This window comes from Typha angustifolia, chromosome 2 (genome assembly GCF_048772165.1).
Source record: "Typha angustifolia cultivar Huaian chromosome 2, ASM4877216v1, whole genome shotgun sequence".
Taxonomy (NCBI): Eukaryota; Viridiplantae; Streptophyta; class Magnoliopsida; order Poales; family Typhaceae; genus Typha; species Typha angustifolia.
In genome coordinates, this window is record NC_133240.1 from 5,907,878 (window position 1) to 5,979,966 (window position 72,089).

At 35.4% G+C, this 72,089-nt stretch overlaps 2 protein-coding genes across 2 annotated transcripts; one reads left to right on the forward strand and one right to left on the reverse strand.

Moving 5' to 3' along the window:
• The first annotated feature begins 2,203 nt into the window (after positions 1-2,203).
• On the forward strand, positions 2,204-29,363 carry LOC140771309 (uncharacterized). The gene is made up of 10 exons (XM_073112794.1): positions 2,204-2,471; positions 2,616-2,760; positions 5,104-5,272; positions 5,356-5,620; positions 7,179-7,267; positions 28,005-28,187; positions 28,273-28,358; positions 28,446-28,530; positions 28,643-28,812; positions 28,934-29,363. The coding sequence occupies exons 1-9, from the start codon at positions 2,255-2,257 to the stop codon at positions 28,775-28,777; spliced, it is 1,374 nt and encodes a 457-aa protein (XP_072968895.1). The 5' UTR covers positions 2,204-2,254; the 3' UTR covers positions 28,778-28,812; positions 28,934-29,363.
• A 19,027-nt stretch (positions 29,364-48,390) lies between these two features.
• Positions 48,391-50,045, reverse strand: LOC140771751 (transcription factor bHLH14-like). Its single transcript, XM_073113411.1, has one exon. It carries the CDS (start codon positions 49,881-49,883, stop codon positions 48,666-48,668), a length of 1,218 nt encoding a protein of 405 aa, XP_072969512.1. The 5' UTR covers positions 49,884-50,045; the 3' UTR covers positions 48,391-48,665.
• Between the last annotated feature and the right edge of the window lie 22,044 nt (positions 50,046-72,089).

Consider the following 72,089-nt stretch of genomic DNA (forward strand, 5'->3'; position numbering starts at 1 on the left):
CAAATGAGGATCCAAACACACCTTCACCTCCATTGCAGCATCCACCTCCTCCTTAACTAGAGGAGATCCTCTATAATAGTAGCATCTACAACCAAAGGTTCAAGATTATTCTTTAAGCTCTCTTGACCATCCTTGGTTACCAAAGTTTGCAAAGAAGGGCTCATCCTCCTGGGTTTAGTGAGGGCAAATCGATGAACACGAGTAATAGAAATTTCAAATTTGCCCACTTGAACCCCATACAAAGTGAGTTCACTCACCTTGGTAAGTAAATGGGTGGTAGTACTCTAAATAGCTAGCCCATCACTATTTATAGACCCCTTCCCATCAATATGATCGTTGCATGTCTTAGAAGGCATTCAATTAATGTCTATTAGCATCGTAGGCATCCATAATGGCTAGTAAACCTTGTGACGAGTCAATCAAGATACTAGGCTTGATTATCTCGAACACAATGCTAGTAATTGGATTGACCTCATTTAATCCATCACCATCCTTAGCCACACGGCCAGACAACTCAAAAGCATCCTGTGCATTGCTCTACGAGTTGCTAACCACTCCTCGGGCCTCATTAGATCTCGCTAGATCTCCTTCCTCAGCATCACACGCAAGCTTGGTAAGGCCCCGTCTCATTCGCATTTGCTGAGCACATGCAAACCTTTTCTCACCCATCATCCAATGCCCAAGAGGCCCACCATCTTGAGTTGCCATAGAAAATCAGGGTGCATTTGTTTAAGGAACATAAAAATGAGATTGGATTAGTTATTCCATAGACCCCATATAATCTCATGTTTGGTATGAAATTGATAGGCAAAATTTAGAATTTGGACGGGGTGTAATATGAGCCTAGTAATCTCAAGTCCACCTTATATCGGCCCACCGATTCAATCACAAGTCCACCATGTCTATGACCTCCTCGGTCACCCCTAGTTGACCCACGGATCCTCCGGTCACTCCACCTCTCATCTCTGAGCCATGAACCAAACAAAAGCTTATCCTTCGCCTCCTGATTTGTAGTATTCTCTGCCTGCACACTAGAATCTATTATGTTAGTAGCCTCCACCTAGGTAGGGGGATCTATCCCTTGCCTCAGCATCTTAGCACATGGTGCTTTCCTCTTCAGAGGATTCGGGCAATTCGAGACCTTATGACCAATCCTACTACAAGCAAACCAAAATTTTGACAAGTCTTAATAAGAGAGTTTTACATGTACCTTTTTCATTCCAATGCCTACCGTAAAATCTACTTCAGTGGTTTAGCAAGATTAAGGTTAATACACATGTGAGCATACCATCACCTTGCTCTAGATACCATGACTTCATCAATTATTAGGGGGTGACCTTGCTTAGAGGCTATGGTGATTAGGATTTTAAGCCTCCAATATTCCTAGGGAAGATCGATAAATCTAACCCAAATAGGAGCAAATTCGATCATCTCACAAGAGGCTCGAAAATCTGACTTCCACTGAAGTAAATTCAGCACTTACCCTCTCATGGTCTAGGGACCTTCCGCTAGGACAATTTCCCCAAGCAACCTGGGCCTAAGTCCTTGGAGGTCCTCCTCCATATTGCACTCATTGGACCACATTTTCTCCCAAGACCCAAGCTTATGGGGTACTTCACAACTTCCCAAAGGCATATTTTCTTCGGTGAGCACACCTGACAAACCGTTCTCTTTACTACTTGAAGAAAGCTCCAACTTCCCTTTACCTTTCGGATCAGGAGGTCGAGGAGTAGGCTTCGGTGAAGTTGAGGAACCAACTTCACCCATAAAGGCGAGAGAGGGTAGTAAATGAGATCATAGATTTTCACCTAATTTTTGGATGAAGCAACCTCACTCCAAGAAAGATTGACGAAAGGGTTTTATTTTTTCAATTTTAGTCTTGCAAGACTTTCATTACAATACAATTTTAGTTGTTTATCAAATTTATTTTTTGATCCTTGTATTCCTCCAAAAATAGTTTACGAAGTCACCTTAAACACAGACTATTTTACAAGAAAAGTGGGATAATTTGTATTTTGTACAAGATCCTGATTTTTTTTTTGATAAAAGGAGCAATTTTATATTAAGTTGGTAAATGGTTACAAAAGTATCCACCAAAATCGGAATTTAGATGAGTAAATATTCAAATGTAAAACTGCCACTTAATAAGGGTATAGATATAATAATTAGATCCTTTCGGGAAGTAAATGCATATTCCTTCTAGTTTTCTCCTCTCGTTTCGGGTGGAAGCCCGATCTCAAATCAGAGAGCTTTCATGGGAGTGGTGATCGAGAGGGAGGAGTGGGAACTAAACCCCCTCGTCTACGTCTTCCTCTTCGCGTCGTGCCTCGCTTCCATCTTTTTCTACCCTTACTTCTCCAAGAGCTCCTCTATCAGAGCCTCCACTGCCTCGTATCCTTTCGATCTCGGTCCGACTGCGCCATTCTTGCGCTTCCAGAGGAGCTTCTTGCTTCTCTATTCCTTAGTTTCAGGTTTCGCCACTTGGGGCACTCCCAAGTTCCGATTTTTTGCATGCCCATTTGTCTTTTTGGTCCACGGCTTTGGTATCATGCTGTTGGTCGAGATTGGGTTCATGATTTTATTCTTTTCTAATATTGTTCTTCCTCTTCTATCAGTGATTGAAGGGATTCAATCGGCATTTGGGGAGTATGAATACGTGCAGTATGGGCTTAGTAGGGAACAGATGGTCTTGGTTCTTGCAGCTGGAGCTGCTGCGGCTTTATTTATCGGTACATTCTCGGGAATTCTGTCTGATGTTATGTAAGTTTCTTTTTTTACTTTCTTTTATGGCAGCGTCTTTATTATGTTTAATCTCTTTGAAGCTTACCTGTGCAGTTTGATGAAAAGAAAAAAGAATTCTTGAACTAAGAAAGTATTTAAGAGAAGGAAATCTTCATGTTACTTGCAGTGATTTGAGAGAAAATGTTACTATGTTTTTGAGGGCACTAACTATAAGTTGATCAGCAAAAACTTAGCTAAAGAATACCAGCTATAAGTTGATTACATTTTAGTGAATATTGCAACAATTATCTTAAGGTAGTCACAAGTCTTTTTGCAATTTTGAAAATGATGCAGTATTTAGACTGTAACTATGCTTGTAATGGTACACTTGCATCACTGGTTTTGTCATTTGAATTCCTAATGAGCTATTCTTCAATGGGCAAGAAAAGTTGGAAGTGAATTTTGATCAGTCAGCTGTTCTGCTATTATGGAACATACTGATCATGAAACATGTTATATGGGGTTATTTTACTTACCTGGAGGAAGTTATTGCAATACTCAGATCCATGCTCAATAGTTCATTGAGGAACACACCTAATTTCCTTGCACTCTGCCTCATAGGAACCTCTTCTATTTGGATAGGTCCTTGGGCATCAATCGCTAGCCACTTTTGCAACTTCACTGCTTAGGTACCTACAACGTATAAACGTTTAGTCCATCAATGAAAATATTATGCTTCACATTTGTTTATATTACATGGCACATGTTTCATGATTCATGGGAACCTACTAATCATGGAAATTACTTTTCTTTTACTTTCCTTTACTTTATGGGAGAAAATATTTTAATGTCTTTTGTTTCTTTTAGAAATTGTATATTAATTTATATATGATGTGCTTATCATATATTAGCAAGATTCTTCCATTTGAGGTGTTGAAGTCGTATTGTTTTCTTGCCTTACACCATCTTTGAGAGAGTTTACTTATTTTAATATCATCAGCAATGCTGCTTTGTTGCAGTTGTATTTGCACCCGCACTAGTTCTTGCTCCCAATTTAGGAACTTCTGTTAGTTACTCACTACTTAGGTACATATATCAAAGGGGAGTATAGATGTCTAGATAATTCTGGAATATAGAACGGGTTTTCTCTCTTCTAATTTAAGGTCAATAGGACTACTTATTATTGGCTTATCTCTTTTTAATTTGAGGTCAATTGGACTGCTTATTATTTCATGAAGAACATATGTGAGATTTAGGCAAAACAGGTTCTTGATTGTGGTGCATATAGGAAATTAGACGACCACACTTTTTCAACATCTTGATATCTCTGTACTTTTTTTATTAATCATTCATTCTCTCTTCATGATGTATTTGATTGTAGAACAATGTAGTTCATGACATATACTTGGAAATAAAATGAAATAGGTAAATTCTTTCGACTTTCAAGGTGACTGCTATCAAATGTTTGCATAAGTAGTTATTAAAAGTAGTCCCCTACTTAGTAGTGTCATGTGGGTTTTCAAATTTGCAGTCAAGATAGTTCTTCAGAGCTATGAGACTTAGCAGCATTTGGTCTTACACGGCTATAATGCCACATAATAGTATGTTATACTGTTTCCTACTTCCTCCTTTCTTTTTCCTCCTAAATGGAAATTTGAAATTTAGATAGAGCATGCTTTTAATCTTCTTATGAAGAGCCATTCTGGGTTAGAAAGTGGATTTTGCATCTGCTACCCAAAATTATGTACCAGAACAATATGTTAAGCTCCTTTCTGTTACTCCTTTTACAATTGTTTTTTTTTTCCTTTGTGATTGCCTAATTTACCTAGTCTATTTTACTGTCGAATTTCTAGTTCTTTTTTCAGGAAATGTACAGGCCAATTACTAACTAGTAACTATATACAAATAGTTGCAACCCTTGCTGCTCGCAAACACATATCTTAAGGATATTTTTCACTATGTACATGTTTTGATAAGTGATTAATTTTACTTTGGTCCATAAAGTCAACCTGGTAGAGTACCGTTTTACTTGCTTGTAAACAGGCCTTTTACAAGTGGTGTAGCTTTTCTAGACACTAATGCAATTCATGATTATTATTGTAGTCTCAAATCATCTTTCTAACGAAATCATCACATTGGCCACTGTTTTATTGAACACTTTTATGTGTTAAAACTTATAATTTCTGTATGTTTAATCTGTTAATGGAGCTATAGCATCTTGCTGTCCTTTTTAGTAATTCAATTTTCTTCGAGAAATTCTGTACTGTTTCCAGATACCATTTTTACATATTATAACGTTCAATTTTTCTTTAATTATTTTCCAGCTTTTGAAACTTAGAATGTAAGATAAAATTAGAATGACTAATATATCAACATTGGCAGAGGAGCGAGAAAGGCTTGCACATTATACTGCATTCTTCATCTTCTTGTGGGTGTCTTGAAGAGTGTAAGCTGGCTCCCAAATGTGTGGGTTGCTAGTGTATGCCTGGCTATTGCGTCTTCTATTTTCTCTTTCTGTTTCGAGACATGGATGGTGACAGAACATGAGAAGGTTTGTCTTTGCTTTTTCTCTTCTTGATGTCCTTTTGCTTTCCTATTTGAATATCCAGACATGTCTTTCTTCCAAATTTGCAGCAAGGTCACAAACAAGATATGCTAGGTGACACATTTTGGCTGATGACATTTTGTGAGTCTGCATCTCTTGTTGGAAGCCAAGGACTTGCAAATTTATCAGTTAAGGATCTTCGCAGGGGATTTTCACTGCCTTATGCTTCTGCTGCTTTATTGGCAATTATTGGAGTTCTCTATATCAGGAAAGAATGGAAAGAATGGAGTGGTTGTCAACATACATCAATAATTGGGAGTTATAGGAAGTCATTTTCTTCTCATGTTCTGCAAGGTGAGACGTGCAAATAAAAAGAAAGTTTATTTGCTCTTGCAAATAGGAACTTATATTTTTCATGTGATCTAGGTAGACATCTTAATTGAAATCTATAAAAAAGTTAAAGCAAGTGATCCTCTTGAAGGACAAGATTCATTACATGGAAATAAAATTAATCTCTTTGGTGTAGGAACAGAGATAAACAAGTAAGCACCAATCCTTTTGTATAGTCTTGTAAGGGATATTAAGTGATGAAGCAGTATTGCTTCAATATGATTGAGGTAAATTTGTCATAAAAAGTGTAGTTTGTTATGAAAAACACATAGTTGAACACTCTATGCTTCTTCTGTTTTACAAGAAAACCTTATTTCCTAAGTCAGTGAGAAATTTGATGGTTTTAATACCCTATCCCTTAATCAATGGATAGTTATGAACTTACGATTCTTGAGAATGGGTCTACTAGGTTCTCTCTCTTTGTATCAAATTGTACCATTGTAAGTAAATTTATGTTTATAAGACATAATTACACTTTTTGTCTGAATCTTGATAACAAAAACTTTTCTTCTTCAGTTAGAACTAGTCCTAGTTTAGGCAGTGAGAAATTCGATGCTCTTAATACCCTATTCCTTGATCAATGGATATTTATGAACTTATGATTCTTGAGAATGGGTCTACTAGGTTCTCTCTCTTTGTAGTATCAAATTGTACCATTGTAAGTAAAGTTATGTTTATAAAACATAATTACACTTTTTGTCTGAAACTTCGTAACAAAAACTTTTCTTCTTCAGTTATAACTAGTCCTAGTTTAGGATAGGTTTCAAAGTTTCAGCCAAAACTAACTTCTGCCTAGACATGCAGATGGCTCATTTCGCTCTTCGTGCATTTTTGCTAGTGTCGGTTAGCTTGCACCAGGTCCTACTGATAGTGTCATTTTTGTTTTGGATGAAATTTTGGACTGAGAAGTTAAGGATTTTCCTACAAATTAATGACTTGTAATCTAGTAAAACAAGGTATTTCCACATACTAAACAAATCCTCCAGGCCGGGTTACAACTGAACACAAAAGGCTCCCTCGTATCTTCTTCCTCCCCTTTCAATCTCCCCTGCATGAGCATAATTTAAATCCTTGATATAAACAGCCTCCCCATTTTATTTACTAATGAAAATAGCCTTTTCAGGTAATAGGGCAATGCTGTGACAACTTCATCCTCTTTGGACCTGTACAAGCAGGTGCATATGCACTGGGATGCTCTGGAATTATGGAGTCAGCTGAGTTAGTGTGTAAATATTAAACAAATAATATCTAATAGTAGGCAAATATATTGACATTGGCAGCAAGTGAACTTTAGTTTGAGAGACGTCTTCTACTACTTTACTATCTTAGTTACCCATCTATCGACCAAATGACAGATTCATATTGGTAGAAATTTATTGTTTTTATTTCCTTACAATTTAATTGTGATCTTCTTATTCAAGCTCTTCTTATTCAAGCTCTTCTTATTCACGGGGCATTTGTGCTTCCACCAACGTCTCAACAGTTTGTCTCCTCTCTTATGAGCTTTTATTGTGAATTTCAGACAAGAGAATATGGACTTTAGCATGGGCTCAAGGAAGCATTCATTTTTCCCTATATGTCTTTTGGTTTCTTTGGGCACCAACCATAGTGGTATGTCCGTATGTCACATTTTGAATTACCAAAATAGTTACAGAATTTTACATAATTGCCACTGAAACCTTTGTAAATATCATAATTGCCACTAATTCTTTGAAATATCACAATGTCCACTGAATAGTATGATATTGGATAATATCAAATAGCTTTTGAACTATGTTAAACAATTTATACAGGGGCAAAATAGTCTTTTGAATCTAAGTTCAGTTTAAATCATTATTAGTTAGATTTAACTAACAAAATGACATTTTTTAAAAAGCCTCAAAGATTTCAGTGGCAATTATGATATTTCAAAGAATGTAGTGGCAAGTATGTAAAGAACTTAATTAGTTATATTATTTCTCATTTGGAGTTTCTTATAGCATTTATGCATGTATTATTATTTGATATTTGCAATTTTGAGATTAATACCCCTTATGAAGTACTTAAACCTGTCTATCATATTTTCTTGGGGCATTTGTTGTTTGCATATTGAAGGCACATGTTCCTTCAGCTATATCTATTACTTTTGCAATCTGAAGTTTGTATTTTGTTCTCTGAAATAATTCTTTCCCTTTCTGTAAGTAGATATTCCTTCTGTACTAGAAGTCCCCTCTTTTCATATATAACCATATAAAGTGAAAATTGCATATGTAAAGTTCCGAAGCCCTGATGTTTGGACACATAAACAGCTATGAGAATACTCTTCCAAGTCTTTTCCTTTCCATCATTTATATGGAAGGGCATATTATTGCAAACCAGATTTGAGCTGATCTGTTTGCAGGAAAAATCTTATATTTTTATTGGAGGTAGCCTTGTGAGTCTCGGACATAATGACTTTGGAACATAGTAATTTTAAGATCGGAGTAAAAGATATGAAGGAAATAGTAGAGAAGGATCGAAACAAGACAAAAGTTGGTAAACTGATGTTGTGGCAGTCGTCAGAGGGTGGTGGATGGCTGTGAGGTAATGAAGGTGGGCCATAAGAATATGTGGTTTGTGGAGGTAGATGGCAGCTACGGTTTGGATATAAAATTAGGATTTTTAAGTTATATTTACTCTTAGAAAAATAAACGGCTATGATTAAAAGGGTAAAAGAGATAAGTGGCTAAACCAATATACGTTTCCTGATATCTAATAGACAATGACTAATATTTATAAGAGTAGAAACACAATGGGCCTTATTCAACTCACCTTACTAAGTTTACATACTTAGATTATTCGCTTTAATTAAAATTTAAAAGCGATAAGCAAAAGTAACCAACTAAACTCAACTCAACTCAACCTAATTAACCGACTCTCGTGGTCAAATTATAACAATCCACCACGCTTCCGATATCTTATCCTTAAGGTAACTAGAAACCTTCAAATTCTTGTACTCATGAGCTTCTCATGTTTTCAAGATTGCCTAAGAACATAATGTGAGTCGGCTGAGCTTGCACTTGTGATCAGGGATAAAATGGTCATCGTAGTAGAAGCACAAGCACTTCTTCCTGCGACTTCTAAGTTATTGGGTACAAAATAACGCATGATCTGCTGTTGGTTCTGTTGGACTGTTTGTGCGAGTTGGTTTGGGGTAGGTGCAACCTCTAGTTGGTCCTGAGCTTAGGCCATTTTTCTTCTACTTTGTAGATCTGGTTTAACTGATCCAACTTATACTCTATTAGAATTGCTAGTGAGAAGACCTCCTTAGAAGTAGTGGGCCTTAGGGCCTTGACCTTCATTTGAATGTTAAGCCTGAGCCACTGATGAATGTGCTATTTAGGGGCGAGTCTAACTAATTGGTTACCTGGTTGCATATCCGTTCAAACTCCTACCGGTAAACTTGAACTGATGTTGACTGAGTCAGTTTAGTTAACCAGAATTGAGCACAGATTGCGTTAGCAAAAGTTTGCCCAGACTTAAAGATCAAGTTCGCTCTGCGGACTTTTAGTAGTCGGGCGTGTTATGGTACGCAAAAAATTGCTCCGTTAGGTAAGTCCAGTCTAACTTGATTCCTCTTGAGAATTTTGAGAAATTTAGTTTGACAGTCCGAGCTTGAATTCTCAAATGTAACATGAGCTGAGTGAACTCGTGGTGGATGCTAGGCACGTGGGTCATGGGCTCACAAGATTAGCTTGCGTCGTGCTCAGGCTGCATGCAGGTCTAGCTTAGTTAGTTGACACGTGCCCACTGGCTCGTTCCACCAGCTATTTTTGGGATCATACTTGGGCTCAAAGTCATGCTCATGAGTCCTAAACTAAGTCAAGCGAGGTAGTCGAGCCGGTTTGCGAATTAGCTTGCCTAAAAAAGCATGCACTTCATCTCTTCCACCTGTTTGCCCTAACCTTAACCATAGGGCTGATTTATGGTTTTGGCCTAGGGGTATCGTCACAAGCCGCTGTAGCCTCGGTGGTGGCTGGGTAGGGTTCTTGGCGGGTCCTGGTGATAGTGGAGGAAAATATCGAGCTCGGGCTCAACTTATTGCATGGGCAGCCATGGCACATCTTTGCTGGTCTTGTCGGCCCTTGGTGGTTGCGGTTTGTACCGAAGACTCCACTACAGTAGAGTTGTTGCGGCGGAGAGGCCTGAGGAAGCCACCTTGACGAGGTAGGGCTTGGGATATCTCGCAGCGAAGGTGGCTGTTGGGTTTGGCCACTCAACGTCGCTGATGGCTGCGCTTGTGGCGGCCACCATTGGTTGGTAGTCGAGCAGGGAAACCGTGGAAGAGTTAGATGTGAGGCCAACAACTACGGGTTTGTTGCAGCATGGAAGGTTGTCAACAGCGGTCTTTCGACCGGCACTGATGTGAGCGGTGGCCATTGTATGGGTATGGAGAACCAAGAAAGAGATTGGCAGTGGTGGTTTTAGCCGAAAGTTCATGTAACGGCATGTGTGGAGAACTAAGGTTTCAGGCCCTAGTTTCTAGCACTACTAAGGAAGATGACATTGGGGCTATTACTGGGCTTGCTTTGGCATTGTTGCAGCATCAAGGTTGTTTGCAGAGATGGCAGGGGCTTCGTTGCGATTGGAGAAGGTGCCTTGGCTGTGGTTTGGTGGTTCTCTCCATTATCTTCTCAGTTTGGAGTTATTTGCCATTAGGGCAGCCGTTCCGTTGCGGGTGGCAGCGATGGGTGATGGTGCTAGGTCAGAAGGGCCTTTATCAAGGCTTTCAGCATCTTGTCAAGCCGTTTATTGTTCCCCATGGTACAAGGCTTTCTTCAATAGTTCTTTCAAGGTTTCTATGGATTCAATTTGTATCTTCGCCCACAAGGGTGGTTTATCAACAATGGTGGTGGTAGTGCCGAGGAAGCTTCTACAAGGATGGAGATGAGTTTCTAGTCTTCCATGGCGGCGATTTTCCTTAGATTTGTTTTGGATCGTGTGCTCACCATCGATCGATGAACAATGGCTCTGATACCACTATTATGAACCAGATTTGGGCCAATTTGTTTGCAGAAAAGTTTTGAGATTTCATTGAAGGTACCTTTGTGAGTCTTGAATTTAATGGTTTTGGAATGGAGTGATTTTGAGATTGAGGTAAACAGATGTGAATGAAATAGTGGAGAAGGGTCGAAACATGGCAGAAGTTGGTGAATTGACATTGAGGCGGTTATCGGAGGATGGTGGAGAGCAGTGAGGTCGTGGTTGGCCTTATAAATGAGTGGTTCGTGGAGATAAGTGGTGATTAGGGTTTGGAGGTAGAATTAGGGTATCTAAGTTATATCTACTCTTAGAAAAATGAATGACTGCGATTAAAAGGGTAAAAGAGATAAGATAGTGACTAAACCAATATTTATTTCTTGATAACAAATAGATAATGACCACTCTAATTTATAGGAGTAGAGGCACAACGGGCTGGACCCAACTCGTTGTATTAAGTTTACATACATGGATTATCTACTTTAATTCAAATATAAAAGTTATAAGTATAAACAAGCAACTAGACTCAACTCGACTCAACCTAACTGACTCAACCTCGTGATTGGATCATAACACAAACATGTAATTCTTCTTTTGGGGGTCGTACATGTAAATAAGCAATTTTTAAGTGACCACTTTTGATGGTAGAGTGGTGGGGACACCACTTTTCATCACGCTTATTCTTATAGTCGCAAGAGGGCTGCACTCGTAGTTATTTGGCTTAACGAGGGTTGTGACTAGCTACTTTCTAGGGTTATTTTCATCTTTTTATTTTTTTACTTTGTTTTGCCTATATAAAGGCTTGTAATCATCTTTTATTAATTAATGAATATTTTGAGAGTTTTCACATATTTATTTTTTATTGGTGGATTCCAACGTTGGTGGATTCTAACACTCCGGTTGGTGGATTCTCCGGGTTTGATTATTTTTCCTACTTTTCAAATTTGCAATTAAGACGTTTTTCTGCATCAGCTTTGGTATTAGAGCAGATCGTTTCTTAGTTTATGGGTGCTCCATCGCCTGAATTTTATGCCGCACTATATCTTTTCTTTGTCAGATCAATCGCCCCACAAACATCGGAGCGCTACGAGATCCGTCGCCCGACAACATCAAGATCTGGATCCGAGTTACGCGAGGAAATCACCCTCAACGAGAACAATAAGAAACTATTACTATCACCAAATCTCCACATAAGTTAGGAGATCATTAAAAGTAAGCTTTGTTTAATAGATCTTTTTTTCCAGTTGTATATCAAAAAAAAAAAAAGAAAGAAAAATTAAAAGAAAAATATTTGCCACATTCTTATCTTGGTGACCTTTTGGATCAATGGAATAATTTTAGACATGAAAATAGGTCTGTGAGCAATTATGTCTCCTAATTTAAGGAGTACATGTTGAGGTGTAATATTTTGGAGGATGAGAGGATAACATTGAGTCGTTTTAAGCGTAGCCTTAACGACGATATTTGGAGAGAGTTTTTCAATAGGTTACCTCCTTGGATCAGGCTTACACTCTTGCGTTAAACTATGAGATGGTTAGTGAGCAACAATTGTTTAGGCAACCAATTGGGCGCACACCTCCTAGTTATGCATTTGCTAGTGTAAAAGCTCTAATAACAGCAATACCTTCCAAAACTACCCAAACTATTGCACCTGACTAGCTTGACAAAGGACAAGGGCTTCTCTATGAAACTGCAACTATTAATGACCCCTGTCGATGTTACACATGTAGACTAGTTGGTTATGTAGCTTCGAACTGTCCTTAAAAAACCCTTTACCTTGGGGAACAGGATGACACTATTGGGAAAGACGAGCTTGATGAACAAGTTTATAAACCTGACCTCGATAATGTCCAAGATAATGATAACGACCGTGGATATGGAGACCATGCTGTTGGTATCGTTCGTTGCCTTTTGACGTAACCCCGGGAGGCCAATGATTGGTGAGATATTCCACACTTATATTAAATGTGGGATCAAAGATTGCAAGGTAATTATCAACAGTGAAAGTTGTATTAATGCCGTTTCTTCTAGCGTTATATTTTACTTGGCGTTACAATTTACACCTCATTCGAATCCATATAAAATATCTTGGGTCAATGATTCCTCAGTTGCTATAAACGAGAGATACCTAGTTCATATCACATTTCTTATAAGGAAGACATGTGGTGTGACGTTGTGCCGATGGATGTAGAGCATTTTATTTTGGACTGCTCTTGGTTATTTAATCATGATGTAACTATTTTTGGGCGTTCCAATTCGTGTTCCTTCACTTTCGAAGGCAAGAAGATTAAGATAAATCCTATGCGTCCTAAAATAATTAACAAAGATAACAAAAAAAATGCTCATAGTAAAAAGGGTTTGCACATAATAAATTCCAAAGAGTTTGAATAGGAAGCAAACCATGCCTCTATTGTGTTTGCCTTGGTGGCTCGTGAAGTTGGGAGCACTACTCTCACTCCATCATCCGGAGAAGCTGCTCCTATGCTAAATGAGTTTCAAGATATGTTTTCGGATGATTTTTTGGATCAATTGCCTCATTTACGCGATATCCGACATGCAATTGACTTGTTCTTTGGGGCTTCCTCTGCCAAATTTGCCACACTATCGCATAAGCCCCAAAGAACATACTAAACTGCAATATCAAGTGAATGAACTTTTTATGAAGGGTTTCATCCGCGAGAGCCTAAGCCCTAGTGCTATTCCTGCCTTGCTCACGCTAAAGAAAGATGAGTCCTGGTGTATGTGTGTCGATAGTCAAGCCATTAATAGAATAACGGTTAAATATTCTTTTTCTATTCCACGACTTGATGACATACTTAATATGATGGTGAGAGCTTCAATTTTTTCTAAGATTGATCTTAAAAGTGGTTATCACCAAATCTGAATTTGCCCAGGTAATGAATGGAAAATTGCTTTTAAGATGAAAGACGGGTTGTATAAATGTGGTGATGCCTTTTAATCTATCTAATGCTCCAATCACTTTCATGTGTGTTATACGCAAGTGCTTCGACCATTCATGGGAAAATTTTTTGTAGTCTATTTTGATAACATTTTAATTTATAGTCGATTAAAAGAGCTTCATTTGAACCACTTGCATCAAGTCTGTCTAGCGTTTTGTGTTGCTCAACTCTACAGCAATAGAAAGAAGTGTTCTTTTCTTGTGGATCAAGTCATCTTCTTTGGTTTTGTGGTTACTTCTATAGGAGTCCGCGCCGACCTTGTAAAGATCAAAGCAATTATTGGTTGGTCGAAACCGCGAAATATTCATGATGTGCGTAGCTTTCAGGGCCTTGCTACTTTTTATTGATACTTCATTCGAAGGTTTAGCACTATAATATCACCAATCACTATTGGAGTAAGGCTGCAAATAAGATTTTTGAAGAAATTAAGAGAAAACTGATAATGGCGCCTATAATGCGTCTTCCTAACTTTTCTAAAGCCTTCGAGATGGATTTGATGCCTCAAGCATCGAGATCGGTGGTGTTCTTAGCCAAGAATGCCATCCTGTTGCCTAGTTAAGCAAAAAACTAAATGAGGCCAAACAAAAGTACTCCACTTACAATAAGGAATTCTATGCGGTTATTCAAGCTTTGCGCTATTGGCACTATTATTTACTTCCACATGAATTTATGCTTTATACAAAGCTCTTCGATTTCTAAATTATCAGAAGAAAATAATTCGAGACATGCTCGTTGGATCGAGTTCTTATAGGAGTACTCTTTTGTATTCAAACATAGAGATAGGGTTGAGAATAAGGCGGCTGATGCACTTAGCCGAAGGGTTAGCCTTCTTTCTGCCATTAGCGTCAAAGTCACTGGGTTTGACAAAATAAAGGAAGACTATACGACTTGCTCGGACTTTGGAGAAATCGTTCTCACTTTGCTGAATGATCTGAACATAGTTTTGGACAAGTATTCCCTCCAGGATGGTTACCTGTTTAAGGCTAATAAGCTGTGTGTTCTCCGTACGTCCATGCGTGACTTCCTAGTTTAGGAGATCCATGCTGGTGGCCTATCGAGTCATTTTGGACGTGATAAGACCTTCGAAAAAGTGGAGCGGCAATTCTATTGGCTAAGTCTCAATTTTGACGTCGCAAAATTAGTTGGTCAATGTAGGACTTGTCAATTAGCGAAGCATAGAAAATAAAACACTAAACTTTACACTCCGTTACCTGTGCCTGATCACCCATGGCAGGACGTAAGTATGGATTTTGTCTTGGGTTTACCTCACACCTTTGCAAAATATGATTCAATCCTCGTGGTTGTAGATTGCTTATCTAAGATGGCCCATTTTATTCCTTATGCTAAGACCTCTGAGCATCATATGTGGCCAAATTGTATTCTACACATATAGTCAAGTTATATGGTCTATCAAAAACTATTGTTTTTGACCGGGGTGTTCGTTTTATGAGCTATTTTTGGAAAACCTTTTGGTACATGATTAGCACAAAATTGAAGTTCTCTACAACCTATCATCCTCAAATCGACGGTCAAACCAAGGTCGTTAATCATAGTCTTGGAAATCTTTTGCGATGTCTCATGAGTAATTATAACAAAAACTAGGATGTCATTTTTTCTATAGCTCAATTTGCATATAATAACTCCATCAATAAGTTTTTAGGCATGAGTCCATTTGAAGTTGTTCATGGTTTTAAAGCATGCAAACCTCTAGATCTGTTGCCCATGTCATCTTATGCTAGAATCTCTGAGTCTGGCGAAGTATTTGCACATTATGTTCATTCTTTGCATCAGGAGATTGCTAAGCGAATTGAGACGAGTAATCACTAATATAAAATATATGCTAATTTGCACAAATGTGCCAAGGAGTTCAATGTTGGAGATGATGTAATGATTCATCTCAGACCCGAATGATTCCTTTCAAGAGCTGTTCGGAAGTTGCATGCCCGTAGTGCAAGACCTTTTCAAGTTTTGAAACATATAAGCGTTGATGCTTATGTCATTGATATTCCTCCTGATTATGGTATTAGTTGTACTTTTAATATTGAGGATCTAGTAGCTTACCAACTACCTATGCATATTCCCACCAATCCTTATGCTGCATCTACTACTCTTTTAGACATCCCTGCTGTGCCGTAAACCACTTCTCCTTTCTCATCCACATCACAAGAAAAGATAAACGCTATTTTAGATGATTAAATAACATCTATTGCAGAAGAAGGGGTTCACTATTTTCTCATTCGATGGCACGAATGACAAGAGTCTGATTGTACGTGGATTACTCGCGAGGAATTACAGCAGCTTGACTCTTACATTTTGGAATACTATCAGAGCCACTCGACTGAGTCGAGTTTCTTCCACCCCGGGAGTAGTGAGGACACCACTTTTCGTCACGTTTATTCTCGTAGGCATAAAAAGGTTATATCCGTAACCCTTTGGCTTAACGAGGGTGGTGACTAGCCACCTTCTAAGGCTATTTTCATTTTTTTGTCTTTTACTTTGTTTTGCCTATATAAAGCTTGTAATCATCTTTTATTAATTAATGAATATTTTTAGAGTTCTCACATATTGAGTGTTTGTTGGTAGACTCCAACGTCGGTAGATTTCGACACCCTAGTTGGTGGATTCTCCGGGTTTGATTATTTTCGTTACTTTTTAAATATGTAATCGAGACATTGTCCAGCATCATAGAGGGTGGCTAAAATACTATATAGCATCTATGCATAAGAGGTTTTTTATTCGAGCATATGCGATTTATGTTAGACATCGCTGAATATTGTATATAGTAAAGTAGGACATATGAAAATAAAATAACAAATAAAATAAGCGAGGGAGAAGTGGAATTCAAAACTTTTAAAGATCTATATAAGATTATTCTAGGAAATTATAACATCATAAAATGTTGAAGTATGAAATTTCAATTAAGATAATGATAGAAAAGGAAAAAAAAATGGGATAAAGATAATTAAAATAAATATTACAAATGTTTACAAAGAATTGTATTCAGCTAGTCATTTTTATTCATTATGACAAAAGGTAGCCCACATTTGTTTGGCATAGAATAGACTGATACCAATATTATGCATCAGATCTGGATCGATCTGAACATAAAAAAATTATAATATTTTATGTTGTGATAGTCTCATGAGCTATGAAACACGGACACTTCAAATAGCATGCCGTGTTTGTGTCTGACACTTGTCGGACACCGACACTCGTCGGACACTTATTAGACACGTGTCGGATACTTATTGGACACGTGTCGGATACTTCTACGACATATCCCATATTTAAAAAATTATAGAATAAATTCGGACACTCCTTAGACACTTTTAGACACCCTTGAAAAACTTTTTGGACATAAGATTTATCATATACTATAAAAGTTGATAATATAAATTATCAATTTTAGAAAATTCCTGCATATGCTATAGAAATATAATGCAACAATCACAAGTTAGTACATACAAGAAAATTAATATTAATGCAAATTATTGTAAAATCACAGATTCGCCTATGCCATCCACTGTAGTTAAGTAATGGTGGTTAGTTATTTATTCTCAGGTATATTTATTCTTATAATATAGAATTGTATTATCACGTATTAGCATTATCATTTTTGGCTTTGTAGTATTGTATACGTTTTGTTTTTCTCTCATGAATAATTTATGCATGCTTGTGTATTTATACTATAAGTTTAGAAAAATATTTCTTTAAACATATTGATAATATATATAATGCTTTTGTTTATTTATTTTGCCGTGTCCTAAACGTATCGTGTCCTGTTTTTTTAAGATTTATCGTATCCCCGTATCCGTATCGTGTCGTATCCGTGTCCTGTATCCGTGTCTGTGCTTCTTACAAGAATCTATTGTATGGATGAAAAGATATTAATAAAATAGTGGAACAAGGTCAAATAGGGCAGAAAGGTAAATAATCGATATTGCAGCAATTATCAGAGGGTGGCTGACGGTCAAGAGTGGTAGTGGACAGTCGTAAAGTAGGATGGTTGCTAGTGGAGGTAGATGGCTAAAATTTGGAAGATCAAAATACTTTTATGGCTATGATCTATTCTTAGAAAGATAAAAACGCTCTAATGGTTACGGTAAAAGATAAAGACGAAAAAAATAATGTAACTAAACTCGGATTCATTTAATGATTATTATCAATATATATCCACTCCTATTTATAGGAGTAAAAAACCTTAGCGGATTGGATCCATATACGGATTAATCGATTTATTTAAAATTCAAAATAATAAGATAAAGCTAACTAACTAACTCAAGTTGACTCGACTCAACTAACCTAACCCACGTGATTAGATCATAACAATCCACCACGTTTTCTGCACCTTGTCCTTAAGGTGATTAGTCTCTCACGTTCTTATACTCATACAGCTTGTCATGTTAGTCAGTGGATTCAGATTTATCTTCCTCGAGTCCGCCAAGTAATATGATGTGGGCCGACTGATGCTTGCATTTATGATTGGGGGTAAATCAGTCATCACAATAAAAATACAAGCCTTTCTTTTTGTGCCCTTCTAAGTCATTATATACAAACGGTGCGAGATCATTGTCGGTTAGGCTGAGCCGTCAACGCAAGTTGAGTCGGGGTAGATGCAGTCTCTAGTAGGCGATGGGCTTGTGCAGTCTTTCTTCTCTCCTTGTAGATCTGGTTCAACTAATCCAACTTGAACTCTATTAGAATAACTAAGGAGAAGGCTTCGTCAGAAGTAGTAGGCCTCAAAACCTTGACCTCAGTCTGGATGTCAGGCTTGAGCCCATTAATAAAGGTACTCTTTAGGGTCGAGTCAGGCCAGTTAGTGGCATAATTGTAGATCCACATAAACTCTTCTTGATAAACTCGAGTTGTTGTTGATTGAGTCCAGCTTAGTCAACATGGCTTAAAAGTCCTCAAACTGGGTCAAACTGAACCGGGCACAAATCGCATCCGTAAAGTCCTGCCATGACTCGAATGGTCGAGTTCGCTCAGCTGACTGGTACCGCCTAATCGCCAAAGCTAACTGGACCTTTTGATGGTTGGGCGTGCCATGGTATGTGAAAAACTACTCCGCTAGATAGGTCCAATCTAATGGGTCTCCAAAGAATTTTGGGAAATCAAGCTTGACGGTCTGAGCTTGGATCTCAAATTGTGTCTTGTCACCGTAGGTCAAGTGACCTCGCAGCCGAGGCTGGTCATGTGGGACATAGGCCCATAGGTTCGGCTCATGTCGCCTGTGGGTTTGACTTAGTCTGATGGCGCGGGCCTATCGGGTTGTTCCACCATTCGTCCTCGGACTTGTACTCATGTTCTGGGTAATGTTTATAGGTTCCAAACTGATTTGCATGAGGTGGTTGAACCGGTTCACAAAAATCTGGCCTACCTCGAAAATCGTGTACTTCATCATCTTTATGAACTTGCCCTAGCCGCTATAGCCTTAGTGGTGGCAGCATCGAACTCGAGCTTAAGGTCGAGTTGGTGTAGTGGCGGCCATGGTGTGTCGCCAACGAATCCCCTAGCCCCTGGCGGCCATAGAAGGGACCCGTCAAGCAAGCCGCGGCAAAGCCACCCCGACATAGGAGTAACTTCCCACGGTGGTTGCTGTTGGGTTTAGCCACCCTACAATCGCCGGCAGCCACCACTAGCTGGCAGTTGGCCTGAGGAATTTAGTCGTGGCCGTCGGTGGTCGTGGAATCGTCGGACTCGTGCCACCAGCTGTGGGTTTGCTGTAGCATAAATCGCCATCACTAGTAAGGCCTGGATCGAGTCTTTGAGGGTGGTTTGAATCTCCTTCGAGTTCTCCTTTGATAATTCTCTTAACGAGTCAACAGACTCCATCAAAGCCTTAGCCCAAGCTAGTCGCTCATTGTCGACAGTTGTTGGTGGTGGCAGTGGTGTTGGAGAAACCTCCATTGGAATGGAGATGAGTTTCTAGTCTTCCATGATTGCTTCTTTCTTGTTCATCTTAGATTGCGTGTTAACCATCATTTGAGAAACGTTAGCTTTGATACCAATATTACGCACCAGATTTGGATCGATCGAAACATAAGAAAATTGTGATATTTTACATGGTGATAGCCTCGTGAGTTACGGTCCCAATGATTCTGGTTTAATGAGAATCAGTCGTCTGCATAAAAAGATATTAATAAAATAGTGGAGTAAGGTCAAATAAGGCATAACGGTAAATAATCAACGTTGCAGCGATCGTCAGAGGGTAACGAACGGCCAAAGGTGGTGGTGAATGGCCATAAGGTAGGGTAGCTGCTGGTGGAAGATGATGACTAAGGTCTGAAAGATTGGAATGTTTTTATAGCTATAATCTTCTCTTAAAAAGATAAAAGTGATCTAACAGCTACGGTGAAAGATAAAAATAAAAAAAATAATATAGCTAAACTCATATTCATTTAATGATTATTATCAATACATGTCTATTCCTTTTTATAGGAGTAAAATTTCTAGCGGATCGGATTCATATACGATTTATCCGATTTATTTAAAATTTAAAATAATAAGATAAAACTAACTAACTAACTCAAGTTGACTTGACTCTACTAACCTAACCCATATGATTGGATCATAACACTGACTGAAGATATATTCGCATATTGTCCATCTATCATTTGAACACTGTTTGAGTGTTCTGGTTAGTTTATGAGCCTTGAGTGTGTCGTACTTCTTTCTTTGAATTTCTTCTTTGGAGCAATAGGTCTCTTCTTTAGTGATCTTATTGAAGATCATAAAATGAGATTAACTCTTATAAACATCTTTTTTCCAAGTTTGGAAGAAGCATCTTATGACACCCTATTGAAATTTTGATTAAAACTGAAACATCACGGATGTCCAAAGGCCTAAGAGATGTCATAGCAAAGTTACGGTAAATTTGTAAGACTGATACTTATTTGCTGCTGTATTGTTAAATGAATAAGTGGTAGCCACTTTTATTGAATTTGGAGAAAATTAAAGCCTCATTTGTGGCGTTATCTAGTTAGAGGAGATATTTAAGAGTCTTTGGTCTTATCTCTAGCTTCTTAATATTTAGGAATCTTAGTAGTTAAGTTTTATTTTGCCTCTACATAAAAGGATCAAACACTCTACTTGTAAAAGGATCTAAAAATAATGAATTGAAATAGTACTGGAAACTTGCAAAGAAAAGTTGTCTTCTCTTATTTATTGAAGTCTCTTTCTCTTTTCTTGCATTTACATTACTTTTACTTTTATTTCATCTTGTGAAGAAGGTAGTCTGCTGCGCAGACTAGAAACTAATAAAACATGTTTAGTCCGTGACAAGTTTTATTAGAGCGATTGATAAAGTGTTGTTGCAATGTCTTCTTCTGAAGTTGCCATCATCGACATCGTTCCTGAGAAGCACCCTAAGTGAGACAAAGGGAAAGAGCCTCTAAGGGACCCATTGAAGATCCCATGTCCACATTTGAAGGTTGATTTGGGCGCCTCAACGATCGACTAGAGCTGTTAGAGAATCTCAACATTGGCTTCAAAGAAAACATGCGAACAGTGAAAGAAAGCATCTAGGCTGCGATGGATGCTTTCAAATCTCAATTTCGCGAGTTAAAGGCTGAGCTTGATCGACAAAATAATGAGAGAGTTGTTGAGGCCACTACCTATGAAAAGCTTCACTCCAAAGTTGACGAGGTCGACAGTCTCAAGTTGAGAGTAAGTCTTCTTAAAAAGGCTATTATACATAGAGATGATGTTATGAAGAGCATACTTAGGTTGCGTATCTTAGAGTCATGAGGGTTCAAAGGCATGCGCAATGCGAAGGAGGTTGAGAACTTTTTTTAGGGCATGGAATGGTACCTTAAGGCATTGTGACTTGAGGATAAGGGTGAGGAGGTCCAAATTGTATATATGTAATTCAGCGACAATACCATGCTGTGGTGCACCAACCGTCCACGGAGATCGAGAAGAGTCTTTGCCATATCAGCTCTTGGGTGGAATTGGAGTGTGAGCTAAAGCACAATTTTACCTCAAAAATGTCGAGTTCTCGGCTTGGAAGGACTTGTGGAGGTTGAAGCATAGCGGAACTTTTACTGACTACGTCAGGGGTTCACTCGTTTAATGATATCCATCCCAAACATGTCGGAAGATAGTCATGGGCATTGAAAGAGTTGGTAGCCAGAGGAGTTAATGACCTCAACGCCACCATCTCCATTGTTGAAAAACTGCTCGAGTACGAGCGGAGAAACGATCATGCTACGAAGCCAAAACTGCTAATGTTTGTCAATGGTAATGGTAGCGAAGAAGCCATAAGGAAGGTGCCAAGGAAGTCTTCAAATGATGCGACCGAGGTTTGACGTCTCAACCCCCAACACCCAAAGATTTCTTGCCATGTTTGTGGATAAAACCATTGGGCACGCAATTGCCCAAATAAAAAAACTACATCATGTCCAAATCACGGTGAAGAGATAATGACTAGAGCCATTCAACGCATCAATGCTATCTAGACACACTTGGGATAGCAAGCCCCTTCAGCAGAAGAGACTTATGTACATTGATGTTCAAAAGCCTAAGTGATGCCGTAGTAAAGCTAGAATTGAGAGACACTATAGTAAATAAGCAAGATTGATACATTTTGCTGTTGTATTTTTAAACAAATATGTGGTAGCCACTTTTGTTTACTTTGGAGGAAATTAAAGCCTCACTTGTGGCCTTATTTAGTTAGATGAGATATTTAGATGCCTTGATTATAACTCTAGCTTAGAGAAGATATTTAGGAGCTTTAATAGCTTAGATTTTTTTTGCCTCTATATAAATGGCTTGAATACTCTAGTTGTAAAGAGATCTAAAGATAGTGAATTGAAATAGAAGTGAAAACTTCATAAACAATGGTTGCCTTCTCTAACTTATTAAAGCCTCTTTTTTTTTTTTTTCTTTTTTGGCATTTATACTACCTTTATTTTGAAGTTTACTTTATCTTACGAAGAAGGTGTAGTACCGTGAGGACTAGTAAACCAATCGAAAAGATTAAGCCTTTTTTTTCTTTTTTGGCATCTACACTACCTTTATTTTGAAGCTTACCTTATCTTACAAAGAAGGTTTAGTACCGTGCGGACTAATAAACCGATCGTAAAGATTAAGTCTTGTGGCAGATCCTGTTCAAAAACAGTTCTATTTAACTTACAATACTTGTTTACTATGTTTATATCAAGGTTCCTAGTATCGGGATCGGGATCAGTATCGGTCGTCCAGAAAAACGATAATTATCGATCGTTCGTATCGGATCGGACTATTTTTTAATTATATAAAATTCTAAATATTATTTAAAAATGCAGGAAAATTTAGAAAAAATGACAAAAAAAATAAGAAAACAAAAATTACTCACATATAAAGTTTAAAAACTTAAAAAATATATTAACTTACTCAAAATTTAAAACTTTAATAAATACCGAGTTGGTTCTCGTAAATTTCTATAGTCTTCATCATCATAATCACAATAAGTTTATAAAAATTGATGTCTGGGACCTGATGCTCTAAAAAATGATTCCATCATACTAGTCATATTGTATGGATCTTGTTGTGTGACTTACATCTGAGGAGGATAATAATCAGCATTTGGATCTTGTGCCTGAGAATACTGAGGATAATAACTAGTATATGGATCTTATGATGGCTCCAAACAATAAATACTCGATGTACCATAATCATAGGAAGCAATATTTTCATGACGACATCGCTGATATATGTATACATCCTCAGTTTCTTTTTCTTCAATCCTTATGTCTACTTGACTTTTCTCAACAAATGTAAATGGAATGATCTCACCACCATATATATCATCAGGACTATGACTAGTATTAGTAGATATATTATCTCTTGCTGCTGAACGACTTGTACCAGCCTCTGCCCTCGTCGTGGTCTCTCCTAATATTTTATCTAACCATGGGTTATCTCTGTCATCTAATAACTTGTCCTCTATTTTTCTGATTCATAGAGTCAAGGGGTCTTCTTCATAAAAAACATGATTTAAATCAATCAATTGTTCATTTTTTACCTTCTTAAATTTTTCTTCCTCAATTTCATATTATAATGACAAAAAAACTACTAATCTTTTTATTGTCAATCGATTGCGTGTTTTTATGTGGATTAAGGAGAAAGTAGTCCAATTTCTTTCACACTGTGATGAAGACACAGTTTGATTTAAAATCTTCTTTGCTATTGACGTCAAATTTAATGCCTCATCTCATTCATAAATAGACCACCATTCAATTAGAGTATTATGAGATATAGCTGCAGCAACTTTAACAGTACTAAATTGCCTAGCTCTCAATCTATATCTCTCTATCTGAAATCAACAATATATTATTAGCTTATTGCATACTGATTATATTGAAAGTTAAAAATTAAAACAAATAATAATAAAATTATTTAATTGAATCATAATTCACTTCTTTATCGCAAAGGATTTGTTTATGAATATCAGGCTCAAGCTTGCTCATTACCTTTCTAACCCCCAATAAGACTTCACTATCATTATTGACATTTTTAGAGAATTGAAATATTAGATTAAGAAAATACCCTATAGAAATTTAAAATTTGTAAGCATTCAAATTTTTAAATATTCATAAATAAAAATAAATTAGTAAATTAAAACTTAAAAGTATGCCTACCAGCAACGTGTATATCTCTATGTAGTTGTTTGTTCCATCTAGAATCAATCATCTTTCACCACTTCCTATAATTTTGGTCCACATTTTTTTTATTGATTCTTTTGTTATATCCATTGTCTCATATAAGATTCCTATCTTAGACTTATCATCACTGTCTACAAGTCTTAATATTTTGACAAGAGCCTCAAATACTGCGGTGGCAATTGTAATATTATCCCAAAATATATTTTTAAGAGCCATATGTTTTAAAGTTTTACCTAAAGATTTATCTTTTGGTTTTATATTCTTAATTTTTATAGACCACTTCTGTGATATAAACATCCGTATAATATCATCCTTGTAGCGCATGATGCTTTCGAAGGCTAAAAAATGAATGGCAAATCTAGTGATGCCGGATCTAATGATCTCCCTACCAGCAGTCATCTACCTGAGTAAATTAAGAACCTAACCATGGTTATATATAAAATTTGTTAACCTCTGACCTTCACATATGAGCATGTCAATTTTAGGATCTTTTGCAATATCCTCTAACATTAGATCAATACACATGACGTCCAATATAAATGAGGTCTTTTTATCATTAGTAAATTTCTAGCAGCTTTATAATTTGCCCCATTATCAGTAACCATTTAGACTACTCTTTTTTCACCGATTTCTTATACCACCTCATTCATCAACTGACAAAGATAATCTGTATTTTTGAAATTAGTAGTAGCATTCACAGACTTCAAAAATATTGTTCCCATGCCAGAGTACACTAAGAAATTAATTATATTTCTTTTATTTTATGTACTCCACTCATCACATATCAGTGTACAACCAAATTCATCCCAATACTGTTTAAATGTCTCAATGTAAGTATGAAATTCATCTACCTCTGAGTCAAGATATTTAGTCGCAATATCATTTGAACTAGGAGGCGGAACACCAGGCCCTGCTGATTGTATAGCATCCACCATAGTGTGATAGTAAAGACTATCAACTACATTAAAGGAAATATGGTTGTTGAAGAAAAATTTAGAGATAGCCCTACCAATATGTTTCTTTGTATTTTTAATTTCTTTGAGAGTTGTCTTGATGGAAGTCTATGTATGACCCCCTTTTTTTCTAAAAATATGTATCCATTGGTCTAATATTTTCAGACTCTGTTGTAATACCAGGAGTTCTATGGGTAGAATTGCTACCCCTATATTCTCTCTCCTCGTATATTAACTGATCTAGATCTTTGAAAGTTATCACCAGTGCTTCTTCTCATCTCTTCCTCTTTTCTATGCATATTTCTGGTCTCTTTCATTGCCCTCTTTATCTGTCTCTCCTCATTCTCCTCACTTTACTCACTGCTATTATCATCAATGTGTATAGGATTATACATCAATTCTTTACGAACCATTGACACTCTTTGTTATGTAGATTGTTTATCATTTTTTTTGCCAATTAAATGAGCTAACATCTGCTTTCTAACTTCCAAGGACACTTGAGTGTAAATTGCTACATTTCCTTATCTTCTAGCTAAATGTTCTTTCAAACGGCTGACACCACCACTTATTTTTTTTCCACACTAGTTGCATTTAATACGTCCTTTATTTTACTCAATAATGCTGCAATATTACCGCCCAATGTCGGTATTATATGACTTCTCTTTTGGAGCCATTGATATTTTAATTTTTTAACTAAAAAATATAAATAAAATTAAAATAAAATATAAATAATTTAAAATTTATGAGGTGGAATACCATGCCCAATAGTACTACTACTGCAAGTGCTGAGCAGCATAAGCAGCAGCAACACCACTTGCTGCAGGTGCTGAGCAGCACCAGGTGTTGCTACCATTGCTAGTGCTGTTGTTGCTGCAGCTGCACTTGTTGCAGGTGCAGCTATTGCACAATGAAAAAAAAAAAAAATACTTACCCAAGGTTGTCGGAGATCAAGGTGGTCGAATCTTCGTCGGAGATCGTCGTCGGAGGTCGAGGTCACCAGAGATCTACTCAGTCACCGGTAGGGCTGTCAAAATAATCGAGCTTGGCTCGAGCTCGGCTCAATAATGCTCGATCAAGCTCGGTTCAAAAATAGGCTGAGTTGAGCTTGATCATTAAAGCTAGGCTCGAAATTAAATTCGAACCAAGCTTGATCCCAAGCCGGCTCGATCGAGTCAGCTCGATATATATATATATATATATATATATATATAATATGAGTAATATCAAACTAATATGAACTATTAGATCAAAACCCTTTCACTCATTCAGAATTTCAGCCATTATTTTCTGACACAATTATCTTTATTGTTTGTAATTTATATTTTGGTTGCTTGTAGTTTTTTGACACAATTATCTTTCTTATTTGTAATTTATATTTTGGTTGCTTGTAGTTTTCTAACCTATTTATCTTTATTAATTGTAATTTATATTTTGATAATATTTATATCTTTATAGTTGAATTAGGTTTTATTTCAAGCTTGATTCAAGCTTAAATTAATTCAAGCTTGCTCAGGCTCGAAAATGCTTTGAAATTGATAAGGTTTGAAATTGCTAATTGAGCAGCTCGTTTAAGCTCAAAATTGGCTCGAGTTCGAAATTGGCTTGGATTGAAATTATTTCAATTCAAACTTGATCACTTAATTTCAATCTAAGCTTGATTAGAGCCAGACTCAATCAAGCTCGGCTCGTTTACACCCCTAGTCATCGGTGAGAAAGAGACCCGTGAGAAAAAGAGAAAGAAAGAAAAGAGAGAAAAAAGAGAAAAAAAGAAAAGAGAGAGAAAAGGGGGAGAGGGGGGGGGGGGGGGGGTGGGGACATCAATTATTGATGATCTGACCCGCTCCCACCCATTTCGATTGAAACCCCAGCCGAAATCAGCAAGGCTGGGTCTGTTTCGCCCGATTATATAAACCTCCGTATTGATTCAGTATGAACCTGCCACCACTTTTTATGTGTCAAGATCATTAAATTGGTTCCAAGTTCCAACTAAACCTTGTGTCAAAGCTGATTCCTCAAATACTTAATGCAATTCTATTTGGGACTTCTTTGGACATTAGTGGTTTAATTGCAGTTTGAAATTTTCTTGAGGTTCTCAGATTCATTTGTAAACTTGCAGGTTTTGTTTTATTTATCCAATCCCATATATTGGATTAGCTGTCCTGAATCATATTCTGTGCAGATTTTCCATCAAGGGGTCTACAAAAACCGTAGATCTGATAACTTGTTTTGTATATGTGGAATTGATACCCCATGAAATTGGTCATCTAAAGCTGTTAAACCCCAAGCTAAGTGTATGAATTATTAGAGGTCTCCCACCACTATGCGAACTACTCTCCATCTCATTTTGAAGCAACACACAAAAAAGCTTGTAGAAGAATGTTGACAAACTAAATTGGCAACGAAAATCTCTCCATGGACTCCTCTGCAAATCAATAAATAGACAATTAAAAGAGGCACAGATCTTTCTATGCAGCTATGCTATTAAACGGAAAATGCTTTTACAAACTTGATTTGCACTTGTAATGTGCCACAGCAGAAAAATGGTCGGTTGCCTGTATTATTCTAAACATGCTATACAGTCAAATCTATGCTATCTGAAGATGATTAAATTATATCAATGTTGCTACTTCACAATTTGTGTCTTGAATCTGTTGTCTCTGCGACACGGTAAAACTCTAGCAAACCTTCTCGACTTTTTAATTGACTGCATCATACAATAAAAAATATTGCAGAATCAACTGAAAGGTAATCTTGACAGAATTTGATGCACTAAGGTCATTCCTTTTCACAGGCAGATGGGAGGGAAGTGCAACTATCACAGATATACCCTTGTTTTATTGGTTCAAGAATGCTCGGGAGCACTGGCTTTCCATGGTCTTATGGAATGACGTCCCCTGTACACAATGAGGATACCTTAACAATTGCATATATTGTTGCTGGCATGGCTTTGTCTATTGTAGCTTATGACTATCAGGTACTGAGCTGCATGACCAAAACAGATTTTATATTAAGACTTCTGCTTCACAATTTTCTAATTTCAAGGAATTTAATTTCTGCAGGAGATTGGAGTTTTAGTGATCGTGTTCTGCATCTTCCATGCCTGTGTTGGCTTTATTTTACCTTCACTTGCAAGACTGAGGACAATGTGAGTTAACAATTAAAACTTAACATAATCATTTATCTTTTATTAGTATTCCAAGTAGTTTAATTTCACTTACTGCTTTCACTATAGGTACTTGCCGAATGAGCTGCGTGGTGGAATGATAAGCTTATCTCTAGCACCAGCAAATGCTGCCATTTTGCTTGTTTTAATAGAAGTATGGCTCTCTGCTATAACTTACACGATTCCGTTAGTTTTCCTCATTTCTATCGGTATCTCATGTCAACATGATGAAAGTCGGACCCGCTGAACTATTTTATTCTCTGTAGGGTGGCTATCATCGAAAGACTGAGAATTCGACAATCATGGCACTTGCTGCTTTTGGTCTGTTTTCTGCTGGTGGTTGTATACACATGCTGAGATGGTGGATAAAGCACCCTCGCCAAAATTGGCACGACTTGTAGGATTATGCCCACATTGGACCCACGAGGAGTCTTGGGTAAGTTTTTGACCTCAGGTTACATGTACGTTTAATATGTGATATTAGAATTTTGGAAAAGAAGGGAAAACACACATTTTTAGGTTAAGACTTTAAGGAGGTATATGCTTAATCCTTGCAGTATGTTGGATCAGACATTATTCGAGCTGCTTTGGGATCTTCTATGCTGTGAAATGATCTCCATATAATCCTGATAGCATGTTTGAGTAGGGGTCAGAGAAGGAAACTGCAATTAGAAAATTCTGTGGTTGTTATAGTTGATAGAGAAAGGTAGTGACAGAAAACTCAGCTGTCCTCCGGCGTGCCAACAGCAAAAGTGACCATTGATTGGGATTGCTGTCATTGTGGCCTCAGATTGAAGGGTCGAGCATTACTTGTACCAAATAGAAACACAAAAGTCTTTGTAGATTTTCTTGACTTATTTGGTGGCAATGTTTTCTCTGGGTTGAAATGTGTTCGTTTTTTTTTTTCCCTTGTCTACTGAATTATTTTGTGACATTCAATTTTCCAGCTACGTTCATTTAATAAGCATGTCATCCAGTTTTGCTACACATGGATATATTTTTTGGACAGAGCAAAAGAGAATTGAGTTTGAAACTCTTGAGCAAAAATCATTGAGATTTCTATTCGATTAATCACAGCCGATTCAAATCGTCAAACAACTAGAAATAAATATATTGGAATAGAAGAAATCAATAAAAAGGTTTCTTGATGATATTTTCCTTTTAAGGGTGAGTAGGTAAACCTAATTATATTATGTTTGAATGTACAAAGTGGATATAGAGAGAGAGAGAGAGTGGGAATAAGGGTCCCCAGATGAAGAGTTAAATGCAGAGAGAGAAGCGGAAAATAACTATTGTTGATGGAATAGTTTGGATTTGGAATTGATATTTGTTGGTTACTAATAATCTAAGGGATAAGTGATAAATACTTGAGCATATAACACTGCAAGAAGTAATTACACTTCAAAACTTAAATACAAAACTATGCGTGTATTATGACGTTATCTCGTATTTAAATTTCGAGGTAAATTAAACAACACGTGATAAAAAAAAAAGTATGGTAGACTTTTTATACAGAAAAATTCTCTGAAAGCCTTCTCTTTTCTTCTATGATTACATACGCAATGTTGGCCAATAAAGACTAAGCTCATCATTCCCAATCAACTTAATCTTTTGGCAAAATTAGTAATCCTGTATGATATCAGAGCTAAGAGATAGTAGTAGGTCTAGATCCAAGAGGGTTTGATATAATATATTAAACCCAGCCAGCATAGCGTATAATGTCAAGCAACACGGAGGTTTTCCTTGACATGGACATAGAGCAACATGCATTTCCATATGTCTCCTGTGAGTGGCCCACCCACCCCATTTGCTTTTGCCATTGGCTCAAATGACAAAAGGAATAAAGGGAAGGTACAATGTGTATAGTGGTGCATGTATTACACTTTCATCCATATGTTTACTTACATCACCAAATGGTTACTAAGTCAAGAACACTATCAGCCCCTTGGAGAAATATGGTATGTTTCTTCAAGAAAAAGTACAATCATATGGACACGTTTCTACGTTACATACATTTGCAGTTAACACTCGACTAGCTATGAAAACTTGCATTTATTATTCTACTCTGCTCAGGAATATATCGTACGGGATAAAGGAGAGTAGACATTGCAATCAAACATAAGATTAAGGAAGCTGTGGCACGGAACCCGGCAACTCATTTTTAATCATCAACTTTATTAGACAAGAGTAATATATCTAAAAGAGAGTGCTACTTACTTTGCAAAGAAACTCACATGGAGATTTTTTGGTATGAGGTTAAGGGAGGTGGGGTTAGCCAAAGGGAAAGGGAAGACCAGACTTGCGGTGTGGTCATCGGCATCTCCCTTTTCTTCTCTCAATCTCCTTCCACACCTCATGAGTTTGAAGAAGGGGGTAGTGGAGGGGGCGGGCGGGGGGGACTGGGGACTCTCTGTACGTCATGTGGCCCGGCGTCACCCATCTCTAGAATCTCCTCCATCATTGCTGGGTGATTCTACGTGGGAAAGAAGAAAAAAGAATGTGACTAATTAGTTCGGCATTCTTCCTTGAATACGTGCTAATGCATTGATTGACTTTGAATGTTGTTTTGATTCCATATGATTACTTTGAACTCGTCCTACTTCCTTCTTTGGTTTCTTCTTAAACTTATACAGTATATTAACTTCGGAAGAGAGCTTTCGGATGATAATTTAAGCTTACTTCCGCGGTTTTTGTTGAATGTGTGCTAACGTATTGATTGCAATTGTATTCGTATATTATCTTTCGATTCTTTTGAGCTTGTCCTACTTTCTTCTATAGATTTCTTCTTAAACTTGTACAATATATTAACCACAGAAGTTCTTGTTCGTTTCAGGGACAAAAACAATTCTAGAATAAGTATTTCTATTTATTTATATAATATAATTATTATATAATAAATATTTTTTAATTTGATATAAAATGGATTGATGTTGATAGATATCCAAGTAAACTAATAATTAAGTATAAGATATAATTTTTATAAATAATATTTATATTTAGAATATAATTATTATGATATTTATCATATTATAATGCTGCAAAGTCTGCAAAGGTGGGTATGACCTTGTTGCTTACTGCAAAAGCATGCATTTCAGGTGTGTTTAAACGATTGGGTGCTTTGTTTGAAGGAAAGTGCAATTTTAGTCGTTTATAGGATTTAGTAGTTTTAGTTGTTTGTTATTTGGCGACGATTTAGGATGACTAACTGTACTTAGATGGGAAGAAAAATTGGAGAGACAAGAGATATACATCATAAAGACAAGTACCAGCAAGCAAGTCATTTGAATGAGCTCTTCTTTTTAGTTGGATTGTTTTCATGTAGTTCACATTTATTAGTTTTGGATTTTTCTGCTACAGTATTAGTCAAAATAAAACAGTTTAGTAGCACTAATAATACAGTAAGTTATGATTGGAAGCAAAGATTGAAGAATATAAGGTGGTTTGAATATGAGATATCAGGCAACAAAAAATTTGGTCACTGGTGGTATTTACTATGTTGTTCGGTCATGAAAATATCACTAATACTATGTTTCACCGGCATTTCTTGACGAGCGCCGGAGTAAGTATTGTTTGAGTGATAATTTCTTAAGAGTTGTGGTACTTAAGTGGTATCGGCCTTACCTATATATGCCCTTCATAATTTTCAGCATTTTATAAGTGTTGATTAAAATAAAAATAAGTGATATTTTTAAATATGCCAATATTTTAAACAGAAATATTTTACTAATATTTATAAATGCTAGAATACTCGAAATAACTACTGACATTTAGAAAATGCCAGTAAATATTTAAAAAATAATAGATGCAAATTCATATTGGGTTGAGCATAGGCTTTGACCATTATTAATTTGAAATCCAAAATTTTGTTCAGTACAAATTTAAACTCAAGCCGAGCTCTGAGCTTTAAATGAGCTCAATTTAAGCATAATTCAAACACATACTTCCTCGTAATTATACAGACATACATTTCTTCCTAAAGCATAATTCAAGCCTAATTCAAGCCTACTTAAATGCTAGTTTACGAAGACCTAGGGACTTATTCAGTATTCAAACATATATAATATCATATTTAAATTTTAAAACAAACATAGAAAAATCATTAGGGATAAATTGAAAATAGTCAAATTTCATAGTTAAACTAAATTATTTTTTTTCCTCTAAAAGAAGAGAACATATATAATATATATATAATATATATATAATATATATATGCTGATAGCGTTGCTAACTGTTGCCCAGATTACGTGTGGAGTTAAAAAGGGAGTGAGTGGGCTCCCCATGGACAACAGAGACTCGTATTGTAGCCGTTGGCATCTCCCATTTCCGCGTGAATTCCTCGAACCGCATCATATCCATTCCTCCTGGGTGATAAAAATAATAGAAGCAGGGGAGGGGGGACCCTTACGTCATGTCGCCGGCGTCATCCCATCTAGAAAGAATCTCCATTATAACAGGGTGACCAAGAGGAGTTTTTACAGCACTGGTACTCTTCTAATTTGTTTTTATCCAAATAATTACTCTTTAAATTTATTATCAAATGAGATTTGATTTACTGTAGATCTACTAAAATTACTGAACTAATCAATATTTTAGTTCAGCATTTTATGTATATAAATATCTCTACAGTAAATTAGACCTTATTTGATAATAAATTTGAGAGAGAGTCTATTAGATCTTCGCATTCTATCATGATATTATCATATCCCAAAAGAAAAGAGAATATCCAAAGTCATAGGATTTAGTCTTACCGTCGTTGAAGAGTTTTTAATTTAGTTTTTCAACCTTTCCGAGAGAAAATAAGAACACTTTATTAATACTAGTTTTTATGTTAAACAAATTAATATTTTACTTCTTGTCTATATCTTTTAATAGGGACTTTGGAGAGGACCACCACTCTGTTATAATGTTAGCCAAATGTACTGTCTGCCTTTGATGTTGACTGCTCTCTCTATTCATCTCCACATTGGAATATTCTTTGCGTTGCTTTCGAATTCCAAGTTTTGGATTGAAGAGGTACATCCAGATTTGTAATCCACTGGAAGGGTGGTTGGTGTTATTTTGGTTAGGCATAGATGATAAATATGAGAAATATTATGCCTAAATGTAGAATATTTTTAATAAAATCTTATTTGTGTCAGTTGGTTAAAATATGTATTAATATAAGAGAATGACAATTCTGACATTTTAATTAAGTTTCCATTCTAGTAGAAAACATCTTGTTACAATTTGACCATATGAGTTAAGTCGAGTTAAGTCGAATCGAGTCAAATTAATTATTTAGCTTTATCTTATTATTTTGAATTTCAAATAAATCGGAGAATCCTAGCCACTAGAGATTTTACTCCTATAAATATGGGTGGATGATAATTATCATTGGAAGAAATCTAAATTTAGTCAGTTATTATTTTCGTCCTTATCTTTTATTTAGTCATTAGATCACTTTATCTTCCAAAAAGTAGATTATAGCCATAAAAACATCCAACCTTCCAAATCTTAGCCACCTCCTACCTCTAGTAGTCACTCTATAATACGGCCATCCACCACCACCCTTGGTCGTCTACCACTCTCCGACGACTGCCACAACGTTAGATATTTACCGTTCTGCCCTCTCTGACCTATCTCCATTGTTTTATTTTTAACTTTTCATCCCAACCTCCGATTTAGGTGAAACTAGATCTATTAAAACCCTAACTAATAAGGCTACCTCCATCTAAATTTTCATAATTTTCTTATGTTCGGATCAATCCAGATTTGATTCGAAACAATCTCGCCAAAAGTTATTCTTCAAAAAGTTTCTAGTAAGTTTACTATAATTTGTTTTTGAGTAAATTTGTCTTGTAAATTATAAATTACTTGATCCAAAAGAAAACTCACTTTGGTACCATGTACATAATCATTTTTAATAGAGACAATGATCTCTGTTTAATTAATATAAAGTTAAACGAAGTGATTGAATTAATTTCTTAAATAAATTTCCAAAACTTGGGGCGATGAGAGATTCATCTATGCATGCAAGAAATGCACCACTCACCAACCTAAATTGCATGAATTAACCTCACAATCGGAATCCTTCTGTTTCTTTCTTTTAAGAACGATATATATCCCTGAATTAAAATAGCCCAATTGGTATACACCATATTGGGGAAAAAGAACTCAATCTCCTAGTAGAAGAATGAGGCAAATAATGATATTTAACTAGCATGCATACGTAAAGTCAAAACATACAGCACGCCTCGAGGAGCTGGCTAAAGGATAGGCAATCGCGGATGATTCCAAAGCATATACTTGATATTAATGCCGAAGATGATTCTGATGCAGTTTGAGATTGATCATGAGTTACTCGAAAGGAGCTACGAAGAATGGAGGTATGGCTTATATGGTAAATTTATTGATAGACTTATACTTATTGATACCCTTCATGAGATTCTAGCCAAAATATGGCTTGTTTTTTAGTCTTTCCTGGCTATGGACATGAGGGCTGAATTTTATCTATTTGGAAGCATCTAAGGAGGACATGATTAGAGTCCTTAGAAAGGACCATGCTCAATTAGGGAGCAAATTCTCTAACATTATCTCGTGAAAACTCGATTTTCATGCTTGTTATTAAATTAGCCTGGTGTGGGTTCAATTTCTTAATCTTCCCCTAGAGTATTGGAAAATAGAGATCCCAATAGCATTATTGTCTAGGTTGGAAAGTCCTTCAGAGTTGATGAAACAATGGTATCCTTTGCCAGGGGTAGGTCATATATGTATTGATATTGACTTGGCTAAACCTTTGAGACAGGCTCTTCCTATTGGGACAGGTATGAGAAAAGTGCAAGTTAAGCTTGTTTATGAGGATTTACCGAAGTTTGTTATGCGTGTAGGTGTGTTGGCCACTAGGTGGTTGAGTATTTGGATATGACAAATCACGAAGCTCCCGAACTAGCCGACCCTTGTATTCCATTAGGCTGATCCAAAACACAAGGCCGGAGAAGGAAAGGTAAGTAAGGGTTTGATGTAGGTAAGTGAGGGAGATGATGATATTGAGGCACTTCCTTTTGGGCCTTGGCTTCATGTGTCTAAGGAAAGTTGGTGAGGTGGCAAAGGGAAAAGCAACTAAAAAAATTATGGTGGCAAGCTGATGCCAATTAGCTAGGGCCTTGTAGCACATTTACCTAGAAAGCTGCTCCTCTTGTTGTGGATCAGGCTGCCTCCAAAAGGTTGCTTATTGGATTCGACTCGATTAATAGATTGTGATTAGTTCTCCTAAGCACACTGTGTCTGCCCCTTGGTAATGGGCAGTCTCCTCGAGACTCAAAGGTGATAATCTAACTAATATTCTTACTATTGAGTTGACATATCATATTTCTAAACCGATTGCTGGGGTTGGTGAGGAAATCCTAATATTGGATGCAAAGGGGCTGAGGCTTGCGTTTCTAATAGTGTTGATATGGTGGCTGGCATATTTATGAAGATTTTGATTGGGGATCTTATTGTCATTTTCCTTGCTCAACATTTAATGGGGAACGCTCTTTCTAATATGATTTAAAGTATATTGTCTCTGTCACATCGGATGAGTTGATCAAAGGGTCTTGGAACAAGAGTGTTCTCTTTCCTTCCATGTGGTGATTTTGGGGCTTTTGGGTCCAAAAAGTGTCTCTTCCTCTATCTCTATGGGTGCCTTTATCATTGTTGTTATTGGGAGTAGGGGCTCCTCTCTCATGACCTTGATGTCTCGCTAAAGCTAGATTATGCTTGGCCCTATTCGTAGTCCTAGGTTTGAGAAAAAGCCTAACGAGGCTCCTAGTGCTAGACTGCTGCTTGGACCCACCTAAACAAGGATGGACCAAAATCACCTCTAATGTTGGCTTCACACTCATTCTTTCTAGTGTCGATTAGGTTTTACCATTCGAGATAACAAGGGTAAACCCGTCTGGGTTGTAGTGTGTGAAGAAGCTACGAATCCTCTTCATGCGAAAGACTTAGCCCTTAAATGGCCTCTCTCTAAAGCAAAAGATCTTCATTTTCAGTCCATATCCGTTAAAGCTGACTTGGAGAAACATATTTGTTTGTTGATAAAGAAGAAAGAACCAGCCATGACACCTTAAAAATGCAATCTCAGAGATTATAAAATTTATCTACTCCTTGCAAACTTTTAGATTAAGCCACTATTATAAGGAGGCTAACTAAGTTCCACATTGGTTAGCCGCCCTTTGCTAGCTCTTCCTAAACATTTTTGTCTCTCTGGGTGGTCTCAATGCCAACTGAACTAACCCAAATTTTGTACCAGGGAATATGTCTTTATTGGGACACCAGAGGTCTCTATTCCTTTTTGTGGTAATATGATGATTAACATTTTACCCAGAAAAAAAGGAAAAGTTTCTTTGTAGAAGAGGTGGGGTTGTTTAATTTGCTAGAGGTGGAAATCTTGTGCTATTGTTTGCAAGTTTTTTTTCCTTTTGCATTTATATCTATCTAAAGTTATTTTTGTGTGCATATTATTCTAAATTTTATATTTGTGTTATACCTCTGGTAAGAATTTTAACTGTTCACGAGGAACATTTTTTAGAAATGACATGAATATATATATATATATGTTTTGCTTTTACTATCTTCCCACCCAACTTTTCAAATATTTATTAGTCGGTATCTACAGTAAATTTAACTCATCATTGGGAAAACTAATGTAAATATTTTCAAGACACTAAAAGCAAAATGCAGTGACGAATAATAAAATTCTAATGAAAGGAATATACTCATAACAATTAAATATATTTATGACTATTTATTATTATATTGATAAAATTCTAATGGGGTTAAAGAATATCCATACAAAAAGGAAAAAAAAATAAGATTTTAAGGTATATTCATACAAAAACTAAAGTATGAACTTTAGGAATAAATATAGAAGAGATCTCATAAGGGGTAAAGATGCCATATTTTTGTCACGGGATTATTACTAGCAAGGTATAAATGAAAATTTTTAGAAATTTAATGAAAGGATTGGGGGTGAGATATTTTTGATAATTTATGGGGCCATTGTGTACAAAAAAAAAAAATAGTTTAGGATGTCATTATGAAAAATAATAATAGTTTAGGAAGTGAAAAGAAAATTATCTCTTCTTTTTTTTCTTCTTGAGAACCATAGGCTAATCATATAATATATATATAAGTGCTAGCCCTCCGCAATATATAAGTTAGATATACAAGACTCTTCAAGGAACGGATCACAAATGAGCAGGAGTAAGTGCAAACATGTGACCAAAATGTTTGCACTAACAAGCCCTTGAACTGTGAACTCCTATCACTATACATTGTAGTGCTAGTTGTAAATTACCTTGTTAGTAAAGTACCAATGCATCAACTTAGCACTAATTATATCGAGCCATAACAACACATACTTTGCTTCTTATCTCACGTTAATATGCATGTACTATATATATATATATAGAAATTATAATTTACCCCTTATGATTGGGCATGATTTCATCTTATATTTAAATATAAGTGTAAAATTATTTAATGACAAGTTCATGGACGCAAAACACTTAAAAATATGATGAACAATTTAGTTTAATATTAGGTTAAGACATATGACTTATAGAGGAATGCTTCAGAAACATCAAAGAATGGAAGAGAAAATAAGTCAAAACAGCATGTTAATTTTTTAGCATGTTTAGTGGGCACCCGACACAATGCGGTGCATACCTTGACACCAAAAATTTAGGTGTGCATCGAGTAAGATGGGAGCACATCCTATAGGTTTGATTAGATACAAGAAGGTTGAAATTATGTTAATCAATGATGTTCTAATACACTTTTTAAAGGATGTTAGAGATCAAATTTATAGAGAGAACTCAAGGGAGATCAATGTTTAAAGAGTTTTAGAGTTCTACCTTCCATAAGGGGTTTACTTTCTACCTAAGTTGAAGAGAGCTTTTATACCTCTTTCTTTTTGGAGTTCAAGTAAAATGTTTTGAAAAAGTGGAGAAGCTTAAAGGATGCTGAGCACGTCTACCATCTACTAAGGCTAATCTATGTTGCATTTAGTGCAATTAATGAGAAGCAATCTATTTATCAAATAGTTCATCAATGCATGAAATTTGGGCAAGAAGACTTCAATATAAGAGACCATAGGATGGTACAAGTAGTTGTAAGTGAATCTTATTTATATATTTTGAGTGTGAAATAGATTGATCCGAGAAGTGAATCGAATCCGTGATTTTTTCCATTTTATGTGAGAGAGTTTTTCCAAGTTGAAAACATCATGGTAATATATTTGTCATGCTTTTTTAGTTTTCTATTCTTACTTAATCTTCACATTCTGACTTCGGTTTTCAAAGTTATAGTACCATTCACATTTCCATATCCGACTTGATTTTTGGTTTTAAGAGTACATAGTTTTTCCCAAACCTTTAATAGAACTCGGTTTTCTAAACTAATTTGGATTTGATTTTTTGTAACACTAAGAAAAAAAAGGCTAGCACGTATTACCAATCTCCACGCCGGCTACTATCAGATTCGTGTGTGAGTGAAGGACATTCATAAAACGGTATTCCGGACTCACGACGGACACTATGAGTTCTGGGTAATGCCATTTAGTTTAACAAACACACCATCGACCTTCCAAGGGTTGATGAATGATATATTCCACCGACTTTTTAGATAATATGTGTTAGTATTTTTTTATGACATCTTGGTGTATAGTAGGACTTGGGAGGAGCACTTAGTTCACCTGCGCTCAGTGTTGGGACTGTTGACTGATCACTCCTAAAAGGTGAAGAAAAACAAATGCCTTCAGGGAGACCGCAAAGTAGAGTATCTTAGCCATATCATTCCAGCAAAGGGTGTGGCAGCCGACCCAAGCAAGGTGTCGAGTATGCTTGCATGGCCGCAACTAGCGACGGTTCGTGAGTCGAGGGTTCCTAAGCCTAACAGGTTACTATCGTAGATTTGTGGCAGGCTATGGGAAGATTGTAGCACCCCTCACTTCATTACTGAAGAAGGACACCTTCTAGTGGACCGAGACAACGAGGAAAGCATTTGAGGAGCCAAAGATCACCATGGCGACCATACCAGTGTTGGCACAACCTGATTTCACAAAGCCATTTGTGATCGAGTGCGATGCATCCAGGTCAGGTATTGGGGCTGTTTTTATGCAGTCTGGGAGACCTATTGCTTATCTCAGCAAAGCTTTATTAGGGAGGTCGCAGCAGCTTTTTACATACGAGCAAGAGATGCTCGCTATTCTGCACGCAATGACCAAGTGGAGACCATACTTGATCGGACGACGGTTTGTGATTCGAACGGACCAGCGAAGTTTGCCATTCTTCATGGGGCAGCAGGTTCACACTCTGGAGCAACAAAGATGAGTCACCAAACTACTAGGATATAACTGTGAGTTGCAATATAAGAAGGGGACGACAAATAGGGTGACGGATGCACTCTAATAGTAGCCTGCGCTCGCCGAGCTTGTGGCCTATTCAACACCCATATTCCGTTTTCTTGCTGATTTGAGGACTACATGCGCCACGGATCCGGAGGTGTCTAGATTGATATACGAGCTGGAGAGTGACCCCATGAGTCACCCTAAGCTTGAGAGTAGAGAAGGACTGCTATTGGCTCACGGGCGCATTCGAGTATTCGATGATGATGCCTTATAGAGGTGACTCATGGATTTCTTCCATTCCACACCAGAGGCGGGACACATGGGCCTCTTAAGGACCTACAAGAGGCTCTCTAAGAGCTGTACATGAGCTGGAATAAAAAAGGAGCTGAAGAGATTCGTGCGAGATTGTGATATTTGTCAGTGGGCAAAGATTGATTCCTTGATGCCGGCTGGACTACCACAACCTTTGCTTATTTCGGAGCGCATTTGGGAGGATATCTCTATGGACTTCATTGAGGGGCTACCTCCAGTGAGATAGTATTCTGTCATCTTTGTCGTGGGTAGACTGAGCAAGTATGTTCACTTCTCAGCCCTAGGGCACTCATATTTGGCGAAGGCAATTATACAGGTGTTTGTGTGCAACGTAGCCAAGCTTCATGGCATGCTGCGCTCAATCATGTCCGACTGTGATAAAGTCTTCATCAGTGACTTCTAGATGGAGTACTTCACACTTTAGGGGACTCGGTTAAACCTTAGCTCGCTACCACCTTCAGACGGATAGCCAGACTGAGGTAGTTAACCGGGGCATTGAGTAGTATTTACAGTGCTTTATCGGAGAGCGTCCGGGGAGATGGCATGATTACCTTCCTTAGGTGGAGTGCTTATACAACACTAAGTTTCACACCAGCACAAGGATGACACCCTTCGAAGCAGTGTATAGCAAACCCCAACCCTCCTCACGGACATATGATCCAGAGGCGACAGCGATGTGAATGGAGGCCGATCTAGAGCTGATGGATCGAAACGCGACCTTATAGAGGCTTAGAACTCGCATGGCATCGGCACAAAATCGCATGAAGCAAATCTACGACCGCCGATACCGCGAGCTGGAGTTCACGATCGGAGATCTTGTATTTGTGCACGTTCAACCTTATCGGCAAGTGACGCTGAGACGGGTGCGCAATCAAAAGTTGGCGCACCGCTACTTTGGGCCCTTTCATGTATTGGAGTGAGTTGGCCTAGTCGCATACAAATTGGAGCTTCCTAAGGGGTCGTGGGTGCATACCATATTCCACGTGTCCATGCTGTAGGCTCAAGTAGGCGTCAACCAGATGGTGGGGTCAGATATACTAGAGCCAATTGAAGAGATGAGAGTCCCAGAGCCAGTTCGTATACTGGCTAGGCGTAGGAGATGATGAGAGGGACGGCTAGAGATAGATATCTTGGTGGAATGGCTTGGCAAGCTATCTGACCAGTCTACATGGGAGCTTGAGTCAGACATCATCGATCGTTTCCCTCATTTCATACCTTGAGGACAATGTGGCGGAAGCATGGTGGATTGATATGACTAGGATTGGACCTAGTTATCTCAAGCTAAGTTTCTTTTGTTTTCTTCTTGGAATAAATTTTTTTCTGATGGTCGCATTTGAACGTAGGGAAGTCGTGTTTGAATGCCCACGTTCAAACGCCTACATACGTTTGCAAATATAGAGAACGTGTTTAGCGCATTCAATATTGCATTCGAACGCCTCCGATTGAACGCCTGCATATGTTTGCAAATATAGAGAATGTATTTAGCACGTTCGAACACGCTCGACCACGTTCAAATGTGATCGACGAATCTGCACTATTTCTAGGGTTTTCTTTTGACTGTTTTGCTTGTTAGGTTAGCATCTAAATATGTAGAAAGCAACCTTATGATGATTATTGAATAAATTGAGTTTCTTCCCCAAATCTTCTCTCCTCTCTCATTATCTTCTACCACGGCTACGCTGCTTCTAATCTCCTCGACTAGCCTATCCCTCTAGACCCTTAGGAAAAGCCCTCTTTTTCCTCTTCTTCTACTCTCCTTTATATCCAAATATTCCCATTGAAATCAAGATCACAACACTTCCCTTGTTGTTATTAATTGACATGATGTGCTGTGCTATACACAAGAGTAGCTCACATCCGGCATGGTAGCGTTAGCATTTCTAGTTGCATATAACAACTTAGCATGATGGTTGATATGATGGTCTTTACTTTGATTTCCACATACCTCTATTAGCATGCTGATATGATAACGCGTCACTCTATGATGATAGCACTTTACATTATGCTTATTGTGCCATATATATATATATATATATCATATCACTAGCATATGTGCACTATCATAAAGGATATAATCTCTACATCTTAATAGTACCTAACACCTTCTAGCTAGGGTAGAGGGGAGAGAACTATATGATATTATTATACAATAGGGCCCACGCTTGGTCATAGTTTGTGGATCCTAGATAATCGAGCATATTGCTCGCCGAGCTTAGACACACAATTATACTGTCGATTGATGTGAATTAAATCTTTTAATATATTTAAATTGAAGATCAAAGAGTAGGATAATGTAGACCTAGTAGCGTCCAAAAATTGAGGGGCAACTCATTATTTTCTCACAAGCAATGTAATGATATTGAGCAGAGGGCTCAAGTGAATAGAATCGACACAAGTGCTAACTCATAGTGAGTGCCTACAATTGAGGCATTTAGCCTATGGTGGCAGAAAATTAGTTGTCTATTTATCGAGTAATGGGCAAAATATTCTACCGCTAGGGTCAACCCTCTCTTGTAGGTCTTTATGTCATATGAGTATATGTGATGGCTAGCGGGCCTACTATCATACATTTTGAGTAGCCGTGATGAGGGTAAATAGAGTTAGCATGCGTTAGAGCGGATGTGCTAACTAATATATTTATGTGCATGACATATTGCTATCATGATATTCGACCATATATATATTCATGCAATTTTTTTATATTGGGTGTACTTTCATCTATGTTCTGCTAGTATTAGTGTCATTTGCTGATTGTTAAGCTCATCTATGTTTGGCATATGTTGCAAATTGACTGCCATCATAATAGAAGATTAGTAGCGGTTCACTTAGTATAGCATTAGGTATATTTCATTTGTTTATGATGTACTATTTTGTAAGATGTTATGATTTTTTTTCTCATATTGTATCTTCCTTTCACCGTGTAATCTTATATTTGAAAATTTGACCTATTTTGTTGTATTAAGGATGTATTTATTGTGGTTTGCATGCCCCTCTTTTATTTTTACCATTTTAATCTTAAATGGTATTGATCATATATTTCTAGCCATCCGACCTCACATAAGGATGACATCACATAGGAGACATGCAGCGTTTTGAGGACATTTCCAATTTTTTTTCCTAGTTTAAATTTATTTTGGCTTTTCATATCTCGTCCTTCTAATCGATTATATTTCTATATTTCCTCTGAAACTTTATAAAAGGAATCAAGAGTCTTAGAGGAAGACGCTGAATCATGAATAGAGAAAGAACTCAACGCAATTCTATTACCATCATAGAAGGGTTCTCTAACTCATTTACAAAGTAAAATTCATATTTATTGTGAGGAGAGGAATCATGTATATCCAAGTGGTGAGGTTCATCAAAGAATAAATTCTAAAACATCAGAGAAGATAAATTGTTCATCTTGCACCATCATTGGCACTTGTATTTGAGATTGATCTGTAGCTCAAGCGCATGCTGAAGAGAGACCTACTTCACAAGAATTGTTAGTTAGACGATTTTTCTACAATAGGATACTTAAACACTACAATATTAAAATATTAAGAGGGGTTATAAGTAAGTCTTATTTTTATTGCTTTATAAAATAGATCAATCAATTTTGGATAGGTTTATAGGTTTTGTTTTCCCCTCTATTCCTGAGAGACATTTTCTATGTTAAAAAAGCGTGCCATGGTGGTTGTTTGCCAAGTTCATTTTTCCCATTCAATCTCAACATTTTGTTTCTTATTATTACATAGATTTTTGCTTATTGACTTGAGTTCAATTTTTTTTTAATAGTTTAAGTAGTATTTAAATTTATATCTCCTACTGAGATTCGACATTAAAAATTCAATTTTAAATTATTTTTTTAAGCCCACTGCGAATTCGGGTTTTCAAAATCAATTCCATTTTGGTTTTTAAGTTTTTTTTATTATTATTCAACTTGATCTAAAAATTCTTATATTTCCCAAAAATTTTGGTACCAGTAGGGGTACTCCAAATTCAACACAACTATAGGTGATGTTTAACATTTCTCTCCCAAACTCTAAAGTCAAGATGGGATGCCATTGGAAGGTGACAAGGAAATATGTCATTGTTTGTTTCACAATCTTCACAGTTTACAGTGTTCTTTCTTTCTTTCTCGTAAATTGAATGGAATATTGGGCACCCAATTGAATTAATTTTAACATCTGGAATACTTTTTTCTCGATCGATCCAGCTTCAGCATTGAGAGAACAAGGTGGTCAACAAGACTACCAATGCACCAACTACTTGAGGATGATGTGCATCATCAAAGAATCACTGGGAGAGAGATTGAAAGAGGAATAAGATTTCCACAAGTAATACTTTGTCCAAATTTTGAACTTAATCTTTCCAAATTTTCCAATTTAATTGACTACACTTCGATGTATCTCCGTCAAGAATTCCTCTCGATCTCCTGTTTCATGTAGAAAGCCTAGAGGTGCAAGTAAAACGAGGACGAAAATGATATCATTGTTGAATGAGATATTATTAAAGAACTCTGCATGAGTCAAAGTGAATGTAGTAGTCTGGCTTTTCTGAGCCAGATGCTAACATTGATAGTCTAATTCAAACAATACTATAAATTCGAGTCAATATATTAAAATTTATCGAATACCATATAAATTGAGCCTTTTCTATTCAATCATTAATCCATCATAAATAATGTGCTAATCCCGTTTAACTTTGGACTAAGTGGTCACAAAAATTAATATTCAAGCCATAACTTTTCTTAAAACATCTGTTTCTAATTCAAGATCTAATTGGGCAGGTAGGAATCAGTGATTGGGATAGGCACATCAATGTTCTCAATTTTAACTCCATCTTTAAAAGCTATTATTGTCATTGGAGGTGGTAGCCTTGATTAGGAGGCCCCAGTAACCTTTTGCTTTCCTAGTCTAGATGGGAAAAAAATTGGAATTAAATCATATTGATCATATACTCAAGTTCACTATCTCGATCTCCATACGTGAGTTAGACTTCTGGAAGAAGAAGGAGAAGTGGTTTTAAGAACAACTTCTATACGCAACAAAGGAGACTAATTTTGAACCACACCCTAAATTTAATATTCAAAAATATATATTTACTATAGCTATTAATATAAGTTAATAAGATAGAAAGCTAAAACTACACCCAATATTTTATTTATTTTATGATTTACATTATGATTTTGATGATTTTATAATATACCCGTTTAACATCCTTACGTTATTAAACTAACTAATATTAATCAAATTATTAAAATACCTTCACCGTTATTTTTTTTTTTATCTCTACGCCCCCTTCTATGAAGAAGGCATGGATAATTAATAAAATATTTTTTTATCGATATCATTTATAAAAACTCATGAATAATTTGTGAATGATATAATAGATAAAATGTAGAATATAATTTGTAAAATTCCCTAAGATAATTCTCCTCCTTACATTAAGTTTTGATATACAAAATTAAGGAAAGTGATAGTTTTGCAAAAAAAAACTCGAGAATCACGCAGTGATATCAACTGTTGATGGGAAAGGTGGAGAAAAGAATAGAAACATTAAAAAGCATCAAACTCCTTAAAAGGACAAAACTCGTACAATTTGCATAGAATCTTGTGCTGTATTTATCATAAAAGAAAATCAAACCCTCGGCATAGGTTTACTGTATTATTTATAGGCGAAAGTAGAATTTAAGCCCCAAACTTGCGTAACAAACGTTTCCAAAATATTGAACAAAATTTAACTTTCTAGAACTTATGATATCATGAGAATTTTGTAAAGAAGTATACGCCTAATATTTTATTTACTTTATTATTCATACATCTGTCTTTAATAATTTTGTAATCCTATCTCTTTTTTTTTTTTTATAATTCTTATTTAACACCTTGAGTTAACTTGGATAGTACCAGCTTGTCTTCTTTATCCTCTCTTTCTCTTATATTTTGAACTAATTAGATGGTTATTAAAGAGAGGCAGAGGAGGAAGACTAAAAGCTCCATATTCTCTGATAAACCTTCGGTCAAAGCAGGGATAAGTAGAGGAGTAGGAAGACGAAGAAAAAGAAGATGAGGAGGAGGAGGAGGAGGAGGGGGAAGATAAGGGAAGATGGTGACGACAACGATGACGAAAGGAGGTTGTTGGGGAGATGAAAAAAAATGGTAGAGGCATAATTTAGTAATTTGGTTTACATCAATTAGTCAAAATAACGTCAGGTTGTTAAATAAGAATTGTATTATAGAGAAAAAAGAAAAAGTTGACTTACAAATCCTCAAAGACAATGTGTGAATCACAAAATATGTAAAATATGGAATATAATTTATAAAATTTTCTAAAATCATTAGTTTTGAGAGGGTTAAAATAGTGGAATTCGGCAAACATACCTATTAAATGGCATTTTTGTTGTGATGAGTTTCAAACATAATCATGTTCAATTTTCTCTTCAAATTCCAATTATATAACGTCCTAATTTCTATTCAGATATCCATTTTTATTTGATTAATTCTTTGATAAGATTCATATCTTAGACTTAGACATATATATATATAGTGTAGCTACATGTGGATAACTGGATCAAACAGTCCTCTGCGTCAAAAATTGGCACTTCTTTGCTACTATCGTCTTTTAGCGGCACAAAAGTGAAACTCGTGGTTTTGTTTCTTTGGAGATAAACTAATACAAGTGTGGTCAAAATTGGCATGCAGTCTAAACGAGAAATATGTATATATATGGAGAGAGAGAGAGAGAGAGAGAGAGATTAATATATGAATACGTAGCACTAAACAAACAATAGCTATGCACAGTCACTGCGTACAATTCCAGCTCTTAAAAGATGTTTCTAGATTTCCTCAAACAAATTTAAAGTTTGAAATAAAACTCTAACTGTTCACCAGAACGTTTCAAAAGTATCAAGTACGCCTACAGCAATTTATACTATTAGCCTACTATATAATAGTTTATTTTTAGCTTTACGATTAATAGAATTATCTAAAATAGTATCAAAACTTAATGACTTATCAAAATTTTAATTTAGGAGGAAATGATCATATCTCAAGGGCTTGTATGTCATCAATTCATTCATAACTTATGTAATACATAAATGATATCGAGTCGGGCCATTTGCGCAACCGTTTTTTTTTTTTTTTTTGTGCAAATTAAGCTGAAAAATTATTTTAGGTTTTGGTGTAAATAGCCCATTGAACTGATGAAATATTCATGCCTGGCTATTCTTATAACTATGACAGTGTTTGGTGGACTTTTAACATGTACCCAAAACTATTAGAAATTCACATACTGTTTGACTAAAGTGTAAATTTATCCTCATGGCTAATACCAACAAGCTTCCAGTGAGACAGACAATCTTACACCTGAAATATTAGCAAATCGAAGTCATCAACAGTAAATCTTTATAGGTACAATTTGAGATGTCTGGGTAATTATCCTACCAATGAAGGAGACAGCTCCAAGTTTCATAGTTGCATTATGTTAAAGAGTTTAAAGTGGACACAATGGCAAATAAGGTTTACAAATTCTAAGCATAAATAAAGAGACTTTTATAATTTAGTTATATTAAATTTTTTTATCATAATAATAAATTTTAGTGTTTATTATATATATAAATTATGTGCACTCTATTATAACAAAATATGCATTGTTTATATAAAACATATGCTCTTTATTTTATATGCCAAATTAAAAAATTGTGTGCAATTAAATTGTAAAACTCCCAATAAGTCAGATTGAATTAAACTGTTCAACGATTTCTGGAATTAATATGGTTAATGATTAATTAGAAGGAAATGCTAGTAAAAGAGCAGCAGCAATCTTCAATAATCAATAGATATTATTCCATTAGAGATTAATTCCGACAGTGCTGCAAAACAACATATAATTGTAACTTGTGATTGTACGTATAACTCTGTGACTTTTCTATAACCGATTCATTATCGCAATGTAAATTGCTGACGTAAGTTTTGATGGTATGAAATTATCTATGTTCTAAGAAAATTTGGAACTATTTGGGCTTTCTTATTCAATGGTGTGAATTCGAATTTGTGGATTGATTATCGTACAGTTCGTTCAATTAGTTAGTTGACAATTCTCCATCGTAAGTAAAAAAACGTAAGAATAAAAAACATTTAACTGCAAGTATCCCAACGGCTCAAATCGTGCAAAATAAATCGTACTGCGTTCCTCCAATACAATGTCCAAATCGGGTGGGATGGGAAAAGGATATGTGTTTCTTAATTATTGGTCCCCTCCCCCCCTTCGTATTCCACTTCATAGTACTCTCTTAACTTGGCAAGTCACACTGTTCACCAAGAAAAAAAGATCTTGCAACAAAGGGAAATAGAAGTAGATAAAGGTTTCTCATTCCTCCAGCTGAAATCAATCGATGAAAATTAAAGAGAAACAAATAACTGGGAGGAAGAAACTAATATAAGCTATCAGCTGTAGTAGTAGTCTAACCATCTTCTCCTCCTTTACATTTTACATGCACAGTAGTGCTCACTGCTGACGATGCTAGTACACTTATTCAAGCATATAGTTATATATATATATATATATATAAATATATAAATATATATGCTTCAGAACTATTGATGTACAAAAGGATAAGACTGGGATCAGCATCTCTTATCAAGCTTTTCAAGTAATGCAGTACGAAGGGCATCCTCTTCTTGGAGGCCATAAGGAACCTTTACAACCACATCTTGGAGCATCAGCTCTTTCACACTGCTCACGGTGGCGTGATGGACATCCAACTCTAAGTCTCTGAATGCCGCCATAAGCCGGGCGGGCGGGTGGTTGGCGTTCTCCGACTGCGCGCGGATCAAGGCGTCCGAGCCGAGGATCCGGATGTCCAGCTCTATTCCCCCACGGGGGCTCTCTGACGACGATGAGACGGTGGTGGTGATAGTACTGGTTGCGGTGTGGAGGCAGCCGTCGACGTAGGCTTTGTTGTTGGCTCGCTTCGCTTCGGCTTCGAGATTGTCGACCTTGGCTCGTAGCTCCTTGATGTAGGAGACGGCGTCGGCGAGAAGGGACGCCTTGTCCATGCGGGAGACGTTGGGGACGACGGAGCGGAGGGCGTAGAAGCGGTGGTTGAGCCTCTCGCGGCGCTGACGCTCGGCCTCAACGTGGTTCACCGGCATCTCCCGGGCAGTCCCGGGTTTCCTCCCGCGCTTCCGCGGCCTTTGCTTCTCTACGTGGAGGCCGTCGTCGGAGTCGGAGTGCTCGGAGTCGAGGGACGAGGAGAGGCCTTCCTTTTTCAGTAACGGAGGGTGGAGAGGGAGGAGGGAGTTGACTGAGGGAGAGGAGAGGTCCATGGAAAAAATCGTCTTCGCTTGCTGGATGAGCGCCCAATTCTCCATTATCAGCTCCGACGAGCCGAGCTCGAGCACCCCGCCGTGGACTGGGATGCACACCAGCGTCTCGATCCCGTACATCCGCGCCTCGCGGGAGCGCTCGCAGCTATCGGACCCCGTCAGCCAGACCGGCGACCCCAGCGCGCAGGCGCGAGCCGGCGCGGCGGGCCCTCCGGCGCTGAAGGACCTGGTCAGAGAGACAACGTAGAACCACTCGGCTTCATCGGCGTCGACGAAGTCGACGCCGCCGAAAGCCCTGGCAGCGCGCTTCTGATCAGCGTCCTTGTTGCTACCCCGGAAGTGGCCGTCGCCGAATGAGAGGATGAGGCTGGGGTCGTCATCCGCCGCGGCGGCGCCGCGCCAGAAGATAACGTAGACCCACCACTCGGTGCGGGAATGGAGGAGATACTGCAGCTTATGCTGGAGAGTAGCCATGGCAGTAGAGGAAGAGGAGGAAGGGGAGATGATTTCCTCCATACGGGAAAGGTGAGAGGAAACGATGGGCAGATAAATATAGGGAGGAGGAGTGGGTGTTATTATCCGATAATAATCTTTTATTAATACTAATTTCCGGATTTGGGTTTTGCCCCTCGTGGGGTTTCGGGAGGCAAAGCACAAGGCTGATGCCGTGCGTGCTGATGGATGAGATCCAAGAGAGGGAGGGGTTAATACTAAAAAAATAGTGCAAGTTACTAAGGAAGGGAGGGCTTTTATTGAGTGTGACAGAAGAAATAGAGTGGAGCACATGGGGTTATAAAATCCCGTACAATGATTGTTGCAGCTCCAACGTTACCTGTTCAATAGCTAGCTACTACCATTGGGCATTGGGTCCTCGTACCTTCAAAATCGTCACTAAAAATCTAACTACCTATACTTCAAATTAATTTTTTTTCCCCATCAATTAGCTCCACTTAAAAGAAAATATATATATATATATATATTATACTTGTAGCGATACTTCGTGCGGGCTTCCTATTGGGCCGTGCTGGGCTTTGTTCGTATTCTCCCTGTCCCCCCCCCCTCTCTCTCTCTCTCTCTCTCGTTAGGGTGGGGAGGGTTTCGAGGTATTAAGTTTGGGCATAGGGTGAGGAGGGATTCCCTTTTCCGGAGTACGGAGTCCGGCAATGGGGGAAGAAGTCTCATGGAAGGTGGTTGGAGTCGAGTACGCTTGTGGTTGTTGGGAGAATCTATTTCTCTACCTTATTTTCTTTTGATTCGGAGAGCCAGGTAGCAGTAATTACTATACCATTCTGTGCTATTTTCTTGGTCGGAAAAGAGATGCCTATCAGATTTGATAGTATATAATATAATAAACAAAAGTTACTGTTTTTAACTGTTTTAACTCACCCACTATTTTAACCTATTAAGCTGTTAGATAATGACGATTAATTTCTATGTTGTTCAAGCATTGTAGTCTTTAAACTGTGTTTGAAACACTTTCACTTTTTATAGGAGCAATAAAAATTAAATAAGTTTATTAGAAAAGTTGGACGTTGATAGATGCTAAACAACAAAGTTTATGGGCCTTAATAGAGTTGGAATTTATGTAGGGTTTTAGATAAGGACGTTCTTTTTCTTTTTCTTTTTTTAATCACAAAAGAGGGATAAAAGGAACAATATATGGCAACCTTTTACCTAGTTATAGTACCCTTTAAATCATATTTAAATTTGAAGGTGTTTAAGCACTCCATAAATAGTACTGCCTACATCTCACAAATATGAGTAAATACCTAACTTTTGAGTAACATCTTACTTCTGTGTCTTAATAGATTTTGTCGGTGAGTAGTGATGTAAACAAAGGTTGAAAATTCTAATGAGAAATGAAAGAGTAGATGCATCACTATGTGTATTTTCATTATCTGCCCTCTAAGGTGTCTGCTTAACAGCATGGTTCAACAATAAATCTAATTCCTATCTTGAAAGGATCATGTAATATTGATAGGTACTTCATTGAAAAATGTATTTGGATGTAACTTCATTCATTCTCCTAAATTCATTTTTGGTTTTGTATGTTGTATTAATTTGGCTAATTTCAATTAACAGTATGTTACACTACGAAGTCCATCGGTTGACGACATCAAAATTAGGCATGGTGATCTTTTACCCGACCTAGTAACTTGACACGAAGCTAAAAGCTCTTAACGGGTTTCAATTTATTATAACCAAGTTTGGGTCATAAATAAGTTGACCAGCTTAATTCAATTATTAAATGATTGTGTTCATGTTTATTATCTTAACCTATTTAATATGTTTATAATATAATAACATATTTATGATACAATAACCCATTTATGACACGATAATTTAATTACGATATGAATAACCTATTTACAATACACACAAAATATATTTATTACATGAGTAAATATGTTTATAACAAGAATAACTTATATAAATTCTAATATCTTGTGTTACCCCGATAACTCGTATAACTTATTTAATAAATAGATTGTTTTTATATTGTTATTATCTTGACCCAACCCAAATTTGTCTAACCAAACCAAAGCTAAATCTATATCATATCAACAATTCTTAAGGTAAATTCAATGTATTATTTCTATTTTTTTTAATCTAAAACCAATTAAAAACTCAACAATGATAGTGTTGCTATTCACAACAAAAGAGAATATGCAAAAATGTGAAAAATATGTTTTAAATAAAATAAGTATCACTTTTTATTTAGAAAATCCACTGTATCACTCTAAACTCACTTTTGAAAAATTAGACTCTTATACACTAGTACATCTCAAAGCCCACAAATTTTGGGATCACTCTAAAATTACAATTAGTACATCTCAAAGCTCAAAATTTGGGACCACTCCAAAATTACAACTAACAGTCGCTTTCTTTACGTAAATAATTATATGTGATAGCCATCGTGCTTGATCTATTTAATTTCTTATATTGCACATATATTTTATTTGGTATAAAGGCATTATCACTTAGATTTATGCGGATTTCATTCACACAAATCTAAATCTATGTCAATGATTCTTATGACAGATTCAATGTATTGTTTCTATCTTTTATTTTTAACTAAAATCAATTAGAAATTCAGTAGTGGTAGCATTGATATTCACAACAAAAGAGAATACGTAAAAAGATGAAAAATTCATCATATCAGCATATTTAGGTGAAACTGTGCTGTAAACAAAATAGGTTTCACTTTTTATTTAAAAAGTCACACTTCCAAGTAGAGAATACAATATAACTAGTTCCTACTATTATAGAATAATTTTATAAGAATGCAATTAAATTTTTATAATTTTTTTTAAAATTTTATCCCTTTTGAGCGATTAGACTCTTATAACCACTTCAAAACTACAACTAACAATCGCTTTCTTTATAAATAATTATATGTGATAATTAAAGTATCCGGTAACAAAAGCGTAAGAAATTACATATAAGTTTCCTAATTTGGCCACTTTAGTGGTAACCATTTATCCTGATTTATTGAATTTCTTAAATTAGAATCCAATTATACTATTTTGCCTATAATAATATATACATCCTAAAATAATAGTTTCCATGGGGGCTTTTATTTTCTTGATAACTAACGCACAAATTTAAGTCTATACATTATGATCAAAGACATTTTTTAGGAGATTTAATCAAAGATAAGATATGAGCAATATTAATAATTTTAAATCAATACATATCCAAGATCTCTGCTACCACACGTTAGAAACTATTTAGAATACAAACAAAAGATTAGAATTAATTGGTCGCTCGCTCACCCTATGTATATGTTTATTTGTCTTAGAATTCATTAAATATTCAGTTGTATAATATATTTAGTATTAGGAGTTATTAATGCTAGTTATTTATTTCCCTCCTAATTTATCCTTTATTCCTTTTAAAGCTAGGTTCCATGTTGCATCAAATTGACGTCAACATAAAGTTTGTGCGACAAATTTAAATGCTTAGTTGGCTTTCGGTGTATGATCTATCTAAGATGGAATGATAGAGTTGACTTTTTAATGCAAAATCGGTCGTGTCTAGGTGCATTTTGGAGTTTTAATACTTTTCAACACATTTAGCATGTTTTAAAATTAAATATAATGAGTTTAAAAATTACTAAATTAAAATTTAAAAGTTGAGGGCCAATTTAGAGACTAACTTAAAATTTTTAAAAGTAAGTCAAAAATAAAATAACTTCTTAGAAAGTAATTTTTTTTTACATAAGTCGCTGAGCTGAGCTGAACTGAACGACGACTTTAATGAAAGTCGCATAGACTTATTTAGATTCGGAAACTCTTTTTAACTCCTTAAAACCTTTTACATAAGCCGCTGAACTGAACGAAGACTTTTATGAAACTCACATAGACTTATTTAGATTCGAAAATATTTTTTTATTTCTTAATTTTATATTTAAATTTTGAACAGATTTAAAATAATCAAAAGCTCTGCAGTTTGATCGTAAGGCATTGATTTGACTCTTATGATATTTACTACTAATAGGCATAGTCATATCTGCCTATATTATATTTTATCAGATCAACTAACCCAATGAGACCTGAGTCCGAGTCAGACTCATTAATTGAATGTGCATTTTTGTCATGAAATTGACCTGACATTAGCCTAAGAATTGTGACATTTCACAATTGACAGGCTCTGAACTTACGACCGCTAGAAAATCTGGGTTTTATATATAATGATAGAAATTAGTTGATTGGAACATTTAAGATGTTAGATTCTAGACTAATAATGTATATTTTTCTAATGAGAGGTGTTGTCATACCCTAACCTTATTAACCTCTATGATTTTTTTCATCATTGACTAATCTTTTAAGTAGATACGATCGATAGAGTATATTAGTTTCTCTATTGAAGGACTTAAGTACTTAAATAGAGAAGAAGAATAGGAATAACAATTATAAGGACAAGATGATAACATTTAAGTTTACTGTAGCTTGGAACAGTAAAAGTTCATTATGTAATGTTTAATAATTTAGAACAATAAAATTTGATACATATCAGTGTAATCCTATCTGTATATATATGCATTACTGGAATATTATTATCGTATACAACTTTATAATTTAAATGCCAAGTTTGCTTATTGTTTGTTCACAATCTATGTTTTGATATACAATAGTGTAACTCAAGTTGTATTTGACAACAAAAAGAAGTTTACAGTTTATGTATTAATGTATACTATAATATTCAAATTATAGTTTGTCATGCAAGTTTACAATATATATAATAGTAATTCATGGATGTATTTATGGAATCCATTGATATTGCCGTGGAATCCATAAATACTTCGTAGATATCGCAGAATCTACATATATTATTGTGGAATCTATAAAATCTATTTCAAAATCCATAAATAATATCCCGAAATCCATAAAAATATTATAGGATTTGTAAATAATAACTTGGTTAAATCATATTATATATTTATAGATGTAAGAATATATAGATATATAGTAAGAATAGATAAATTCAAAATGAATATCAATATATACATGTAGAAGTAGGTTGACAAGAAAATATTAAAAAAATGAAATATCATGACAAATGCTAGAGCTAATGACCTAATGACCTACTTTTTCAAATTTAAGTTGTTAAATAATATATTTTTTTCTTAGAATAACTATTATAGAAACAGTAAGTTGAAATGATTATTGATAAGATTTTTATTTTAAAGATAATAAAAAAGTTTATTGAAGAATAATTTTGAAGGGAGAAGAAAAAGGGAGTTATTTGCTACCGTAAGGAAGACAAATAAAATAGAGTAAAAAATATAAAAAAAAAGTCCAAATATTATTTAGTAGTTTCTCTCCAAAATGACAAAAAATAGATAAAATCAATAATTATTGCTACAGTAAAAAAATATAAATTCGATCTATCATTACATTTGTCTTTTAAAACCTCAAAATCACCATGAATTATATCCCTTATACTTTTATCTTTAACCTTATAAAACTTAATTGTAGCTATTGAAGTCTACTTTTTTGTTTTTTAATTTTATAAATGAGAATAAAATAGAAGAAGTGCTTGGTATCCAGAAAGAATTAAAAAATTAAAATTAAGTCGCAGATTTTGAACTTGTAGACATAAATCACAGCCATAGCTTTCTATTCCCAAGTAGTCTATTATTTCACGTGAAAATAAACATCAAATGTGACGCTGGATGCTTTCACCGCCCAAAGCCTTGGTATTCTCATTACGTAGTCATGCCTCGTCATCTCGATGAGATGGATCTCTCCCTCCCTGTCGATTGGTAGCACACGCAATATTCGCATTCTCTAGATGTTGTTAGGTGGTAGATGGTAGAAAAACTCAAGCTACTCTTCACCTGGGATAAGACAAAATGGATTAAAAACTTCTATATATATATATATATATTTATTCTTGCTTGTCTTGCTTAGTGTTTCAAAGAATAAGACCATATACATAGATGCAGTGGTTCACATAATTCGTGATCTACCATATTTGACTCTTTCTTATATACGTTGGCCATTATTGTCGTAGCTTTAAGCAATGAAACTCAGACATGATCACAGACAAGGATACTGTGATATGATAAATTTTGAAAACATTAAATTATAAAAATAGGACAAGACACGGGAAATAAATACAATGTATAGTTTATGGCAAATACTCCAATGCAACTTTAAATATTATAATCTTAATCCAACGGCTATAATAGCTAGTTTTCATATCCGGTACTAGTTTTCCGGTACCGGTTCCAAAATCATATTACGTAAGAAAAAGAGTATATTAGTTAAGAAGATTAATTACGTGTGCTTAACTTCCCAATTCTCTTGTTATACCCTTGAAGATCTTAACCATTAGATCTTCATCAAAGTGATTAATAAACAATTAACTTTACGGTACGGAAGAAGCGCGCTCTACACGTTTTTTTTTCTTCCGTTAAGATTTCTCTCTTAAATGTAATTATGCCTTAATTATAGGAGATATCATTTAATATTAAATAATTTAAATTTGATTATTTGGAGATAAAATTCAATTTAAATATAATTCTCTATGTCTATCTATTAAAATTTAATTTAAATCAATCTTAAACTAATGGGAGATATATGTAAATAATAAAAAATAATCAAAAAGATAAAATATAATTAAATTTTCATCAAGTTAATTATAAAAGACATCAATACTCTTATTTTGATATATATACATTACTCTCAGTTAATGATATATATGTCTTTTACTAAATAAAATATTAAAATAATATAATTGTTAAAAAATAATGTGTAAGATTATATATCTAAAAAAAATTAACTGAACCGGTAATATCATTCATTCCTATTATATCCTTAAAGATCTTAACCGTTAGATCTTCATCAAATTGATTAATAAAAAATTAATTTTATTGCACGGAAGAAACCCTCGTAGTTTATTGATGATACATCTAAAGAAAAAGGTAAGATGCTATTTGTACTTATGTAATTGACAAATTATATTTCAAATAGACTTTTCAGCGTGCAGTATATCTAGATTGTATATATGTTTGATGGATAAGATATATGCACAATATTATAAGCATAGACAAAGACATGATATAACAAATCTTGAAAAAGTAGGATGGCGGACATGGGATAAGGCACAACAAAATAGATAAATAAATATATAATCTAAAATATGCATACTTTTGATATAATTCGGGTCTTATCGGATCGAATTATAAGGATATTAGGCTCAATGGATTAAGTCTATTTATCTTTTAATTGATTTATGTTTGTCTTTTATGTAAGCCCTTAAGATAAGTCTAATTAAATTATGTAAGCCACTAAGACAAGTTTAATTAAGTCATATAAGTCTCTAAGACAAATTTAATTAAGTCATGTAAGTCTCTAAAGTAAGTCCTAGTTCAAGTCGTATAAGCTTTTAAGGCTAAGTCAAGTAACCCGACCTCTATATATAAAGTGACTGACTTCTTTGTTTATTCATCCAACTATATAAGTATTGATAATTAATTGAGTTTGGTTATTCTTTTATTATCATATTTACTATTTTTATCATAGCTGTTAGATCATCTTTATCTTTATAGGAGTAGATCGTAACCGTAGAATCATTCTAAGCACTCAAACCCTAGTCACTACCTTCCTTCAGTAGCCACCTATTATACGGCAGTCCATCACCACCCTTGGCCGTCCGCCAACAACCACAATGTTGGATATTTACCGTTCTGTCTATTATGACTTTGCTCTATTATTTTAATTATGTCTTTTCATCTAGAAATTCGATTGAGATGAAATAGAGCTGTTAGAATCCTAGATTATGAGGCTATCGCCACCTAAATTTTTATAATTTTCTTCCGTCCGGATCAATCCAAATCTAAGTTTGTAACAACTTTAAGCTATAAGGGAGTGTTCATGATAATTTAAAAATAATAAGTCCCCATTCACTTGTGGAGTAAACATAACTATTCTAATTTTTAATGCCAGAAGAAGATAGCTAATACTACTATAAGCTATTTTAATAGTTAATTCAATACTAATATAATGCGTAATAATTATATTTAATGTAACGTAAAGTTGATATTAAAGGATTGAATAATAATGAAATTGTATTAAGAATTTGTGATATTTTAAACCAAATGATAACAATACCATTGAGTATGTGTTAAAAATAGTACTAGTAAATATTATTTTTCTAAAGTAATATTACTTTTTTATTAAAATTGTGGAGTTAGAATATTTTATATACCTACACTACAAAGAAATAACCATGCATTATGGGGTAATGTAGACTTATAAGTCTGTATTATGCAGAAATAATCTCATTCTTTATATAAAATAACCATGCACTAAATGATATAAGGAAGCACTGCAGGATAATGAGGGGTTATAAGCCTGCACTCTATATAAAATAATTATACACTAGATGATATAAATAGACACTACGGGGTATACAAGGTTATAAGCCCATATTCTATGTAAAATAATTATGCACTAAAAAAATAAAGAGGTAATGCAGGGTAATGTGAGATTATAAGCCCACACTTTATGTAAAATAATAATGTACTAGATGATATAAAGTGGCACTTTGGGGATATAAGCCTGTATTCTATGTAAAATAATCATGTACTAGAGATATAAAAAGACACTACGGGATAATACAAGGTTATCAGCTCGCACTCTATATAAAATAACTATACACTAGAGGATATAATAGACACTACAGGGTAATACAAGATTATAAGTGCGTATTGTATATAAAGCACTAGAATATATAAAAATACATTAAGGGGTAATGCGTGGTTTTAAGCCCGCACTTTATAAAATAACTATACACTATATAAAATAAAGAGACACTGCATAATAATATGGGGTTATAAGTCTGCACTCTTTGTAAAATAATCATGCACTAAAGAAATAAAGAAGCACTATGAGTTAATACAGGTTATAATGCGAAAAAGTGTGTGGGTTTAATATTTATTTTTAATTTTTGTAGAATTTATTGGTCTAAAAAATAGGTTTAATATTTATTTTTAATTTTTGTAGAATTTATTGGTCTAAAAATATAAAATCTCATTATAGGTGAGATGACTAATATTTAAATAAAGAGATAAATGAAAGAGAAAACTTAACTGTAGCTGAGATGACCGATATTCAAGAAAAGAGATAGTGGAGAGAGAGAATTTCAACTATAGCTAAGCTGATGTATAATTAAATATTATCTAATCTAGAAATAAAATAATAATTATGAGTTATTATTAGATTATTTTTTAAAAGTTGTGCGGAATAAGATGAGAGAGAATGATGAATTACTATTACTAGGACAAGGTAAGTTATTATTTATTTACTATACTAAATAAGGAGGCTTATTCTAAGATAAATATATTCTTATTCCACAAGTTATTACGAACCAGAACTGGATCAATTTGGAAGTAAGAAAATTATAAAAATTTAGGATGATGTAACCTCATGAGGTAGGATTCTAATGGCTTTAGTTTCTCCTAAATCGGAGGTCGGGATGAAAAGATAAAAATAAAATAGTGGAGAATGTTAGAGAGGGCAAAACAGTAATTTCTTACGTTGTGGCGGTCGTCGGAGGGTGGTGGATGGTCGTGTAGTAGGGTGGCTGCTGGAGGTAGCTAGGGTTTGGATGCTTGAAAGGGATCTACGGTTATGATCTACTCATATGAAGATAAAAATAATCTAATGGCTGAGATAAAAAGATAAGGACAAAAATAATAACTAGCTAAACTCAGATTTCTCCCAATGATAATTCTCAACATACATGTCCACCCCTATTTATAGGAGTAAAATCTCTAGTAGATCGGATTTACATGCGGATTATCTGATTTATTTAAAATTGAAAATAATAAGATAAAGCTAAGTAACTAACTTGACTCGACTTAACCCATGTGATCAGATCATGATAATCCACCATGCTTTCGACACCTTATCCTCAAGGTGACTAGCCTTTCGCATCCTTATACTCATAAAACTTGTCGTGCTAATCAGTGGATTCATGTTCGTCTTTCTCGAGTCCACGTAGGAACATGATGTGGGCTAGCTGACGCTTGCATTTATGACCGGGGGTAAATTGGTCATCATAGTAAAAACACAAGTCTTTTCTTCGGTGCTCTTCCAAGTCGTTGGGTACAAAGCGACATGTGATTATCTATCACTTAGGCCGAGCCATTAGTGCAGGCTAAGTCGGGGCAGATGCCGTCTCTAGTGGGTTGTGGGGTTGGATTGCCTTTCTTCTCTCCTCCTTACGGATTTGGTTTAGCTAATCCAACTTGAACTCCATCAGAATAACTAAGGAGAAGGCCATGTCAGAAGTAGTGGGCCTCAAAGGCTTGACCTGAGCCTAAATATCAGGTTTAATCCCACTAATGAAGGTAAATTTTAGAGTCGAGTCAAACCAATTAGTTACTCGATTGCATATTTGCTCAAACTGTTATTGATTGAGTCAGCTTAGTCAACATGGCCTGAAAGTCCTTATACTGGATCGGACCGAACTGAGCACAAATTGCATTCGCAAAGTCCTACCAATACTCGAATAGTCGAGTCCGCTTAGCCGTTTGGTACCACCTAATCCCATGCTCTCCAAATGGAATGAGGCTAGCTAGACCTTCTGGTGGTCGGGCGTGCTATGGTATGTGGAAAACTACTTTGCTAGGTAGGTCTAGTCTAGCAGGTCTCCTTCTAAAAATTTTGGGAAATCAAGCTTGATGGTCCGAGCTTGGATCCCAAAATGTTGTATGCCATCACAGGCAAAGTGACCTCGGGGTTGAGGCTGGTTTTGTTGGTATAGGTCCAAAGGTTCGGCTCATGTCGCCCCTAGGCTACATGTAGGTTTGGCTCAATCTATTGACACGGGCCTACCGGTTCATTCCTTCGTTCTTCCTCGGGCTCGTACTCGTGCTCTTTGTCTTGTTCATGGGTTCCAAACTGGTTCGCACGAGGTGGTCGAACCGGTTCACAAAAATTTGGCCTGCTTAGAAAATCTTGTACTTCATCTCTTTCATTGCAATGACCTAACCCTAACCCTAAGGATAAATTTGGAATTCAGCCTAAAGACGCTGCCATAGGGTGCATGGCCCGATGGTGGTTGGGTTCGGTCGAGGGTTGCCGGCAGTCAACCCCAGGCTAGTCCTCGCGGTGATGGAATGACGACTAGCGGCGGTGAAGGGACAAACTTAAGCTCGGGCTCGAGCTAGTGCAACGATGGTCCTGGTGCATCGTCGATCGGTCCACCGGCCCTTGATGGTTGTGGAAGGGACCAGTGGTGGTGGGAAACTGTGGCGAAGCCACCCCAACGTAGGGGTAGCTTCCCGTGATTGTGGTTGTCGGGTTCGGCTACTTGATGGTCATCGACGGCTGCGGCGACCACCACTGGCCGGCAATTGGCTCGAGGAAGCCAGTCGTGGCCTCCGATAGGTGTGGGTGCATCCAACCCACGGCCACCAGCCTCGAATTTGCTGCAACACGAACTATTATGGCTGGCGGTCTTCTAGCTAGTGCCAACGCAAAAGGTGGCCTAGGCTCAGGTGCAGGGGCCTCAGGGAAGAGACCGATCGTGGCAGTAGGGGTTGTGAGCATCTGGATGGCCGCTGGTGTGAAGCTAGGGTTTTCGGCCCTAGCTCCCACCGCGAGTGGGGAAGGTGACCCCACGATCACTATTGCGGGCGGTTTCGACGTGGTAGTGGCATTTGGGAAGGTCTATAGGGCAGAAGGGTTCCCTACCACTATCGAAGGAGGGGTTGAAGCCGCGATTTGGTCTAGCTCATCCCCTTCCTCACGGGTTGGTAATGATGGCTGTGGTTAGCCTGCTCTAGCCGTGGCCAGCGGTGTTGGTGGCGTAAGGTGGCTGTGCTGAGTCAGGAAGGCTGTCGCCAAGGCTTGAATATCTTGGTCCATCCTCTTGGCACTCTCCGCAATGGATCTAGTGATCTCATTAGAAAATTCTTTAAAAATTGTCTTTGTCTATGCCAGCAGCTCGTCGTCAACTATTGGTGATAGTGGTGGGGACACTAGATCAACTCCCATAAGAATGCAGATGAGATCCTAGTTCTCCATGGTTGATCCCTCCTTGTGGGTCTTGGATCGTGTGTTTACCATCTTTCAAGGAACGTCGGCGTTGATACCAATGTTACGAACCAAATCTGGATCGATCTGGAAGTAAGAAAATATGAAACTTTAGGTGGAGGTAGCCCCATGATGTCGGGTTTTAATGGCTCTGATTTCACCTAAATCAGAGGTCGGGATGAAAAGATAAAAATGAAATAGTGTTGATTTGTCAGAGAGGGCAGAACGATAATTTCTGACATTGTGACGGTCGTCGGAGGGTAGTGGACGGCCAAGGGTGGTGGTGGACGGCTGTGTAGTAGGGTGGCTACTGGAGGTAGGAGATGGCTATGGTTTTAATGCTTGAAAGGATCTGCCGTTATAATCTTCTCCTATAAAGATAAAAACAATTTAACAGTTAAGGTAAAAAGATAAGGATTGAAAATAATAACAGGCTAAACTTAAGTTTCTACTAAAAATAATAATTCTCAACACATATGTCCACTCCTATTTATAGGAGTAAAATTCCTAGCGGATCGGATCTACATACGGATTATTTGATTTATTTGAAATTGAAAACAATAAGATAAAACTAAGTAACGAACTTGATTCGACTTAACCCATATGGTCAGGTTGTAACACAAGTGAACGAGAGTAAGAAATTATAAATAATCAAAGTGCACAAATTTTAAAAAGCAATAAGAATTATCTTTATGAGCTACAACACGTATCCCAATAACTAAATATTGTAGAAGGAAAAAGCTAATAAATATTAGTCTCAAAATTCAAAAAGTGAAAAAGATGACATAAAATAGAGCATTCATATGAAGTTGGTGGTGCATCCTCGTTGCCACTGTTAATAAATATTAGTCTCAAATGAGACGTTGGTAAATTGCAATACTATCATCAAAGGAATCAAAAGAAAGAATCTCGTACGATACTTTTGATGCCGTCTATAATCTGAAGACCTCCTTGATAGATAGAAGTCAAAAATCAATATGTGCAAATTTTAAAATCTCTATCTTTGCATAGTTATATTGTTCTTTTACATTGATTGTACGAAGGAATTAGCACTCCAGTTTCTCTTACAACATGAAAAAGAGTAAAATTTTCTAAATAACTTAAGTACTAAAAGCACCCCGAGTAACAACACCACATCTTTGGAAAAAGAAAAACATTTCATCTCCTATAGAAAGCAGAATTCAGATCAAGATGAAAGGGATGTAGAAATTTGAAGGTCAAGTATGTCCTAACATCATGAATAAACTAGAGGGAAACAAAGTGGAAGCTAGAAATTGTTATTATTTTCATAGGTACTGTAGAGAAAGGGATGTAGAAATTTGTAGAGTAAAATTTTTGAGGTGGACTGTTTTGATACTACACATATTGTTGGCCTAAATTCATATGCATGTATTGTTAGAGACAATTGAAAAGTAGAGATGAATAAAATCAAATGGCTAGAGACTCTTGCAACGGTTAGGCGAAGGTATCTTAAATAAATTTATCGTCCACTTGTTACAATTAGAAATTACAAAGATAATATGTTCTCGAGATACAAGATCACCATGAATCAAGGTGCAACTCGCAAAATTGAATCTTAATCTATACAAGAGTTAATTATAACAACAAGCACTAAGGTCTTTGGAATTATCTAAAACAATAGCACAATCTTTTATTTATAGAAAGTGAAAGAACACCAACTAAAATGTGCTAGTAGTTAGATAACTAAAAAATTATTAAATAACTAAAAAATTATTATGGTAGTTAAAATATTAAGAGATGCAATTGAAAAATATATTAATTAAATAACTAAGAAATAGTTATAATCATGAAAAGGTGTCTAATCTAAATATCTACTCACAAAATTATTTATTTTAAAATAACACCATAGAAATATTAATATTTCTAAGAATCCCCAACTTATTTTAAAATAAATAACAATAACTTTGATTTCAGATATGCTTATTGTTACACAAAGATATTGATATATATATATGTGAAAATACAGCTATGGTTTGAATTTTCACGTAGTGTAAAATCATCAAAGTTATATAAGGATGTTAATAAACGTAAAGTCCTTGAATTAACAAACTTTATAACACAATTGGAGAATTTGCATATATTTTTATCAAAATCTCAATGTTCTAATCTCAACTTCATTAGTGTGCTAGGAGTTGACCAAACTCCAATAGAAGCAACTCGAATTCACACTCATATAGGTAAAGTTCTTCTATGTGTTCATGTGGATTAAACACACTTATTATACAAACTCATTAAGAGTTTAACTAAACCTCACTTATTCATTACAAGAACATAGCACCTATCAAATCATTTCTGAGTAGGTCCAGATAACGTGCTACATCATCACCCTCCAAATTTGTTTTTTTCTTTGAACCTAGAGCATAGAAATCCATGGTTTAGAAATGGTTGCCATCTTTTAGTGATATTATTCAACTGGTTTAAGATATATCTCACGAGATATTTTTCTAATTAGATCCTTGTTAAAACCTTTAATCAAAAGATCCGCTAAATCTGTGCACGATCGAATGTAATCCATGGTGATTATTTTTTATCTTCTAATAGCTGTCTCGCAGAATTATGTCTAAAACGTATATATCTTGACTTTCATTCTATGATTTGCTATATGCCTGTGACAAAGTGGCTTGACTATCACAATGAATTAAAATAGGAGGCATATAGTTTGGTCACATTGACAAATCAATCAAAAAAATTTTTAACCACTTAGTCTCTTTGCCTACTTCTCTCAAAGCCGCTAACTTAGACTCTATAGTAGAATAAATTATACAAGTCTATTTCTTGGACCCCCAAGAAATAGCAGCATCACTAAGAGTGAAAATCCACCCACTCATAGATTTAGAACTATTATTTGCATAGTTTTAGTGTGCATCACTATACCCTTCAATAATAGATAGATTTTGTATAGTGCACATGATTTAGTTCTTTTCAAATATCCTAATATAATAGATATTGCTTTTCAATACTTAAATTTAGAATAACCAGTGTATCTACTTAATTTGCCTACATCAAAAGCAATGTCTGATATGTGCAACGCATTATATACATCAAACTTCTAATAACCCTTGACTATTCAAGTTGTGCTATATATCGATTTTTACCAATATCAAGCTTCAAGTTTGGATTATAAGAAACTCTTAAAATTTTATCAAATAAATGAAAAAATTTCTTAAAGAATTTTCTCTATTTAAATGATTTTATGACAATGTAATAAAGTTTCTATCTCTGTGCATTTTCATACCAAGAATCTTATTTGCCATATCCAAATCTTTCATATCAAAGTGAGATAATAAGAAATTTTTAGTTATTTTAATGTATAAATCACTTTTACTAAAAATAAGCATATCATTCACGTATAAGCATATGATCACAACATCAATATCATGCATCTTATAATAGATGCATTTGCCCGCCTTATTTGATCAGAATCTATTAGAAAGCAAACATTATCAAATCTCTCATGTCATTGCTTAGGGGCTTGTTTTAGACCATATAATGATCTAACTAATTTGCATATTTTATTTTCTTGATATTGTAAAATAAAACTTTATGGTCAATCCATATAAACTTCTTCATTCAAATAACTATTCAAAAATATTATTTTTACATTCATTCAATGAAATTTGAAGTTATATATTGATGCTAATAAAATTAATATTCTAATCGAAGATATCCTAGCCGTAGGTGCATAGGTATCTAATAAGCAATACCTTTAAATTGTCTAAACCCTTTGGCTACTAATTTAGCCTTATACTTGTCAATAGATCCATCATATTTAAGCTTTTACTTAAATATCCATTTACGTTCAATAAGTTTATATCCCAAAGATAAGTCTACTAAAGTCCAAGAATTATTAGACAAAATTAACTCCATTGCATCATTGATAACCTCTTTCTAAAAAATGGCATATCTTGATTTTGTTGCCTTATCAAAATTAGAAAGATTATTCTTCATATTAAGACAAAAATAAAATTAATTTAAAACAGAATTTGAAGTGCCTTCCACAAGGTAAGCCATAAAATTAGGACCAAAGTTTGATTATTTTCTAATTCTTTTCAATTTTCTAATTTTCACATCTTTAAAAGAATTTTTAGAAGAATCATAATCTAGATATTTTCCTTGATTGTTAAAATTAAATTCTAGAGAATTAGATTCTTTAAAGATTTTCATCTCTATATTCAACCAAAATATTTGTATTTATCTCTAGAAAATAATATACTTTGCTATTAGAAGCGTAACTAATAAAAGCACATTTAGTGGTTCTTGGCTCCAACTTTGATCTTTTCAGATTAGACAATCTAACATAAGATAGACACCCCTACAATTTCAGGTATTCTAAATTAGATTTTCAATTAAACCATTACTCATAAGAAGATATATTCCTTTTAGAAGGTATTATATTAAGAATATGTGCAGCTGTTAGGATTGGTTCACCCCAAAGATTGTTTAGAAGAGACAAGAATGGTAAAGCATTACATTAACTATATCCATTAGAGTTCTATTTTTTCTTTCGGCCACACCATTTTGTTGTGGTGTATATGGAACAGTCCTTTGATGCACAATACTATTATTTTCACAAGATGCATCAAAATTATTGTTAAAGTATTCGCCTTCCCTATCACTTCTAAGCATTTTTATTTTATCACTAAGGAGATTCTCAACTTCAAATTTGTATAAATTGAACTTACTAAGTGCTTTATCTTTTTTCCTTTATAAATAGACATATGCAAACTTAGAAAGATCATCAATGAACGCAATAAAATATCTTTTACTACCTCTCGTGAAATTATGATTCAAGTCACAAATATCAAAGTGTATCAATTCAAGTAGAGTTGTAGAAACTCTATTTACACTAGGAAATAATTTTCTAATCAACTTGGTTTTAACAAAAGTTTCATATTTACTTTTATCATTTTGTAAACTTGAAGGAAGCAAATATAATTTAATTATTCTTTTAACTGAATCAAATTTTATATGATCTAATTTAGCATGCCACAATGACAAATAGTCAACAAAATAAATAGAAACATTATTATTTACTAAATTTAGTTTAAAGATACAATCTTCGGCATAGCTCTTGCTGACAAATAAGTTTTTCTAGTTAGTATAAATTTGTTCGATTCAAACACAAGCTTATAACCTTACTTAAAAAACAAACCACCCAAAACAAGATTCTTTCGAACATCGGGAGCATGGTATATATAAAGTTGAGTAAGAGTTTTTCCTAATGTGAATTTCACTAAACATTTTCCAATTACTTTAGTAGAAGAAGAGCTATCTATATAAACTGAGACATTGTCATTTATAAGTTCATATTTTTTTGAAAAGATTTCTCTCCACAAATATGACGAGTCGCGTTTGTGTCCATCTACCAATATGTTCTATAATTTACCAAATTTGCCTCAGATACAACATCAATAAGATTTTCTTCAACTTTGTTGGATTGCTGTTGCTTCTTCTTAAGAATGCGACACTCATTTTTATAATGTCACTTCTTCACAGTAATGACATATTATATTTTCTTATTGCTGTTCTACTCACTAGAAAGATCATCAAATTTGAATTTCTTTCCTTTCTTATTGTCTATTTCAACATGGATAACTTTTATCATTTTTGAGATTTGCTAAATATTATCTCTAAGTTTTAACTCTTCATCAATTCTGAATTATTGTTGAAGAGCCTTAAGAGTAAAATTATCACATTTTCTCTTAAGAGTCTTACGGTAGTCTTTCCAACTTAGAATAATTTGGTAATGATAGCACCAACTAGAAGTTTTTTCTCTACAGAAATGCCCTCAGAAAGCATTTGTTGTACAATAAATTATAAATCATGGACTTGAGATAGAATAGACTTACTATCAACCATTTTAAAATCAAAGTAATTAGAGATAAGATAGTTTTTATTACTAGAGTCTTCTGTTTTATATTTATTCTCCAAGGTTATCCAAATCTTCTTCACAGTCTTCATATGAGAATACATATCAAATAGATGATTCGTTAGAGACCCAAGAATAGTACCATAGCACAAAATGTTATTCTCGTTCTATTTTTGCGTTGCAGTTTTCTTCTATAGTAGATTTCTCGGTCAAGACTGGACACTCATTTTTCATAACATTATGTGTCTTCATCACCGTAAAGACAAACTCAATTTTCTCCTTCTATCGTTTATAGTTGTTTCCATCAAAATAATCAAGTTTGTCATGCAGCAAAATGGATGAAAGTGCAGCATTTGAAATAGCCATTTGAACTAACAAAATCAAAAAATTTGCTCAAGAATTGTTAGAAAAAAAAAACTAGAGATGAATGAAATCAAATGGCTAGATTCTTACAACAGTTAGGCAAAGGCAAACCTATTTTTTAAATAAATTTGTCGTCCACTTGTTGGAATTGAAAATTACAAACGCAATATGTTCTCGGAATACAAGACCGCCACAAAATAAAGTGCAACTCACTAAAATGAATCTTGATCTAAACAAGAGTTAATTATAAGAACAAGTACTAAAGTTTTTGAAGTTATCTAAAACAATAGCATCATTAGAAAATGAAAGAACACCAACTAAAATGTACTAATAGTTAGATAACTAAAAAATAGTTATGGTACTTAAAAGATCAAGAGATGCAATTGAAAAAAAAAAAACTAATTAAAGAACTAATAAATCATGAAAAGGTGTCTAATCAAAATATCTAATCACAAAATTATTTATTTTAAAATAACACTTTAAAAATATTAATATTTCTAACATGCATGGTTCCAGATAAACATCTAAATAACATGTTTTTGTATCTTCATAGTAGATGCTTTACTATTGTATAACACTTAATGTTCTCTAATGTGGATACAGGATGTGGGATATTACTTGGCATACCATGCAAGCATGCCATTTGCTGCATGAGGATGAACAAAGAGGAACCTGATATCCACCCTTACTATTCTCGAGAATACTATTTGGAATCATATAGCAAGTATGATAAATCTTGTTGGGGGCCAACATGATTGGGTGGATAGTGATCTACCACCATTAGTTCCTCCCACTTGTAGAGAGCACCAGGTAGACCTAAACAGCTAAAGAGAAGGGAACGAGATGAGTCCAATTCCAACACAGTCACAGAAAAGAATAATTATATTGTATGTGGAAAATGTTTACAGAAGGGGCATAATAAGAGGTCTTGCAAAGGACCAGTTCACCCCCAAATCAAAGTTGGTAAATACTTTTGATCCACCTCACCACAGGCATCTTCTTCTCAGCCACAACAAGTAATGCTTTAATATGTCATCTTTGATAGATTACACTTTTACCTATAAAGTCTTTACCCAGAAGCACATCACTGCAAACTTCTAACTCTGTAAGACCTACTGCTGCAGCATCTTAGCCTTCCACAACTAAGCCTAAAAAGAAAAAAAATCTACAAGATTTCATCCAAGAAAATGACCTACTGTCTCAGCAACTACCACAACAAGCCCACCTTATAAGGTAATATTAATTAGAAACTTGATTAGCTCCTCTCTCTTCTTACTCATCTGTTAATATTTTTTGGCCGTTTTGCAGCCTCCAGTGGACACAAGCAAGGCTACAATAGAAAATGACGAGTATTGAAGTACTGAAGATGTTTGTTGGAAAACCTGTGTTTGAAACTTGTTTTCTTTGTTACTGAAGATATATGTTGGAAATTTCTATGTTTTTAAGTATTAAAGGTAGTGTTTTGGAATGTTGTGCTATTAAATATAGCTCCAAGAGATGTATTTTGTGATCTTCTTTTTGTTACTGAATAAGTGTTTATTACAGCTACTGAATGTGTTTATTACGACTACTGAACTTGTGTTATTTGAAACTACATAAAATGTGTTATTTGGAATCTTATATTTGAATACGAATTGTATTAGAAATTTTGTTTAGAATCTAATTGTATTTGGAACTTGTGTTTGGAAAAAGATTTGTGTTTGGAGCTAGAATTTTAGTAAACATAAAATAACATTTTAAACTTTGACTAAATTTCAGCATTAATATTAGGGATAATTGATTTGACCCTATGAACTATTATTATTTTCTATATATACTCCCTGAATTTTTATTTACAACATACACTTCCTGATTCAATTTTTTCTTTTTTAAATCTAGAGGTTTGTATAATTTTTTTTCTTAGGTTAAAGAGATATATATTGATATTTTTCTTAATTTAGGGGGTGAATGTAGATAATTAAAACATTCAGAGAGTAAATATAAAACAGTGATAGTTCAAAAGGTCTATATAAAATTATCCTAAATCATCGCTATAACAACCACCAATATCAAAAGTCCTTTCAAAGTAGAATCTCTCCTTCCTCTTAGCATTAGGTAATTTAGTCTAAAGCTTATTAATCTTTTGTAACATCTTTGGCAATAATTCTTTGGTCCTTTGACACACATGTGGATCAACCCATTCAAAAAAAATCACAAACGTATGTGATGAACTTACAAACAAAAGAATTAGTGAGATAACTACATCTATGACTACATAAAAGAACTAACCAAAATATTAACCAAGTTTATTTCAACTTACACCATAATTTGCACATCTAAAATACCTTCGACTCGTATTGCCACAAAATAGAGTACTCTATTGTTTGATAAATGTGAATGTTCTCCATCGTTTGATGAATGTGTTTATTGTCCTCAACATTTGGTAGACATGCTTATCCTTCAATGTTTGCTCGGTTGCTGTCCTCCAATAATCAGTGCTTTGGGTTTCATCAGTTGGAGATGGTCACCTAGGAGAAATTTGAAGATTTTGGAGAAGTGATATGAGTGAGAGATAGAGAGAGAGAGATGTGAGGGAGAAAGGTGGAGGGATGAGAGGGAGAAAAGTGGAGATTTCATTTAGGTTTGGTTGATGGTGTTTGGTCTTGTCGAGGGAGAAAGGTAAATGAGTTACATAGGGGTATTTTGGTAAAATCAATTTAGTGGTTTAGGCGAAGAGGCTGGTGAATGGTAGGTACCATCATATATAGTAGAAAATGTAACGGTTACAATTTGATCATGACCTCGGAGGGTTTAACGCTTAAGTTTAAAGAATAGAAAATTTGGCCTAACCGTAGGGTGGTAAACCGTAATTTCCCTTAAAACTTGTCAAATACAAGCTTTGTAACCTTTTCTGTGTTTCAGTTTGCATATATTCTTCAAAGTTAGGTTGAGAATATGAACTACACATGAAGTCTATTAAGTAGGTGCCGTAAGCAGCATCTTTACTATCTTACAAATAGGTGCATTATTAGATATTATAATCAGGAAGCAAAAATCTTGAAATATGATTGTTAGTGCAAATTGAAGGCTCTAATACAGTAAGTATTCCTAGCCACATGAAAATACAATATAACTTATTAGAATATTCTTCCAATGTCAAATGTAGTTGGTAGCGAGCATTGATGTTAAATGATTTCTGAATAGCTATCATTCTTATTGCACTTTTTTTATTTTTTCTTGATGCTCCTCCCATGTCAAAGGCTATACCTCCAAATGAAAAGGTAAAAATGTAAGAAGGACTACATTTCTCAAAAAAAATTTATTAGGCATCAAATGTTTTTATCCTGAACTTGGCCTTATCAACAACCCTTTTCATTAATATGGTTGTTGTTCATTTTTGGATAACCTCTAATTTCATGCCTGCTATATTTTAACAAATGCTCTTTCACTCTATTATATGATCTTTTATGAACTTATAAATAATAATTAAATCTAAAATACGATTATCTACACCTCTCCCAAGTTTTTCATCTTAGAAATGTACTTCCGCAAAAGAGCACTATCATCCGTAGTCATATAATATATATTTTATTCACTATATCTTATTCTTATACTATTTATCCATATTGGCTCCACGCGTGACATTGGGTTTATGGGAATGAGGTCATTTATCTAGTTGAGTATGTAGAAGCAATAAAATTACTTTTTGCTAGGGTGCGTTCGAATGGGATGATTTGAATGCCTACATCACGTTCGTATTGACAGATGACAGAATTGGCACGTTCAAATGGAAATGGGCACGTTCGAACGCCTGTATCACGTTCGCATCGACAGAGAACGAAAATTCCACGTTCGAACTCAATCGGGCGTGTTCGAACGCACCGCGGCGAAAGTGTGGGTTTTGTTAGGGATTGTTAAAATTGTTTGGAATGTTTT

Coding starts and splice junctions, on each gene's coding strand:
- LOC140771309 (XM_073112794.1), top strand. CDS start 2,255: ATGGGAGTGGTGATCGAGAGGGAGGAGTGGGAACTAAACCCCCTCGTC. Junction 5,273..5,355: donor TGGTGACAGAACATGAGAAG/GTTTGTCTTTGC, acceptor CCAAATTTGCAG/CAAGGTCACAAACAAGATAT. Junction 7,268..28,004: donor TTTGGGCACCAACCATAGTG/GTATGTCCGTAT, acceptor TCCTTTTCACAG/GCAGATGGGAGGGAAGTGCA.
- LOC140771751 (XM_073113411.1), bottom strand. CDS start 49,883: ATGGAGGAAATCATCTCCCCTTCCTCCTCTTCCTCTACTGCCATGGCT.